The 67097-nt window shown below is 55.1% G+C and overlaps 7 protein-coding genes across 12 annotated transcripts in view; 6 read left to right on the top strand and 1 right to left on the bottom strand.

Moving 5' to 3' along the window:
• Window positions 1–846, top strand: part of LOC119154104 (fibrinogen-like protein 1-like protein) — an 879-nt gene extending 33 nt beyond the window's left edge. Inside the window, exon 2 of the mRNA XM_037401344.1 lies at window positions 20–846. Coding sequence (XP_037257241.1) covers window positions 20–634 — 615 coding nt within the window. The 3' untranslated portion in view covers window positions 635–846. The remainder of the gene's footprint in view (window positions 1–19) is intronic.
• Window positions 847–2582: 1736 nt separating this feature from the next.
• On the bottom strand, window positions 2583–4428 carry LOC119153573 (fibrinogen-like protein 1-like protein). The gene is made up of 3 exons (XM_037400193.1): window positions 4361–4428; window positions 3629–3739; window positions 2583–3293 (listed from the first exon to the last, which is right to left on the bottom strand). The coding sequence occupies exons 1-3, from the start codon at window positions 4362–4364 to the stop codon at window positions 2659–2661; spliced, it is 750 nt and encodes a 249-aa protein (XP_037256090.1). The 5' UTR covers window positions 4365–4428; the 3' UTR covers window positions 2583–2658.
• A 4772-nt stretch (window positions 4429–9200) lies between these two features.
• LOC119154096 (fibrinogen-like protein 1-like protein) lies at window positions 9201–11609 on the top strand. Its single transcript, XM_037401315.1, has 3 exons — window positions 9201–9215; window positions 10157–10219; window positions 10905–11609. Exons 1-3 carry the CDS (start codon window positions 9201–9203, stop codon window positions 11607–11609), a joined length of 783 nt encoding a protein of 260 aa, XP_037257212.1.
• Window positions 11610–22586: 10977 nt separating this feature from the next.
• MLXIPL (MLX interacting protein like) lies at window positions 22587–44900 on the top strand. 2 transcript variants are annotated; one of them, XM_037375153.1, is made up of 17 exons: window positions 22590–23346; window positions 31571–31677; window positions 31833–31915; window positions 32123–32212; window positions 32972–33016; window positions 33320–33518; window positions 34226–34303; window positions 38705–38877; window positions 38956–39547; window positions 40187–40260; window positions 40730–40910; window positions 41588–41700; window positions 41886–42005; window positions 42351–42478; window positions 42833–42956; window positions 44120–44249; window positions 44666–44899. In XM_037375153.1, the coding sequence occupies exons 1-17, from the start codon at window positions 23051–23053 to the stop codon at window positions 44782–44784; spliced, it is 2652 nt and encodes an 883-aa protein (XP_037231050.1). In that variant the 5' UTR covers window positions 22590–23050; the 3' UTR covers window positions 44785–44899. The 2 variants fall into 2 exon arrangements, with proteins under 2 accessions (XP_037231049.1, XP_037231050.1); XM_037375152.1 differs by having other exon boundaries at window positions 22587–23346; window positions 38705–39547; window positions 44666–44900.
• A 453-nt stretch (window positions 44901–45353) lies between these two features.
• Window positions 45354–50070, top strand: TBL2 (transducin beta like 2). 4 transcript variants are annotated; one of them, XM_037375155.1, is made up of 7 exons: window positions 45355–45677; window positions 45750–45880; window positions 45963–46147; window positions 46787–46938; window positions 48015–48141; window positions 48964–49116; window positions 49506–50070. In XM_037375155.1, the coding sequence occupies exons 1-7, from the start codon at window positions 45572–45574 to the stop codon at window positions 49960–49962; spliced, it is 1311 nt and encodes a 436-aa protein (XP_037231052.1). In that variant the 5' UTR covers window positions 45355–45571; the 3' UTR covers window positions 49963–50070. The 4 variants fall into 4 exon arrangements, with proteins under 4 accessions (XP_037231051.1, XP_037231052.1, XP_037231055.1 ...); XM_037375154.1 differs by having other exon boundaries at window positions 45354–45880; XM_037375158.1 differs by lacking the exons at window positions 45355–45677; window positions 45750–45880 and adding an exon at window positions 46608–46694 and having other exon boundaries at window positions 46037–46441.
• Window positions 50071–50496: 426 nt separating this feature from the next.
• Window positions 50497–54741, top strand: BCL7B (BAF chromatin remodeling complex subunit BCL7B). 2 transcript variants are annotated; one of them, XM_037375159.1, is made up of 6 exons: window positions 50497–50651; window positions 51027–51102; window positions 51592–51688; window positions 52776–52961; window positions 53186–53265; window positions 53670–54741. In XM_037375159.1, the coding sequence occupies exons 1-6, from the start codon at window positions 50560–50562 to the stop codon at window positions 53760–53762; spliced, it is 624 nt and encodes a 207-aa protein (XP_037231056.1). In that variant the 5' UTR covers window positions 50497–50559; the 3' UTR covers window positions 53763–54741. The 2 variants fall into 2 exon arrangements, with proteins under 2 accessions (XP_037231056.1, XP_037231057.1); XM_037375160.1 differs by having other exon boundaries at window positions 50498–50651; window positions 52791–52961.
• Window positions 54742–54802: 61 nt separating this feature from the next.
• Window positions 54803–62428, top strand: LOC119154095 (schlafen family member 11-like). Its single transcript, XM_037401299.1, is given in 8 exon segments — window positions 54803–55392; window positions 55696–55820; window positions 55822–55876; window positions 55879–56223; window positions 57941–58041; window positions 59260–59263; window positions 60584–60687; window positions 60689–62428. Coding segments are annotated over 8 exon segments (1230 nt in total). The 5' UTR covers window positions 54803–55163; the 3' UTR covers window positions 60956–62428.
• The last annotated feature ends 4669 nt before the right edge of the window (window positions 62429–67097 follow it).

Here is a 67097-nt window from a genome sequence, read left to right as displayed (position 1 = left end):
TGCCCCAGGTTCGCCCAAGGACTGCAGCGAGATCCCTGCTGGCAGCCCCAGCGGCATCTACGTCATCCAGCCCCCAGGGCTGCACCCCATCGTGGTGTACTGCGAAATGAACGCAACGGACGGGGGCTGGACGGTCATCCAGAGGAACCGGCAGAGCACGGAGATCACCTGGGCCGAGTCCTGGAGCACCTACAAGTACGGCTTTGGGAACGTGCACAGTGAGTTCTGGCTGGGCACTGAGTACATCTATCAGATCGCCAAGCAGAAGGTCTACCGGGTCAGGTTTGTCATCTGGGATGCCGCAAATGACACAAAGTTTGCAGACTACAACATTTTCAGCCTGGAAGATGAGTCCCACGGCTACCGGCTGAGGCTGGGAACATACTCGGGGACAGCAGGGGATGCCATGGCCACAAGCAGTGCTTCCACCGTGCATGACAACATGAAGTTCTCCACCAAAGATCTGGATCAGGACACTTACAGTGGGAACTGTGCCTCCAGCTACGGGGGCGGGTGGTGGTACTCGGCGTGTTACTCTGCCCGGTTGAACGTCAAGGGGGCCCTAACGTGGGGCAGCCTGTGCAGTGGGAACTGCAAAGCTTCTGCCATCCTCATCAAACCCCTTACCTGCTAGGGCTTCGCTGCTGCCTGCCTGCATCAGGCACGTGGCCAGACCAGTGCCCTGCCGGGCCTCTCTTTGCTGGGGGCAGCGGGGCGGGTGGCAGCAGGGCATCCTGGGCTGCCGGCAGGTTTTTCTTGCACCTCTTTTGCAAGGCTCCTCCACCTCCCTTGCTGGGTTCTTCCCCTTTGAGCTGTTATTTTAATTGCATTATAATCAGACTAACACATTGCAAGCCCTGTTCTTGTCAAACATACCTGCTCTGGAGAATAAAATGTGCTTTAGAAACATAACATCTGGATGAGCGTCATGGGAATATATCCTTATTCTTAGCTGGATAAATAATCAGTCTTTTTCTTTCCAGGGTTTCTGTCACCCCCTCATTAGCTGGGGTGGGGCAAGGGTGAGGATTCCTTATTTCCTAGTAAATCTGAATTAACCCCACTTGCTGAAGATGTGGCCTTGACACCTACACCTGGAGAGGTGTTTTCACCCATGCTGGCTCTCAGTTCAGCAGTTCTTAAAAGCTCTGGTAAAATCCTGTCTAAAACAACACCTACAACGTGCAAATACCTACTTCGTACTTCCAGTATGTTTGTACAGGCTGGTATGGAGTGAGCAGCTGTGCTAGGGCAGTGCCAGGCTTCTTGTGAAAAAATACATGGGATTGCAGGGAAAATATCAAATAGAGAATTAATTTTAATAAAACACAGTGGTTTTATTTAAATAAAGATTTAAACAAAGAATCTGCATTCAAATAAAGAAACTGCAAGTTTTTGATGCTGGAGAAGCTTCAGGGAAGGATGTATGGCTCTGGGGGCTCTGCAGGGCACTGCCAGCCCCAGGGGGGATGCACTGTTGGGGGACCCCTGCCCTGCCCAGGCAGGGGGTGCTGGTGCAGGGCATTGCTGTGTGCCCACTCCCGCGTGCCTGCCCTGCAGCTTCGCGCCGCAGCACACCTGCGCCAGCACCATGGGATGGGTGCTGCAGACACACGTCAGGCTCGCTGGGGAGGGGGTGCTGCCCCACGTGCTCGCTGGCCTCTGGCCAAAATTCAGATGTGGGTGGCCCATGGCTAGCCGCATGTTGGCGTGTCCCGGCCACCCAATGTCACCCGCTCCGGGGTGGGAAAGCAGTGTCCATGATGCAGTGCGCTGCCACCCCTCGGAGCCTTGCTGGCTACAGAGAGCCCAGGCCGAGCACTGCGGGGCTGCCCCAAGACCTCCGCTCACCCCAGGGCTCCCCAGCCCCCTGTGGCCTCAAAGCATCACCCCCCAGCACCCAGCCCTGGGCTGCTGAGGGACCCTGGGCACCACCCCAGTGATGGACCCCCCATGGCATGAACCCCCCCTCCTGGTGACTTGACACCCCTCGGGGCACCCCGACCCCCCTCAGCCCTTGCTGCAGGATGGGGCTGGGACTCCAGCTCCCCCAGCCATGGCACAGAGCTGAGCAGGGAGGGAGTGAGACTCAGGCAATGCAGGAAATGGGAAACTCCCCTGCCATGAACACAGTGCCCCCCAGCACCCTCCACTGCCCCAGGACCTCGACTGCCCCTGTGCGTGTGTGTGCAGCATCACCACCGCAGGCAGACACAAGGCAGCGAAGTCTGGCTCCAGGGTTTATTGCAGCTGATTTCTCCCAGCGTGGGTAGCATAGCTGTGGGGTGTACAGGGGAGGGAGCAGGGCCTGAGCAAAGCAGGGATACACCGATCGCACAGGAAAGGGAACTTGCACAGTCTCCCCCTCCCCAGGACAGGAGCAGGTGCACCCACCCCAAACTCGTTTCTGCGTCCCAGCACCAGCCAGCACCACGGTACTGGGTGAAGCTGCCTGTGTGCCCAGGGCTCCGGATGGTTGCCTCTGAGCCCCAGAGCTGCTGTGCTTCAGTGGGTGACAGGGCAGGACAGGACACTGCGGGCAGCACAGGACATGTACCGGGGTTGGCACGGGGCAGTTGGCAGGCACAGGAACGGGGCACTGAGCTGGGGACAGTGGCACTCCCCCAAACTCCTGGGAGGCTGGGAGCTGCGGCACGGTCAGCACACATCTGTGGGTTTGACCAGGATGAGGGAGGATGCACAGTCACCACTTGAGCAGGTTCCTGGCCAGAAGATGTACCCCTTGCCATTGAGCAGGACATTCTGACACTTGTCATACCACCAGCCCCCATAGCTGCTGGCGCAGTTCCCACTATGCTGGTCCTGGTCCCTGTCAGTCGTGCTGAACTTCATGTTGTCATGTATGCCCCCATACGTCGAGTGGTAGCTGGTCAGATAGTCATCCCCATCACCAGAAAACCGGCCCAGCCTCAGCGGGTACCCACTAGCCTCACTCTCCACGCTGAAGATGTCGTACTCGGCGTAATGGGTGACGTTGGCTTTATTCCGCACGATGAAGCGGACCTTGTAGGTGCCCTGCTGCGTCAGCAGGTGCAGGTACTCCGTGCCCAGCCAGTGATCGCCCTGCACGTTCCCAAAGCCGTACTTGTAGGTGGTCCAGGACTCTTTCCATGTGATTTCGGTGTTGTAAGTGTTTCTCTGGACAACAGTCCAGCCCTTGCCTTCGGTGTCCATGTCGCACCACACCACGACTGGGGGAGACCTTGCTGGCTGGATGACATACACCCCGCTGGGGCTGGTCTCACGGAGACGGCTGCAGTCTGCGGGGAACCCTGCAGCAGCAGATCAAGCAAGACACGAGGGACATTTACTGGAGGGCAGTTTATTGTGGGGCAGCTGCAGTGATGCTGCTGATGCTGGATCTCTCTGGGTGCTCCACAAACAGTAGAACATTTTGGGAGTGCCTCTTATCTACTGGTGATGAGAGGCAAGAATTGTCCTGCTTTGCAGCTTAGGTTTGAATAGAGGCTGGCTTTCTCTGTGTGGCTGCAGGCATGGGGGACACTTAAACCCAGCACCTTGGAGCCTGACTGTGCTCAACGAAGGGCAGCACGGCTGCTCCCAAACTTGTCAGCTTGTCAGCTGTGTCCCCTGTACCCATACTCACTGTGGTGGGAACTGGCCACGCACGCTGGGCTTGTACAGAGGAGAAGCATCCCCACCAGGGTGGGCAGGAGGATGAGGTCCCCGTGGAGCTGGTGTGTCCCAGCCTGGAGCCCTGGGGATGAAAGTGCCCATCACTGACGGGATCCCTGGGCAGCCCCCCAGCCCCTGGGGAGCTCGGACCAGGGAGGTCAGAGCCACGGAGTGCAGGCAGGAGCAGAGGGCTCCCAGGGTGGTAAAAGCCGCAGCTTCAGTGGAGGCTCAGCCCCTGCAAGGTGAGAAAGGGCTGTGTCACCCTCCTGATCAGCCCTTTCCTTGCACCACACAGAAACCTGCAGTCACATTTTCTCATATTTCTCCTCAATGTAGCTTGGAGGTTTTTTCCTGCGGGTCTAGAGGCAAAAGGGTATTTTGATAGGGAAGAAGGAAATCTGTGTTAAGGGCATTCAGAGGAAACAGTTCAGAGCACTACAGCTGAGTTTGGTGTATAAAATATGGTGCTCCAGCTGCAGAGCATGCAGTTCACAGGGATATAGGAAAGAGCCCAGCAGCAGCAGCAGCAGCAGCGAGCTAGAAAAAAAGGGCTGGGTGGAAAGGGGAGGAGTGGGATGGAGACACTGGACACTCATCAGTTCCTGCTCCTGTAGTCCCTTGCTGCTGTCACATAACTTGGCTTTCTATTTGCATTCCCTGGAGCTGCGAGCACTGCAGAAAAGGAGCCGTGAGGAAAACTCACCCATTGCCGTGGTGCTGCTGAGCTGATGCTGGGAGCGTGAGCAGTCAGTTCCACTCAGCCCCAGTGTGGCCTCTGCCCCTTTATATCTGGGTCTCTGCCCCTTTATGTCTGGGTCTCTGCCTATACGCACCTCCTGTGTGATGATCTCAGTCCCTTGTTTGCATGGACCAAGTTAATCATTGTGTGCCCATCTGGTGGCTTATCTTTGATCAAGATTTCACAAACAGGCCCTAAGATGTCTTTTTTTCCTGCGAAAAAATAAAGTACTCCAGTCCTTCCAGCTGTTGGGGAGTTTATAAACTGCAATATACTGGACCTGCCCAGGAGTTAAATCTTTCTGGGGATCTACCAACTGCTGCAGAGCGATAAAAGTGCTAAAGGAGAGAGGAAAGGCAAACAGAAGGGAAGGAGTGTGAACACCAAGGGCACAGGGGAGGTTGGTATCATCTGGAGATCAAAGAGAATAAAACCTATGGGCAATGGCTTGTCAGCAGTTACCAGCTCCCAGATGTCACGACAGTTCTGTGATGGCTGGAGGTCTGCCTCGGCTTCCTTCCCTGCAGAGAGCTGCCAAGCAATCAGCCTCCGAGCTGGGCTGCGAACACTGATGCCTTCTCTACCCGCTGTCAGTAGAGACTGAGGGTGGAAGGCAGCAGCCTTTCCCGGGGGCCATCCCTCACCCCGAATTGCTTGTGGCAGCTCTGAGCAAAACTAGGCTGAGGGGGTATCTGTGCAGTACCGCTTCCCCTGCGCTTCCCTTCCTCAGCCCATAAGTCTTCGTGAGAAGAAACAGGCTTAGCAAGTCTCTGCTGACCTCCTGCTCTTCCCCACTGCACATGGGGTGGGCATGGGCCTGGCAGCCTGGTCCAGGGTGGATGCTGTCTGGTAGAGCATCTTAAATGTGCTCGTGGCCAGCTCATCAAGCAGCAGCTACAGCTGTTGGGCCCACATCTGTCAGGGGAGGTTTAACTTGTTTCACGCATTACTGCAGGGTGTTTGGGCAGACCTGTGGGGCTGGGTTGGAGTCTCCTCCTTGTTCCCCTCTTCTTTCAATCCCCCTTTTCATACAGTGCCTTGGGAGGCATCAGCAGGTCCTCACCCATCACCTGCCAGCTGACTCTGCTGTGGTCCCGCTGGGCAGTTTGTACTTCTCCTCCGTGTCACTGGCAGCGGGTCTTTGGCTGCAGGACACTCCGTCTTCCAGAAGGCAATGCTTCCAGGGGCAGCGGGTCCCACAGGCAGAGTGAGGGGCAGGGAGGAGCAAGGCGTCTGTCCCCATCTGCATGGGAGCTTCAGTCCCTCCTCTGCCTGTTCTCCCTCACTCCATAGTTCGGCTCCACTTGCCACCTCTGTGCACCCCGGCTGGGCTCCCTGCCCCGGGGATGCCCGTGCCCCCTCCAGCTCCTCCCAGGGGGGCTCAGCGTGGGTCCCTGCTGCAGGGACCTCCTGTACAGATGTTGAGTGGGGGGCAGGGGGCAGCGCAGGGTGACAGCAGGCGGCAGTGCCCAGGGCACGTGTGCAGTCACAAATGGAGGTGCCAGCCATGGCTTGGCACCTTGGCTTTGGTGCTGGCACTCGGTGTGCTGGTGGGTGTGGGGACCTGGCCCCACTCCTGCCCGGCATAGGGGGCTGGCTGAGAGACCTTTTCCACCTTCTTGAAATCTGGATGCCAGAAAGGTGTCAAAGACAAATGCTACAGGCCCAGGTTATCTATCAAGGGACTTTGGGCTCTTGTCAAAAGAGAAGTGCTTCGTTAAAAGGAAACTGCTGAGCAGCAGTCTTGGGTCAGGTTTAAGATATTCATGGCTCTCCAGCAGCATGATGGATATTATTGCAATGTGCATCTGGCAAGAATCCTTCCTTCTGTGGCTACATGTGTAATTTTGGAGCTGGTAACTTCACAAGGGGCTGGTGTAGGGCACAGCACAGTGTGTCCCTTGGTGAAAAAGGTCCTCGTTGTTTAGTCTTGGAGTCACCCGGAACAGCGGCTGGGCAGGGGTGTGCTGGTGCTGATGCCTTCACCACCACCTGCTGGGCTCCTGGAGGAAGCAGAGGTGGCAATGCTACCTGGGGATGAAGGCAGCGTGGTTGGACCAGCCTATGGTGCAAAGCATTCCAGGGCCAGTGCAGGGACACACGCCAGTGGTCAGCACTTACTGGTGTCAAACCATCAATAAATACATCACTGTGATTCTATTTTGGTCTCACTGAGCTATCAGCCAGTGCTTCTGGGCTATGCCACTGCCCTTCTTAACACTCCCCTCCAATTCCCATGGTATTTGCAAGGCTGGCTTCAGCCTGGACTACTCAAAGTCCACTAAGCATTTATTACACTTAACCCACAGCCACCTCATTAACTGAGTCTGCAACCAGGTCTGTGCTGAGGGCCTCTGCCCAGGTTACCCAGAGCTGTGAAGTCAGAGCGAAACCCTGCAGCAGACCCTTGGCTTCAGCACCAGTACCAGACCCCTTGGGAGGGCTGTGGGACCAGCCTTGCACGGGTACCGGGGCAGTGGCACCTCAGCACATGTACCTGCCCCATGGGATGGGCTCACTGCTGGGGGGCTGGCACCAAGCCAAGTAATTGCATCACTGTAGAGGGGGGTCAGGGCTGGGGATGAGGCCCCTTTGCTGCCCTGGTGCGCGTGGGACAGCGTGCAGTGTCAGAGAGCATGGCTCCCTCCCCAGCAGTGCACCATGCTAGGGTAGGCAGACCCTAAAAGGGTGCTGAATGGAGATCTCCGGCACAGCCCAGGTCACAGGGTATCCCCACAGGGTCTGGCATCAAACCCCATAAGTAATGACAACCTCAAGAAAAATCCTTATCAGGAGCATTTGTGGGTTTGGTGGAATTTCTTGTAAACATCATGTGCTGTTTGCTGAGGGTCATCTGGAAACTCATCCCAGAAGCACAACAGCTGGTGTGTGAGCAGAGGCCATTAAGGATGACAGCAAACAAACCATAAGTTTCCAGCCCTGATGACAACCAAATGGTGAGCATTGCAGTTTGGCTCTGCCAGCCCCACCTCACCTGCTGAGCCCTATATAACGGCCGTGCTGGCCACCCTGCTGCCAGGCCAAACCTGCGAGGCTTCCTGCTGCGCAGGGCCCCCGTGGAGACGGCATGGGTGAGTGTGGGATGGGACATGGGAATGGGAGGGGATGGCACTGCTGCCGTGGCTGGGCATCCCCGCATCCTCTGCCTGCCTCTGCGCTTCTGCTGCCCACACTGCAGCTCTGCTTTTCTCACAGACTGCTTCTGGCCTCGGCATGGTGGGATAACCCTATGCTTGCTGTACACCGTGCCCCCCGCCAAGGCAGGGGGAGCCCCCTTGGGGGCTGTGAGCCTCCTGGTCCTCACTCTTTCTCTTCCAGTCCTGACCACAGGCTGTCACAGCACTCTCCAAACTATCAAGCTGCAACAAGATCTTTTACTATCTCATACCAACATACTCTTCATGCCAGTCCCTCTGCTGCCTTCTCCTATTCTCTCCTCATCCAGAGCATGCATTCTCTCCCTCTTCTCTGTGCTTCTTCCTCAGCTGCTCTCCCTTCATTGGCTGCCCAACCTCTTAACAGAAGCAGCCACAGCTGCACCTTATCTACATCAGCCAACCCACCACCCCGAAGCCAACCACAGCTGTATATTATCAATGCTAATTAACCCAGCTTCATTCCTCTACAACAGGCAAAACCCTCCTGCTCTGGGTGGTGTTGTAAAGGCAATGTTTATTTAAGTTATATTTGTGCCAGAATCCAAAGCACCCCATAAAAGAAAAAATAACTGGAATGGAAGCTAATTAATGCATTAATCACCCATCCTCCTCATAAGTCCTTCAGGGTACTGAAGCTGGGTGCGCAAGCTGTAGACACAAACCTATGGAGCTGGCCATGAACAAACTGTTGGGGAATGTCCTGATCTGGTACGGCCACAGAGGTCAAATCGCTCGGGTTTTCAGACACCAGCAGGAGCTATCCTTTGAAGTGTAGCACATCCTGGCCCTGGTGTCAGCTGGGAAGCACTGACCCTTCACATGTCCATGCAGAAGCCTCAGTTATGACTTGTAGCAGGGGTACATCAACGCTGCTGGCTCCCTGCAGGATGCTCTTCTCCTGGCATTTTCATGCAGTGGGCAGCTTCCAGTCTCTGTGCCATGCCCTGGTGGGAGGGGGATTTCTGGGACAAGTGAGGCCCCTGACTCTCAGATTGCCATCAGCATTGTGGCCACAACAGCTCCTTTCTTTCCAAGATCTCAGGTCCCTGCACCTACTTTATCACTCCTGTAGTAGCTCCTGACTGTCTTCAGGTAACAGCAGTACCAAATCAGCATGCTGTCCTGCATTACTAGGAGATGTTTTTCTCAGGACATGCACGCTGATGCTGGCTTAACATCTCAGTTCTGGGCCCACAGTGCATTACTTTGGCCCTGACCACAGTCGAAGAGGATGACATCGCTCTTGGAAGCTGAAAATTTAGACCTGTAGGTTGTAGTCAAATAAATTGTTTCTTTCTGGGGATATATGCCTTTGCAGAATGCTTGGTTTTTTTATTTGTTCTTTATACTTCTGCTGCTCATAAAAGCAAAAGCACAATTAATGTTGTGGATTTGCCTGCTCTGTAAGTTTGTTTTAACTTCTGCTGAATTTAGTTAGCCAATTCTCTTTCAGAGGGTTTGCATTTCCAGATTCACTGTGTGTCTTCTTTCTCCAGCTGCTCCTTGCTCCAGTGTTCTGTTCTTCACCTCTGTGCTGGCCCTGCTAGCCCCTCTTCTTGCTCTGGACATTGAAAACCTGGGGAGACTGAAAGCAAATCTAAATGAAATCATTAATCTCCATTCAGATGGGCCCCATCATGGTATGTGTTTTCTCTCTTACATCCCTAAACTCTGTTAATCCAAACACCAGGACCCCTGTCCTCTCTGCACAGAGAGGGAGATGTGGAAAATAATCTTGAGGAAGGGCAGTCACACTCCGATATAAAAGGCACCTGATCAAATCTTCCTCCAATTTCAGATCTTAACCAAACATAGTAAGATTTGGTACTTCAATCTTCTTTCTTATTGACAAGACCGTACGTGGCAGCTTTTTCTAGAGAGCTGTAGATGTTAAAAGGAAGACCTTTTCTCTTGCTATCCTTAGCCCATCTGTAGCCCTGAAACTTCAGAGGAATTTTGTATGTGACCAACCAAAATGCTTTCTGAAGCTTGCACATGGCTAAATGATACAAAAATCTCATCACACCACTGCTAGAGGTCACACCACCAGAGGCTCTTGGGGAATGCTGTCTTACAAAGATGAGTGCTGTGGTTTCTCTTCAAAGAGAGCATTGCTATCTCATGTCCTTTGAGCTGCTCTTCTTTCTGAAGGTTTTTGAAGCTCCTTATGAACTGAACAAACCCATGAATCCCCTCAGCCACCACTGAAAAACAGTGCAGGTTTACAGCAACATCACTCAACAGTTTAATCTTGGTCTGAAACCACACAGTCTAATTCCCTCTCAGTCCTTCTCTAGCAGTCTCTTGGCTATGCAGTCCGCCCCATGCAACTCCGCAAAGCCTCAGTGCTGAGTAGACCAAATAGGCAGCTGCTCAATGACTGCAGTGTTACCCTTCCTGGTATCTTATCCCTTTAAAGAATTTACAACCCAAAACTGCCATGCAAGAAGAAAAATGAGCCCAATGGCATTGCTGAAGTACCCTGCAAAAAACTCAGTGCTGGCAATAACAGCCTGTGGAGTTACTGCTGTGCTCTGGGACAGGGCTGCTCATCTCACTCTTTCTGTTTTCCCTAATGCAGATGGAGATGGAGAGAACATGCAACAGAGAGGAGTCCGTGCCCTTGAGGAGGCTGAGCACGACAGTAAGCATCCCCTGCCACCCCGCAGGGAGCAGGGAGAGGTGTAGGCAATGGGTGTCCAACAGCAGTGGGTGGGCAATGTCCTGTGGGGCAAGTCTCGATGTGCTTCTCCACGTGTGTGCCAAGGCCACTCGGATGTCACTCGTTACTAATGATAGCTTCATGCTGACCGGTGCCTTACAAGATCCCAAAAGACTTCACAGCCATTACTTCCATGCCACAAGTCCTCTCCTCTGCTGTGAAGCTCTGCACAGGGCAAGCAGAGGATGTGCCTCCCTGGCAATGCTTGCTGGGGTTCCGCAGCTGGCCGTGGGGTCCAAGCCAAGGGGATGAGGATTTCTCCTTCCCCACCCCAGGGATGCAGCAGATGCCAGGGCTGCAGGCACAGCTCACCTGCTCAATTAAGCTTCTGCATAACTATGTAGTAAGAGCCCTCACCAAGCCAGGCTTGGACCCCTGTATCATCATGAGGGAGGAGAATTGTCTGAACATTAGGAAAGGCTGAGGAAACAAGAGCCTGAGCCAGAAGGAGAAGCAAATTCTATGGTTATACCTTCAAAATGTATGTGTATTCTCTTAATCAGAACATTTACCTTACAGAGGTTTTCTGCTTTTACACTTGCAGTAAGAAACACAGCAGCAGACTTTTCACCACCCTGGCAAAATCCCACAGGTGCCCATTCTCTAGAAATCCCATTCATGGGGCCAGACAAGCAGACTGGGGTGCTGCTGTGCTTGTTGGTCCTCCCTGTTCTCTCCTGCCCCAGGTTGGCCCAAGGACTGCAGTGAGGTCTATGGCAGCCCCAGCGGCATCTACGTCATCCAGCCCCCAGGGCTGCACCCCATCGTGGTGTACTGCGAAATGAACGCAACGGACGGGGGCTGGACGGTCATCCAGAGGAACCGGCAGAGCACGGAGATCACCTGGGCCGAGTCCTGGAGCACCTACAAGTACGGCTTTGGGAACGTGCACAGTGAGTTCTGGCTGGGCACTGAGTACATCTATCAGATCGCCAAGCAGACGGTCTACCGGGTCAGGTTTGTCATCTGGGATGCCACAAATGACACAAAGTTTGCAGACTACAACTTCTTCAGCCTGGAAGGTGAGTCCCACGGCTACCGGCTGAGGCTGGGAACGTACTCGGGGACAGCAGGGAATGCCATGGCCACAAGCAGTGCTTCCACCGTGCATGACAACATGAAGTTCTCCACCAAAGATCTGGATCAGGACACTTACAGTGGGAACTGTGCCTCCAGCTACGGGGGCGGGTGGTGGTACTCGGCGTGTTACTCTGCCCGGTTGAACGTCAAGGGGGCCATAACGTGGGGCAGCCTGTGCAGTGGGAACTGCAAAGCTTCTGCCATCCTCATCAAACCAGCTCCTTACTGCTAGTTGTATTTTTGTTTCCTTTCTGTCCAACCTGAGGCTAATTCCTGCTCTGCAAAGAGATGGAAAAAGGCAAAAAATGCCATGGCCAAACCTAGTGTCCCAGAGGGACTTTGCTCAGGTTGGTCATATCCTAGCTACTGAAGAAAGTACGGCATTTTCCACTTCTTCTCCCTCCTGCTGATTCCCTCTACTTCTCAGCTATGCCTTTATTCTTTGGTTCAGTCAGATCATTTTAATTATGTTAATAATCAGAACAGCCTCTTTCAAAATCTGGAGTTTCCAGATCTGTAGTGTATTTCATATAAATGTGAAATGGCCAATCCAGAGGACCTTTATGGCTTTATAAGTTATTTTACATCCTTAACTTCATGCAAACTACCTAATTTTCACTTGCTGAAGATCTTGCTCAAAATATTAATGTGCACATTCAAATTCCCACTCTGCACCTTCCACAGTTCAGGCTTGACGGTTCTTAAATATTCAAATAAACCTGTATTTAAAAACTGTCTCAGTAGTAAAAGTCTATTTCAAATCTTTGAAGTGCTCACAGAGGTTAATGTGTTAGGAGGTTTCCACTGCTGAAGCTCAGCTTTCCTGTAGGACAGGCATTTGGGACTGCTGGGCGAAAGCACTGAGTAAATAAAACTTGAAATACTGCATGCAGACTTTGGCATTTGCACACAGCAGTTTTGTATAAGCATAGGAAATGTCAGAACATTTTCACTTTTCTCAGCAGCAGTGAGCTCTGGGTTTTGTTGTCCCTGCAACTCACATGGCTGAGTGCCGCAGGGAGCCCATCTCCCAAGCTACAGCCGCGATGACTTCTAAGGTGACAGCACAGAGGGCAGGCAGCATCCCGCCTTTGCTGTTTGGAAACAGAAATTTCCAAGTGCTGTAAAATTTCCTTGTGGAAAGACCTCCCGGCTCCTGCTGTCCATCCCTCTGGCAGGCAGGGGATTTTGCTGCCGGATCAGCCATGTCGCAGTTTGCAGGCAGGTGCTGCTCTCCATGGCTAAGGGCAAAGTAACTGCCCCAGCCAGCAGCGGCAGAGCAGGGGGCAGGGGGAGTCCACTGGGGCCCCAGTGTTGCCCTGGCGGGGGCTGTGACCTAGCAGCCCTCCAGCCCAAGGTGCACCGGGGAAGCAGCCTGCCCTCAGAAATGTCCTATGCCCCCTCCTCGCTCCTGCGCTGGGCTCCAACAGCACGCCCAAACACTGCCTGGTCTTTCAAAGACCAGCTGCAGACATCCACAGGCTTAACAGAGAAAGGCTGCAGGCTTCGCACTGTGCATGTACACCTAACACACCCCAGGAAAGGTGATACATGTGAGGTATTTTATGTCTTTAGGGGTGTTAAGACAGAGGTCGTATTTGGGAAGGTGGGAGTCAGCCCTGAACTGGCAGGAAAGAGCAAAGCAAGGGAGCATAGGAAGGGCTCCGAAGAGCTCTGGTGTAAGGTAGCAGCAGGTAAGTGAACAGACCAGCGTTTGCATTGATTTATGTCAGGACTTAAAATTACAGCTCAGAAATTGCAGAAGTCTTCAAGCAGGATCTATCATTTCTGCCAGGGTCAAGCCTACGTGTACCATGAATCCATCATTTAGACCATTGACCACCAATGCAAAGCAGCATTTCCCACAAAAATCATGGCTTTACATTTTTCCCAAAAGGACTGAGATGTTCTTTTCTCTGAGGGAAGCAGCACATTAGCAGATGCCATTCATTTCAGCAACCCGCCACTGTGGCATCAATGTGCTGAAAATGCCTACAAGGGCATGTGAGTTCTGGAGTGTCTTTGGCTCAGTGAGATGAGAGCTGTCTTCCTCATAGATAAAGAAACATGGCATAGCAAATAAAAATTGGTGAAAACAAATCTTTTATTATCTTGTGCTTGTGGGGGATTTTTTCACCCTGTGATTTTACTGGGTCTGCATGTCTGCCTTTTAAAGCAGCATTTCTCTCCCTGCCTCCTACCACCTCCTGTTCAGGCCTCTTTGCAGTGAGTCATGAGGTGCATGACAGGCAAGAGGAGGCAGCTGCCAGCTCAGAATAAAGACTACACTCAATGTAGGAGATAAAAATAACATGTTCTCCGCTGTCAAACTTGGGAATTTCTTGTTGCATTTAGAAATCTTTTTTTGGCTAACTCTCTTGCCTCGAGATAGATGTGAAGGCATGTGATTAAAGTGACCCTTCCCCTTCAGGACCCAACGGTTGTGTACCTGCCGTGCACCACTGGCATGGGGGAAGGCAGCAAAGAGGCAGCAGCACCCACTGTGTTCTGTCAGCATGGTTCCCTTCCACCATGGGAGGGACAATGCCATCAGCTTTCCCATCCTCGCGGGGTGCCTCCTTAGCTAGATGCAGAAAAGTCTTTTTGGTACCATGTCCTCTTGTCATCCCTAAATGTTGTGACTTCTGGCCAGTGATACCTTGCTTCTTCTACAAACTCTAGAGTTGCTGTGTCCCCTCAGGTCTCTTCTGCTCCCTCCAGAGAGGCTCAGACAGCTTGTCCTGTAGTAACGGCGACACGGTGTAGCAAGCTAGCTCTCTCCAGCAGGGTCTTCTTTCTGGGCAAACAAGCTAGCACCTATCATCACAAAATGCACTTAACGTGCAAAGTCATCGTGAAAAGAAGTGATCTGAGAAACATGGCATTTCATTGCTTACATTTCTCCTGGTCCCCAGAGGGTGCTCTCATCCCAGGGTTTGCCAGGCAGCTTCCAGTGTGGAGGGGAAGTCTTGCATCAAGGGAAGCCCAGAAATATTGTCTAATATTGCCTGTAGGCTGCAATTTTCTCTTCCCTGTTCCTTGTTCTGTCCTACTGCTGCAAGGAGTGCTGAGAGCCCGCCAGCACAGGCTGCACGTGCTGTGAGCAGAGCTGTCTGAGGCAGAAAGCACCAAGACTCTCATTGCATGGATGTACAGCAGAAAATCTATTTCCAGGTAGAGGGAATACAAGCAGCTCTCTCTGAACTAGGGTTTCCCACCCTTTTCTAAAGGATTCAATTATTCAGGATCTCTTTTGGAGAAGAAATTGATTGTACCTTCCCCCAAAAGCTTTTGCTACTCGGCCTTAGCTATTACCTTGTGATCTGACCCACTTCTCCTCCCTGCGAGCACATCCTTGGTCCTGGTTCCTCCCGAGGCCACATCAGGTGATGCCTGTGCAAAAACTGGCTCTTGGCGCCCAGCCAAGCAGGGGGAGGCACAGCACAGTGTGATGCAGATGTTTCATGCCATGCGTCTGCCATGGTGCTCTTGCACACAGGGACTCCGTCCCCAGGGTCTCCCTGTTGTGAGAATTTTGTGGGAATACGCAGCTCCCTGCCATGGCTGAAGTGCCTGCTCAGTTTTCTTTGTGCCTGTCTGCCTTCTGGGGAATGGAGCTGTGTTTCCAGTTCCTAAATTTGCCTTTTGTGGGTTGTCTTTCTGCTTTATTTCACAGCAACCTGGTCCAGTCCTGCCCAGATCAGTAAATCTAGCTCCATGGGCACCCACAGGCTCAGGGCAAGCCGAGGTTGGCCCCGTTTACAGGCGGAGAAAGCACAGGAGAGACCCACTGTAGGCACGATAGGGCAGCACCGCTGCAATTGGGACTGTCACAGCTGTGACAAGTGGTGGTCCTCCCAGCTGGCCTCCCTTGGAGAGGAGAGTGTGCTCTCAGTAGCAGAGAGGGACAGAAGCAGGGCCACATTCCCATGGTGAGTCACACATGACATTTTAAGAGCAAAAGCTACCAGTGATTCTAACAAAGCCTTCACCTGCTAGCTCTCATTGAGGACGTATTACCCTTTCACTGGTCGTAATTATGAGCTCTATGTTTCTAGCAGGAATGCTGTGCTTTATCTGGACCCTGTAGCCATGCGTTTCCCAAGCAGTCCCCACAGCCCTTTCTGGTGACTGCAAAGATCATGTGAGGTGACCTTCTCACATACGTGGTGCTTGGCCACCTCAAGAGAGCTTGCCTTGGCACCTGGAGCCTTCAGTGGCTTTGGAGTGTGTCATAGGATTAAAGCCTTAAATCTGACCCCTGTAACAGCACCAAGGCAACAGGCTGCAGCACAGATGGTAAAACTGCACCAGTACCTCCTGCTTCCACCTCCTCCAATCTTTACTAATTGAGCTCTGGGACGATAATGGCTTCTGGGATAGTTGACATTTTTTTTGATTACACAAAAACCTAAGAAACAGGCAACAACAGGCACGTTGTATCTGGTTCTGAGCTGTTTGGGGTGTGCATTGTTTCTGCTGCAGCAATTTGGAGATCCAGCCTTCCCAAAGGACCGAGACTGGGAATGACCATACATATCATCATGACACTAGAGCTTGCCATCACTTAGGGGTCCTCAGCCTCCGAGGTGGGGCTGCATCTCAGCAACACCTTTGTCAAGATTTCCCTCCTGCCACCACCTTGACCTCACATGGCAGCACTGAGGAGGACTTGGATGTCCCCAGAAATTAAGGGATGGCCATGCCGGCTCCTGTTGAAGAGCCTCAGCTGTGGAGGGAAGTGGGTACAGTGAGCCCATGAGAAGAGACTTCAGGGTCTTCCACCATTCTTCAACTGCCTTGATGAAGAAGAGCCAGTGACTCCATAGGAAATCATCACAAGCGTGGCACCATCTCCTTCACACATCCCTGCAATGCAAGAACCACTGCAGGCACTGCTAGTTGGGCTGCATCCATGTTTCACATGCCAGTATCCTGCAGTCCAATCTCTTAGCTTTAATCCAGTCCTCTCTTTTGGTCACCATTTGGTGTCTGGGATGGAATTTCACCTGCTTCCTGATGGAAAATGTGGGTCTCAGAATCGTCTTCAAGGAAATGTGGTGAGCTTGCACAAGCAGGGGTGTTTGGGTTCAGGAATACAGATCCTAGGCTATCTTCTGCTACTGCTGCATGGGGAGGGGAGAGGACAGGGAGGAGCAGGTTGCTGGCGGGGAGAGTCAGCATGACAGCAGTCAAAGCAGGGGGTGGAGGAGTGCCCTGCTGCCTGTCCCAGGCATCCACCTCTCCTTGGTGAGGCAGCAGAAGGTGGGAGAAGCTCTGAAGGACCACAGCCTCTACCACATTGTTATTTATTCATGTCCTGGGTGAGGCAGAGGACAGGTTGCATATCTTCTGCAGGGAAAAGGGGAATGATAGAAAGATCTAATTTGCTTTTTTGCAGATCTTTTATGCATCTGCAGCCAAAGAAGGAAAGTGCAAAGACTTTCTCTGCAGATTCTTGCATGGGCCTGTGGAAGAGATCTTCGTGGTCAGTACAGATGGTTATGACAAGCTGGAGATGCCTCACCCTGGGTTTGGAAGGTCTCATTCTGCGCTTACTGACTCCTGTCCATGCAACAGGAGGCTGAGGATGAGCTTGTACCTGCGTCATTAGTTCCCATGAGTCAGTTTTCCTTTGTACATGCGGAGTACGTGGACCATGAATTTTAATAGTTCCAGTTCTCCATCAGTTTATGTAACTCTTTGTTGAGTCCATTTAGACTTCTGGTTTCACAACGTCCTGCGATGAACTTGCCAACGATCCCTTGGCCTGGAGCCCCTACATCTTGTGCTGTGAAAAGTGCTGAATAACCATTCTCTAACCACTGTATTCCTGTTTCATCGGTGTCTACATCCTTAGTGCTTACAACCTCATCCATCCCTTTTCTAACACAGTGCTGATCTATCCAGCCTTTTCTTGCAGGGATGCCATTCCTACTTCTGGTCACTCGGTTTCCTCACCTCTGTGACCTTTTCCAGTTCTACATTTTTTCTGAGCCAGGTACCAAAACTGCACACAGCTGTGAGCACCCTCTGGTTTATACAATGGCAAGTGATGTTTTCTGCTGAAAGCCCATTCCCTTGCTTGCAGTTTCTGAAGCCTTTTTACTTTTTAGTTGCTCCTGAACTTTCAGGTGATGTTTTCAGAGAATTGGTAGAATTCTAGAATGAGTTACATTGGAAGGGACTTTCAGAAATCATCCAGTCCAACCCCCTCACCATGGGCAGGAACATCTCCCACCAGAGCAGGTTGCCCAAAGCCCCAACCTACCTGGCCCTGACCCCTGCCAGGGATGGGGCATCCACAGCTGCTTGGGGCAGCCTGTGCCCGTGTCACCACCCTCACAGCACAGAATTCCTTCCTAAGAGGTGATGTAAATCTCCCCTCTTTTAGTTTAAAACCATTAACCCCTGTACCTACAGGCCTTACTAAAAAGCCTGTCCCCAAGTTTCTCAGTATTTGTATTGAATTTTGAAATTCAGTATTGAATTTGAAACACAGTATTGAAAGTCTGTGTCCTGGTTCCAGCTGGGACAGAGTTGATTTTCTTCTTAGCAGCTGGTGCAGTGCTGTGTTTTGGATCTGGGGTGAGGACCATGCTGAGGGCACGCTGATGGTTTGGGTTGTTGCTGGGTGATGTTTACACTTGGTGCAGGATTTCTCTGTTCCTTGGGCCCTGCCAGCGAGAGGGCTGGGGGGGCACGGGGAATTGGGAGGGGACACAGCCGGGACAGCTCACCCAAGCTAGCTGAAGGGATATTCCGTACCATAGAACATCGTGCTCAGTATATAAACTGGGGGAAGAGGAAGGAAGGGGGGACATTTGGCATCATGGTGTTTGCCTTCCCGAGTCCCCGTTATGTGTGACGGAGCCCGGCTGTCCTGGCGATGGCTGAGCCCCGGCCTGCCCACTGGAAGCAGTGAAGGCATTCCTTGCTTTGCTTTGCTTGCAAGGTCTGCAGCTTTTGCTTTACCAATTAAACTGCCTTTATCTCAGCTCACAACTTTTCTCACCTTTACCCTTCTGATCCTCTCCCCCAAGTGAGCGATGGCCTGGGGCCTAGTCCTGGCCCGGGTTAACCCCGACAGGCTGCTCCAGGGTCTCCCCTGAGCTGCCTCTTCTCCAGGCTGAACAACCCCAACTCCCTCAGCCTGTCTGCACAGCAGGGGGGCTCCAGCCCTCAGACCATCTCCGTGGCCTCCTCTGGGCTCACTCCAACAGGTCCGTGTCCTTCTTATGCTGGGCCCAGAGCGGACGCAACGCTGCCGGGGGGTCTCACCAGAGCAGAGCAGAGGGGCAGAGCCCCCTCCCTCGTGCTGCTGGCCACGCTGCTGGGATGCAGCCCAGGATTTGGTTGGCTGCAAATGCATGTTGTTGGGCCATGCTGAGCTTCTCATCCACCAGCATCCTCAAGTCCTTCTCCATAGGGCTGCCCTCAGTCCATTCTCTGCCCAGCCTGTATTGATGCGGGGGATTGCCCCAGCCCAGATGCAGCACCCTGCACTTGGCCTTGTTGAACTCCATGAGGTTCGCACAGGCCAACCTCTCAAGCCTGTCAGGGTCCCTCTGGATGGCATCCCTTCCCTCCAGCTTGTCATACACCACTCAGCTTGGTGTTGTCAGCAGACTTGCTGAGGGTGCACTCAAAAAAGTGTCCGTGTCACCTACAAAGATGTTGAACAGCCCTGAGCCTGGTACGGAGCCCTGAGGAAGGCCACTCAGCGTTGGTCTCCACTTGGAAATCAAGCTGTTGACTGCAACTCTTTGAGTGTGACCAAAGAAAATTGCCTATAATTACTCTCAGATCTGCCTCTTGAATGGTAACAGCTAATTTAGACACCACTGCTCTGTACAGTTAGGGATGTACTTCACTTTATCCTTACCAATACTAAACATCATTTGCCAGTTTATCACCCACTCCCTCCGCAGCCTGAAATCCTCCTGCAGCTTTCTCCAGCCACCTTTAGATGTGACTGTTCTGAACTATTTTCTCCACCAGAAAATGCTGTCACCGTGCTGTTCACTGCCTTTTCTCCAACACTTACGAATATGCTGAAAAATCTAGCCCCAGTAGAGATACTTGTAGCATCCTATAGGCAATGTCTCCACATTGTGAAAATTTACCAATTAGTCTTACCTTTGCTTCCCAGCCTTGCAAGCTATTGATCTGTTATAGCTGAGTGTCTTTGAAAACTCTACCATAGACCTTCTTAAAAGCTTTTTTGGATTACATTATATTGATCAGATCACTGCTGCCCACATACACATCTCCTCCCAACAACTGCAACAGATTTCTGAGATACGACTTTCCTCTAAAGAGCTATATTGACTCTTCCTCAAGTTATTGTATTTATCCATGAGTTCCCACAAATTCCATGTTTATTAAAATTTCTACCACTTCACAAGGTGCAGAAATGAGACCTCAAACTCTGGAGATACTTAAATGAGTGACTGAGCCTTTCAGAAACAGAGGCTGCCTGTGCCACCTCCATTCCCTTGGTAGACAAGTAACAGGTCACAGCCCTCTGTCAGCAGATCTGAAATGTCCTGGTGGAGTTTGGCAAGAGCTCCTGGGCAGTGGGCTCTGGTCCTGGAGGTCTGGGGCTATTCATCTGGTGGATGAGGTCAGCAACTTCTTTGCGCTGACTTCTCAATTTTGACTCCTGCCACCAGCCCCACAAGGGCACAGAGGTGGAAACCCTTGGCACCACTGCTCCTGTGGCACAGCAGCCTTGGCAAGGCAAGCTCCCCACTGCCAGCACTGCTGCAAATTCGCGCAGTGCTCCTCCTCCCCTCCCTGCCCTCAGCATCCCTCATGCATCTTCTAGAGAGCCTACAGATGCTCTGGCAGGTTTTCCACTTCTGATAGCTGTGAACAAGGTTTTAATGTTAGGTTTTATCTTTTTCAGTTTGCTTGGTAAAATTAGTTTTGGTATGCTTTTTGCTGAAATTCATAATGTTTTCTATTTTTCTTGTTCTTTGAAGGTGATTTCCACCTTCTGAATGGCATCCGATAGTCTATTCTGTTTGGAGTCCCTGCTGACTCTTCTGACCCTCTCAGTGTCTAGCTGTGATTAAATTGATTATATTTATTCCAAACTTTCACCATAGTGTCTGTAAACACCCTCCCTACACTTCACCCTTTTGCATGCTCCTTTTAACCTGCTTTTAACAAGCTCTCAGTTTCCAACTCTTTCTACCCTTACAGTTTCTCTGGTCTCCCTGAATATGAAATATTCAGGCCACCAACTTTGCTGCTTGGTTGATCATAAAGTTTTCACAATATATTTCTCCTCTCTACCTTATTCCTGGTAGCAATTCTAGCAGTTTCAGTCCTAGTCTTTTTTTTTAGGATTTTGAATTTCTAGGACTTCATAGGCTCCCCATCTTGATGGACTAAAATGGAACCTGTTTGTTCCTTTGCATCTGCTGAATATCCTCCAGGTCTGAGTCCAACCCATCCCCATCCATCACTGTTGTGACTGCACATCCTGGCTCTGGCTGAGTCACATGGACATCTCCACGCTTGGCACATTTTCAGACACCTTTGGGACATCCATCTTGCATTGCACTCAGAACCACAACTGCCTTGCTACACTCTCTGACACTGTGTTGCATCCATATGGCTGTACCTGGCCTTGCATGTTTCCAAATCCAGCCAGGTACAAACCCCCTCAGCACTGCAGCCTGCCTGTTCATGTGTGGGAGCACTGCTCTGGTCCACTGTCTGCTGGGGAAGGTTCCTCTGCAGGATCCGTCACCCGCTTCCCCAGGCTGGGTGCCCTTTGCCCATGAGATTTCTCTCCTCTGCAGCACAAGAGCTGCTAGACCAGGGATGAAGGAGTTACGATGTCCCTAAAAGCCTCAGTGATGTATTTCTCTCCTTCCCTCAGACATACATTGTCCCAGAGGACCGGAGCCTGCCTGCAGCCGGTGAACAGATGGCAAATGATCCTGGGCAAACACCTGGAAAGTCCCTTTTGTGCAGCATAGCCCTGCACAGAGGAGTGCTCCCAGAAAGCCTGCGTATCTCTGATATCTTTGTTTCTCTTGTGGCTTGCCTAATTCTTAGTTTCCCAGGACACCCACATGTCCACTATTGCCTTAAAATTTCTGCAGACAGCACTTCTAAAATTACTTCTCTTCAGCATCTTGACAGGCATCTTGGGACAGACTAACACAGTCGTAACGAAACACAGATGGGGAAGAGAGCGCTACAGAGCAACACAAATCTGGCTGAAAAACTGAGAAATTGCTCCTTAGTGAAGTTTGCACCAACTAGTGGAAAAACTATTCAAAACAGCTATTTGTACATATTCTTCTTCCAGCTCTGAAAAACACTCTGGACAGCTGCTCACTCCTCTGGACCACCAGCAGGACCCACCTGTGTGGTATGAAGGGTGCTCTACTCCACCTGCAAGCTGGATTAAAGTTCAGATGCCTGTGGCCATCGATGTTAGCTTCATGCCACCATCTATACCATGTTTTCATCAGAAGAGCCTAAAAGCTGTGCCTGGGTGCTCTCCAGGCATGTGTGCTTGTGCCAGGTTGTGGAGCTGGGGAAGAAGTTGCAAGAAACTAGAGAGAAAAAATGTGATTAAAGCCTGAAATTATATCCACTCTGTCCCTCTGCAGCTCTGGTCAGCCAGGAGGTGCTCGTGACACAGGTCTGGCTACCCTGGCACATGCTAAGCCCTGGCAAGAGCTCTCAGTATTTATCAAAGATCAGCTGGCATGGAGCAGGGGAAGGGGACGGTGCATCAAGCCCTGCCTGCCTGCATCCCTCAGGACACCTTGGAGGTGAAGGATTCTTAAAGACTGCATGACTAGGTGTGTAAATCCCACCAGAACTGAGTTCATCATTGTCCTCTCTTGCATTCAGCTCCTTGCATCCCCTCTCCAGCTGAGTCACACCTCGGAGCAGGGTTTTGCCTGGGCTGTTTCTCAGCTTGGTACACGGCTCAGTGACTCAGCGTGCTTTGTGCTGAGCTGGGTGCCCGTTGCTATAATTTTACCTGTTTGTGTCGCTTAATCTGTATTTGTTCCCTTGAAAGTGCAGGGAGATACATTAGGGCAGAGGCACTAGGTAAATACCACCCACTCCTCCCCGCCACAGCCAGCAGCAGCGATTAGCCCAGGTAAACAGAGCCAACTGCCAGCGAGCTGGTGGCCACTGGGCACGGGGGGACGCCACAGCTGCTCCTCCCCAGCTTAGCAGTGGGGAATAAAAGCCGAGCCCATCAGGCACCTTGCAAGAGCCGGAGAGTGCCACGGAGCTGGTGGCTGGTGGCCGGTGGCAGCGGGCTGGTGGCCGGTGGCCGATGGCAGGGAGCTGATGGCTAGTGGCCGTGGCAGGGAGCTGGTGGCTGGTGGCTGATGGCAGGGTGTCGTGGCCGGGCTGACGTGCACCATGGGCGGGATCAGCTGCCACCACTATAAATAAGGGCTGGCGGCCGCCTGGCAAACTGAAAGCTGAGCCACGAGGGAGGCGGCGTGGGCTGGCGGGGGGCGAGCGGCGTGAGGAGGGCACGTGGTGCGGGTGTCCTGTGCCTGGGGAACCCAACGGCATGTGCTCGATGCCCAAGTGCTGCCTGTAGGGCTCCAGCACAACCGGGACGTGGACCCCAGCACTGGGGCAGGCTGACAAGGGCTGCCAACCCAGCACCAGGCAATGGCAGGAGCTCAGGTGGGGTTCCCGGGACCCTTCCCGGAGCCCTCAGTTGGGCCATGCCCCATCTCTGACTCCGACTCGGACTCTGAGGATGCAGCTGCGGGCGGCGCAGGACCCGGCACCGGGGCACAGAACCCACCCCAGGTCATCCACAGCGGCCACTTCATGGTGTCATCCCCGCACAGTGACTCGCTGCCCCGGCGGCGCCACCACCGTGCCGAGCCCGAACCGGCTGATCCCCGGAGCATTGACCCAACCCTCACCCGGCTGTTCGAGTGCATGAGCCTGGAGTACAGGTGAGTCCCATCGCCCTCTCGCCAGCACGCGTCTTGTCCCCCCCAGCTTTTTGAAGGCTGCTGCCCTGCTGCCCATCCAGGAACTTCTGGCCAGCTGACACCACCTCCTTTCTTCTCCATTGGGTCATGGTGTGCAGTATGCTTAAAATCCACCATCCTGGGAGGTTTCAGGGAGAAAGAGCTGATGCTGGGTTGCTGGCCACGGAGCCAGATGAGAAGTTTATCTGCTCTTCATGTGTAGCTTAACCCTCCTTCACCTTTCCATGAGATCTGGAGTCACAGCACCCTGCTGTAGCACCCTCACGGCCAGACCCCGCACACTTTGTAGAGCAGCAATAACCCTGTGAGCAGCAAACAGAGTCTTTGGCAATCCAGCCCAGAGCAGGAGTCCTGCCTTCCCGTCCTTGACTGCCCACATGTCCTGAGGTTATTCCAGGACATGCAGCAGCCCTTGGGGCTGGATGGCTGCATGGGGCTTTGCCCAGGGCCTCTGAAAGCTTCCCTCCTTCGCTCCTGCGAAATCAGATAGGTAGGTTCTGCCAACCACACAAATCACTGAAGCCCAGGATGGATGCTAAGGACCTGCTCATCCCGCAGTGCCTCAGTGACAACAGGTGAGCCTGCACAGTGTCGCTTAGTGCCTTGGTCCACATTCTCGAAGCCAGCTCCCCTCTTTTGCCAGGGCCCCAAGGTTTTGAGTTCTCTCAAGCAGAGGATCAGGGTGACTTGCTTTACTGGTGTCAGTGCAAAACTGCTTACATAGCTTTCCCAAAATGTCTAGGTGAAAACCTGGAATGACAATGGGCTACTGGTGCTGCATGAAAACAAAAATGTCAGCAAATAGCCTTGAAGAGTTGCCCGTTGCCTTGTCCCACACAGGGTCTCATTCAGTTGCTGACCTGTCAGGTATGCCTTGGAGTCCTTGAGCTCTCAACACGATGGAATACATGGTCACTGCCAGAGCAGCCTTGGTGACACCAGGCACTGGGACAGCACTCCAAGGGTACTAGTTGCTACATAGCTGTGTATGTTTGGCCCATTGCCACATCCCAGATTGCACAGTTTGCTCACAGGCGGTACGGCTCAGCTCTCCTCCAGGGTGCTGGTGAAGCTGGTGCTCTGTGGGAGCACGGTGAGCTTCAGCGTGGGGTGACCCAGCTAAGGGTCATGCTTTCTGGTCAGGCAAGTCACCCCTGAGTGCCACACACAGGGGACACTGAGGCACTGGTGGCCTCGTTCTCTTTTGCTCTCCCAGCCCCATACTTGCCATACTCTGATCCTTGTAGCTTGGGGCTGGAGGAGCAGATGCTGCTTCACCCCAGGGTGCTCAAGCTCTTGACTCCTGGGATGCACCACAGCCTCCATATGCCCATGAGCTCTTCCCCCAGGCAGAGGGGAAAGGGACAGGGTGCAAGTGCTTTGGCAGGTGGAATGGACCACAGCAGCTGTATGCCACCCAGGGCTGGCCAATACACCACAGACAGAGCTCCATCTCTGCAGATCTCTCTACCCCTTGGACTCTGCCAGGGTCTTGTTTCCCTCCTGCACTGAGCCTGACAATGCACACACCAGCCCCAAGCCCAGCGCCATGGCAAACTGTAACTGAAGTTGAACAGGAGCCCCCAGTGAGGAGGATTCACATCAGCTACAAAGCATTAGTGCCACCACTGACGGCCACCCTGGATGTCTCCTGGCTGTCTTGGTGCAAGACTACGTCTTGCTCAGCACCTGTGGGAGCAGTTGCTGATCTGCCATGGGGGCAGGGTAGCTGTAGGCCATGGGACCCAACCAGGGAAATGTTGACATTGGATGTTCTCCAAGCTTCATGCTCGGTTCTTCTCTCTCCCCCTCTACCTCTCAGCTGTCATGCTCTGAAGCTTGCCAGCACCCTAAAAACAGGATGAGAAGCACTGATCAGAGGCCAGGTTCAGGTCAACCTGGACCTGCAATACAGTGCTGGATATACCTCTCCACAAGTGGGATCACACTCTGGCTCTAGAGGTGACCACTCTGCTGGCTACAGCTTCTCTTCAGGCATTTCTTTTCTCCCTTTGGAAACGCGTGGCAGTTTTGCTAATATGTTTTTGACAGACATGTAAGCAGTAGTCAGAGGAAGGTATCAGGGGGAGAAAATGGAGTTTAAAGATACTTGGCACACATCTACTTTTAGTCCTATCTGACTTGATACGTCTCTCTATCATCTGCCATTTCCCACCTTGTCTCCCAGACAGGTTTCCCAGAAGGGGTGCTGGTGCAGTGCAGCCTCAGCTGGAGCAGCCAGCCAAATGTCTTTCAGTCTCCAGGGATGCATCCACAGTTGTGTTGGAGACTAATTCTCTAACAAAGCAGAAACTACAGGAAGGTATCGGTTGGAAGGCACCTCTGGAGTTCATAGTCCAACCCCTGTTCAGGGCAGGGCTAACTCCAAAGCCAGGTCAGGTTGCTCAGGACCATCACTCTGATGGACGGAGACCAAGGATGGTGAGCCCAGCCATGTCCATCCTGTCCCAGGACTGCACCACTCTCACGGGGAAGCATGCTGTCCATGCCTTTAATTGGGGTTTCCCTTGTTCCAGCTTGTGCCCATTGCCTCTTGTCCTTTCTTGGTGCATGTCTGAGAATTGTCTGGCTGCATCTCCTCGATAATCTCCTTTGGGTAGTTGCAGGCAGTAAGTAGATCCTCTCTTCACCTTCTCTTCTTCAGGCTGAACAAACCCATCACTCACCCTCCTCTTCTGTCACGTACATGTAGTCCCCAACCATCTTAACATCCCCCTCCAGGATCACTCCAGTTTGTGAACCTCCCTCTTTGGTCCCAGAGGGACCAATCTGGACATAATATCCAGACTTGGCCTTAGCAGTGCTGAGTAGAGGGGACCTTCTCCTGTCCTGCTGGCTGAGCTTTGACTGTTGCAGCCATCCATGCACTTGCTGCCCCGGCTCACACCATTTCAAAGGCAATACACTACATGCTCTCTGAACACTGCCATTTTTCAATGGCTATAGCTGAACAGCCATCTGAGGAACTGCAGTTCCTCCCCTCTCCAGCATTTCTCCATGCCATTTTTGCAGTTTGTGGCAGTCCTGTCTCAGCTGGAGCAATCACCCCAAGGGTCTGACTGTGTTATCCCCCACAGGCTGGACTGTGCATCACCCCCTTGCTGGGAAAGGAATGCTCTCTCCACATCAAGGATTGCTCCTAGGCGTACCTTTTTTCTTCAGATCCCTCAAAGAGAGGCAACTCCCCCCACCAAGGGCTTCCATAACATCCTGATATGGGGGGCTGGGATGAAGCAGTTCCCAGGCCCTTTGTACCTGTTTTCCAGGACACTTCCAGCAGCCCTCCTGCTAAAGACTTGATGATTCTCTCCCACTCCTCCTGCAACGTGCTGCATTTCTTGAATCCATTCCTTGGACTGTTGTTTCTCCTGTGGGTGGACCTCCCTGCAGCACACTTGCCCCCATCATGTTCCCCCAAAAATCTGAGCATGTGGAGCTGAGCTTCTCAGGAACTGTTCACACCTTGGCCCTGGCATGCCCTCCCCAGCTGAGCAAGCCCTTTCTCTCCATCACCGCAGCGTGACTCCCCAGTGTCCTGCATGGCGGAGCTGGTCTCCCGGGCTCACACACCTTCCTGTGACTTGTTGCAGGGGGGCATTGGGTGACTGACCTGGGAACTGTCCTCCTGAAGGGAGAAAAACAGGGTGTAGACAGGAACTGCAAACTGCAGCAGCTCATGGTCTTATCTTGCACACGTCTATTTTGTGCTTCGGAAGCAGCCTCCTGTGGCTGTTCCCAGAGCATCGCGTAGATCAACCTTCTCTTCTCCCCTGCAAATACTGAGAGGGGAGATTTAGCAGGTAGGGACACAGACCGGTAAGTAACATGGAGTATTAGCCCTGCCTCTCTTCTGGTTTAAAACAAGGCAGGCTTTGATTACACCTTTGCATACTGATTCCCTACTAATTCATCTTTCTGGCAAGCTGACAGCAGGCTCTGAGGCTCTGCTAGAAGTGGAATTGTAGCTTTGCTGTACTCTCTAACTGACTCTTTAATTCACAGTGCTGTAAACACCCATGCACAGGGGCAGAATGCACCAGGCAGAGACCCCAGTGATGCACACTCTGAGCTGCCCTCTCCCATTTCCTTCTCTCAGGATTAACCTGCAGTTGCCTTTGCTCTCATGGCAAATCACTCACCTCAGCTCACCACAGTTCACCAGCATTCACCCGCAGCCCTGTGCACTAGCTCAGACTGGCTGAAAGTGGCTTGCACTGATGTGGCCGCAGCCTGTGATTGCTGGGACCACCCCCACCATTTGATGAGGCTTTGGTCTCATCCAGACCTGACACATCTGGGCGCTGCCTGTGCTCCGGCTGGAAGGAAGCAGGGGAGCGGAGCAGAGCCTGGTGCAGATGGCAGCCTTGGCTCCACAGGTCCCTGTGGGACTTTGCAGTGGGCTGGGCAGCTTCTGCTATGAAATGTCCGCATGATGGGCCATAGTGGTCTGGCAAGGGGGAAAGGCTCGTGTTTGGGCTAAGACCATCCCCCCCGCAGTGTGGTTGTGCTGTCACTAGTGGCAGGGAGCTGCATGCCTTTTCTCTGTCATTTCCCAGGGGTATGGCGCTGATCCTGCCCCAGCAGCGTGCAGGGAAGCTGGGCAGGTGTGCAAGCCTGTTCCCCTGCTGGCACACAGTGGGGTCCTATCTCCAGAGATCACCAAAATGGTTGTGGAGATGTACCTGTCTTGGCTCATGGCTATCCAGTTTCCCTGACAATTTTTTGCAAGAAGATTTAAATGACTTCTCATTTGGGGCACTTCACTCTCGCTTCGCACAGAGGAAAACGGCTGCCTGAGAGGCAGAGCTGCAAGGGCAGAGGCACTCCTGTCTGGGGGTAAACACACAGAGCAGGTTCCTGTCTAATACCCAGCACCGTCTGTTAACACCTTTGTAGCACCACTGCCCTGGAATTGCCCCTGGTGCAGTGGTGTGGGCTGCAGTGCCCGCCGGGGCAGAGCTCACTCCCTCTGGAAGCAGCACCACGAGCAGCCAAGCAGGCGCAGCAGCCCTTGTATCAGTGCATCGGTGCAACACCGTCAAGAAAAACGCTCATTTAGATAGCAGAGATTTGAAGCTGTATTTGAACATGGTTGGTTTTTGCTTGGGGGCACTTTTCAGGAAAACTGTGGTCAGATTTTTAACTTTTGTTTGCCAGACTGGATTTTAAAACATAAAAATCAAAGAAAACACATTACTTTGGTAGCAAAATTCATAAGAAATCAAACATGAGCTTTTAGGACTTGCAGAAAAGGCTGTCCTCTTTCAGCCAGCCCAAGACCAAGTTGTGCCCTGGCAGCCCAGGGAGCAGGGAGGGCTCTGCCAGGCCCATGGCGGGGTCCTGCACCAGCCGCACTTGGCAGGGCCAGGCAGGCTTGTACCTGCCAGAGGACCCCCAGGTCAGCTGTTCCCCTCCTGTTGTCACCCACTTCTCTTTGTGCAGTCCTGCGTCTCACCAGATCATTCCTCCTGCCTTTTCTTGCTGTTGATGGAAAGTAAAATGCTCATTTTGACATGAAAGCGGGGCTGCAGCACCTTGGACTTCTGGATGGGCTAAATGAGTCATGGAGCAAACAAAGTGCTACTGGACAAAACAGAAGTCGGTGCTGACCCGTGCTGGCTTTGCTCCCAGGCTGAGCCCTGCTCCCACCTCCCCCCACCCCACAGGGACCCCTTAGCTGGTGATGGGATCTGTGTCCCCATTCCTCTGGCAGCATGGGGCAGCAGGACCCCCAGGCTGTTTGGGGCATCCCACACCTTTCTCATGGCTCAGCATGTGGTTTGCAGAACTCCCTGAGAAGGTAATTTCAGGGAAAGGTGGGGCCATTTTGGAGGCAAACCATAGACCAAAGATCAGTCTGACAAGCCCGAAAACTGAAAAAAACATTAGTGAGGAAAAAAGGCAATTATTGGCATAGCCCAAAGGCATCTCCCCTCTGTCTCCAGGTCCTAGGGTAGCTCTGTGGCCATGGCTCCACCAGCATCACACGTGGCTGAGGTGCCCATCTGCAGCTGCAGATCTGTGGTCTGCAGGCTCAGGCTGCTCCTTTAAGCTGGCTGTCAGGGTGCGTGGCACCAGTGGGGACTGTGGCTGCATAGCCTTGACCGTCAGGATCTGGCCACACGCCCGGGAAACCTGTCCCTTCCATTGGTTCCTCTGCTTGGCACCACCATGCTGTTTGCCTCGTGCCGCTGGGGAAAGTTCAAAATCCTGGTGATAGCAGAATGGCCAGTGCGTAGCCAAGTCCTTAACTCTCTGTGGGCTGGAGCCATGGGGGTATCAGTCCCCCTGCAGCCCCTGGGGCTGTGGGTCAGACTGGGTCTCCCTGGGGAGACCGTCCCCATCCACTGCTGCAGGTGGGAGCACCCACTGCCAGGCACGTCCCTGCATCAGGAGCCAGAGGGGTGCCCAGTCCTTGTCCACTGCAGTGAGATGGGACAGCAGCACTACCCTCTCCCGCTGCCCCAGCACAATCCCTCTGGCCTCAGAGCTACGCAAGACCAGCACAGGGTTCTCACTGCCTGCACTGCTGCCTGGCCAGGCTGCCTGGCCCTGACATGGAGAACAGCACCCCGTCTGCAGCAAGCCACCTGCCTGCGGGGCTGCACAGAGCTCTGAGCCGAGCTCCGAGCTGGCACAGCCGCTGAGGGAAGAAGCCCCACTTGCTGTGCCATGCCACGCAGCGGGAGACACATTTCAAGGCAGGTTAATGCAGAATCAGCCAGAGTCTGTGCTCGAGGGTGTTCGAGAGGTTCACAAGCTTGAATGAACAAGTGTGCGGCTTTTAAAGCATTAGCCAGGCGCTGCTCCCATCCCCAGCACCTCCCGATGGCACCTTGGCGTATGCCCAAGAAGATACTGGCAATAGATGGATGCAGCACCCCCACCCCCAGCCCAGCCTCTACCCTTCCTCCTCCCCGCGTGTGCTGAGGATGTGGGACCCAAAGCAGCACTGAGATCTTTAAGGGAAAACCTCTGGGGCTGGGAAGGGATGTGGGCTTCCCAGGGAGGGATGTGGGCCTCCCAGGGGGGATGTGGGCTTCCCAGGGGGGATGCCATGCAGCCTCCAGCACGCTCTCAGAGGGCCCCTCCGTGCAGCTGGCATTGCCCCAAGGCCATGCCCTGGTGGCAGGGAGAGCTGGGGCGGCCACTGGGCTCACAGGGAGGGGTGAAAAGGACCCCAAAGTAAGGCAGAGGGACACCAGCCTCCCCTGCGGAGCTCTGGGGGTAGCAGGACCTGCAGGACCTCCCTGGTGGGTGCATGTAAAGGGATCGTGTCCCTCGGCTGAAAGAAACAAAATGATTAGTGACATGAGGCTGCCTGCACTGCAGGCCCCATTAGGGCCATCGCTGCCACCGGTGAGCTGCAGAGCAAACACAGCTGCCTCTGGGAGCTGGGAAACAGCGAGGAGCCCAGCTCAGGCTGGGGGCTGTGGCGGGGGTGCAGGTTTGCAGGGGTGGGTGCAGAGAGGAGCTCACCGCGGTGCTGGGCTAAGGGCAGGGCTGGTCCTGCTCTCTGCCTGTCCTGGGGCACAGGCTAGCATCCCTCAATGTCCTTAACGTCCTCCAGCTTGCCGTCCTGCCTTCCCAGCCCCGCACAGATGGCTGCCCTGCCTGCCCCGCTGCCTGCCCCTGCCCCCAGCTGAAGGCAGCATTTCCAAGCCCTGCCTGATGTTAAAAGAAGGATCAGAAATAGCTGCTCAAACGCTGTGACAAGGCAAGAGCCACAGCAGCACAACGTCCCTTGATGTCTTGCCTGTGCAGGAGCCTTCTCTTTCTCTCTCAGGGCAGGGATGCAGCTGTCCTGGTCGAGGGCAGTGGGGTCTCCTCAGAGCTGGGGTTCAAGCCTCAATGAGTCAACCCTTCCATGCACTGTGCTTTAAACCCTTGAGAAGCCCTGTGGGGGTCTGTGGAGCTCACGTTTCAGGTCTGTGCTGCTTTCAGGGTGAACAGGAGCTCAGGGTGCTCCCCTGGGTGCTCCCATAGGTGACTGGCGAGCAGCCTGCGGTGGAACCACATGGCTTCACCTGCTCCAGACTTGCCACTGGGCTGGTGGCCCCAGGCATCTCTCCAGGCACAGGAAGGCACAGGCTCCCCAGGAGACCCTGAACTGGGAGGGCTCTGGGATGGTGCCCCATAGCCTTTCCTTTGCTTGGTGTTCTAGTGGGAAGCTAGTGTCCCCGAAGTGGAAGAATTTCAAGGGGCTGCGGCTGCTTTGCTGGGATAAAATTCGTCTAAACAACGCTATCTGGAGAGCGTGGTACATCCAATGTGAGTACCGGGCCAGACCCCACTCTGTCTCCCGAGTGCTGGGTGATACTGGGTGGGATGGGGCTGGCACTGGGGCAGCGATGTACGGGTGTGCAGGCACCCTCCCTGCCCAGGGATGGAGCCATGGGCAAAGCCACCTGTTTTCCCCTGTGCAGATGTGGAGCGGAGGAAGAGCCCCGTGTGTGGCTTCATCACCCCGCTGGAGGGGTCAGAGGCTGATGAGCACCGAAAACCAGAGGTAGGGCATGGTCCCTTGCAGGTCTCTGGGTCAGCAGCAGGTCTGGGTGGCACAGGTGGGAGCTGGGGACGCAGAGGGGGTAGAACTCACTGTATTTCATAGATTTGCTTGGGAAGGTGTTTCTGATGCGGTAGAAGGAGGCCAGCTCTGGCTATGGGGGGCTGGGGCTGGAGGGCTCAGACATGACCCCCTGTCCTGTCCCCACAGGCTGTCGTGCTGGAGGGCAACTACTGGAAACGCCGCATCGAGGTGGTGATGAGGGAGTACCACAAGTGGAGGATCTACTACAAGAAGCGGGTGAGTACCTCCGCCCATGCTGCTCCCGTGACAGTGCCAGCAGGGGGATGGGACAACAGCGTGCCCAATGGGGACCCATGGGTGACCAGGAGCAGAAGGTGGCAGGCTCTTGCCCACATGAGAAGGGGATGCTGGCTGCCCCCACGGTGCTGGTGCCAGGGAGCTAAGTGGGGACCCTACCCCCCGTTGCCTGCGGTGCTGCGGTGTGCTCCAGCAGCCCAGCCTGGGATGACTGTCCCTTGCCCGGTGCACGATGCGGAGCTGGGTTTGGCACTGCACCCGCAGCACACATGTTGGTGTGGGTCAAGCAGGGCCACAGCCCACCCATGGTGCTCTGACTGGGCTTGCATGGATCTGCTGGCATGCTGCTGGCAGCCACGTCTCACTGCGGCAGCACATGCTGCAGGCAGGCTGAGGGCTCCGTGTCACTCCGGGTGTCCACTCTTGGGCATGCTGGTACCACGACCTCAGGCACCCACCCCACGGTTCAGCCACTCACTCAGGACCAATAAAGGCGATGGGTGCCACAGGCACAGGGTGCTGGCAGCCTCACACCACCACACACTGCCAGTCCCACCGCTGCAGAGGCTGCTCAGCCCAAACCCTGCAACGGCAGATGTGAACTCATGGCAGCCATGCTGAGTGCCCCCAGGGACCCCCGCCTTCCTGAGCACTGTCCCTGCTCTGCCCTGCGCCTGGCTCTGCCCCACACCATGTCTGCCCTGGCTGGGGGTGACACAGGCTGTCTTCTCCTTCCAGCTCCGAAAGTCCACCCGGGAGGGAGAGCTCTCCAGTCCAAAACAGGTGAGCCCACTGGGGAGGGGTGGAGAAGGGGAAAAGGAGGACGCAATGTGGACCCCTGTACTGGACAGCTTGGGAGAAGGCTGGATGAAAGCCCTAGAGCATGATGAGCTCAATGGGATGCATGCCAAGCACTTGGGATGTCAGATTCACTGTTTTGGAAGCACCAATGTGCCAAGTGTGAAGCTTTGGAGTGAAAAACACTGTGGGGAACATGGGAGCTGCAAGGGAGAGCAGCTGGGGAGCAAGGCATGGCCCCTATGCACAAGAGATCCCCAGCTGGCTCCTTTGCTTCATCTCATGCAGGATGAGGATGTCTGGAGGCCAACAGAGAAATGGTGCAACCAGCTCTTCTGCAACGTGGTACCCATGCTACTTGGGGATGAGGAAGAGGAGCCTGGGAGTAGGCAGCACTTCGACTTGGACACCTTCCTCTCAGACATCTCCGACACCCTCTTCACCATGACACAGACGCCCAGTGCCCACCAGGCACCCCCTGAGGATGGTAGGTGCCCCAGACCATGCTCTAGCAGGATGTGGAGGAGGAGGTCCAGGTAGGAAGCATGCACTATAGCACCTTGCTGCCTCTTGCCTTAGTCCCTGAGAACTGCTGCCTGTGTCCTTGGGGCAGACAGGATCCCCTGGCAATCCACCCTGCTGGATGGGGATGATCCTACCCTGCCCAAATGGAGTATCCCCTCCTCTGGTGGCTTCCTACAGACCATCCCAGGCTGTCCCAGGTGGGATGGACTGGGCTGCTCAGACAGCACAAGCCCCATGAAGGACGCTGCATCAGACGCTAGAGCAGGGCTGCCAGCCCTGGGTAAGCAGCGGGCAGGTCCTGCTGTCCATGGCCACTTTTTGTTGTCCCTGCCTGGCCAGGTCCCTGGAGCTCTTGCAGCACCAGGCAGGTCCTGCGCCAAGGACCAGCCTTTCCCTGGGGTTCTTGTGTGCTGGATGAGGTCCCACAGGTGCTGCAGGACCGTGGGCAGGGTGGTTAGGATGGGATGGCCCTGGGTCTCCACAGGGTGGGCACCCATCTCCCTGCCTGTGCACAGCTGTGGGGCAGGGTGCAGCGATGCAGGGTGAATCTGGGGTGCACAGAGGGGTGGCAGCCAGGCAGGTGGGAGGGCAGTGGTGGGAGGTGCCCTGAAGGGGGGCCTTAGGGTTGCGGTGGCTGGTCTCCAATGTTGCAGCTCTGCCCTCTTCCAGCATATGTTGGGAATGCTGACATGATACAGCCAGACCTGGCACCCCTGCAGCCCAGCCTGGATGACATGGAGATCTCAGGTAAGAGTCAGTCTGGATGTGGTACCTCATCCCACACACCCAGCACGCGCAGCACCCCATGGCAGCCCTAAAGTGGGGCATCAGAGGGTTGGGCAGGCAGCAGCGGGAGCTGCAAAGGCAGCCAGAAAGATGTCCACTGGCATGGAAAAAGCAGCATGCACGGGCCGGGGTGCCGCAGCAGGCTGTGGGGCAGGGTCTCAGTATGCCTGCCTGCACCGGGGGCAGAGCTGTGGTGGGTCAGGAAGGGCCTGGTCAGGAGCTGTGGAAGGGGGTTTCTACAAACAGAGGGTCTTCCCAGGAGTGTCAAACCACCTTGTCTTGCCTGCAGACAGAGGAAGGGCAATTGTCCTCTAGGGAACCTCTAGAGAGCAGGTTCTGTGCTTCTGTGTCCCCACCTCACCCCACTCCCCAGCCAGCCCCAGGCTTAGCAGCCTGGAGGTCTGGCTCGGAGCTGGGACCCCATGCTGGGCTACATCCCCTGGAGACAAGTCACTGTTCCTGCCAGGATGGCCCAGAGACAAACCTGGCACTGGCTGCCAAGGGGATCACCAGGAAGTGGGCGATGGCAGCGTAATCTCGTGGGGCTGCCACCAGTGCTGCCATGCAGGCTCTGAGCCACCAGTGTCCGTGAGCACCATGAAGTCAGTTGGGACATGTCCTGGTCCCAGCCGTGCAGCACAGTGACCCCATATGCCAGGGCAAGGCCCTGCTGGCACACGCTGCACTGGGGACCAGCTCTGCCCTCGAACGTGCCGGAGCTGGTGGCCTGGGCACACTTTGCAGCGTGGGAGCTGGGATGGGTTGGTGGCTGCAGCCCTCCCAGGTAGCTGGTGGCCTCGGGCAGCATGTCTAGACCCCTCTGTGCATCTGTGAGCACCCTGTGAAGTCCACGCCAGTCTCCACTTCCTTCAGCGGGAGGAAACAAGGGTGCTTGCACCATGTGGCTGTGGGGTGATGCAAGACCAGATGCTGGTGGGGAGCAGGCTGGGGCATTGATGTGCCAGGGAAGGTGGTGGCTGCCCTGGGGGTGGGAAGGCTCTTGCCAGCCTTCCTCAGCTCATTCCTTTCAGATGTCCCATCAGGGTAAGCCATGCTGGGAAGAGAGTCTGTTCCCACTGCTGGCCCTTTGCCTCCTGCCCCCAGGTGCCCCACGGTGAGCAACAATCACTGGGAGGTGGGACAGGTCCAAATGGGTCAGACTGACACTTGACAAGTGTCCCTACCCCAGAGAGGTCCTGCATGGTGCTGGAAAGCTGCACTAACCCCTTTCAAGCAGCACCTGGCTGCAACAGTGTCACAGCAGCCACTCCAGCACCCCTCTTTGCAGGCCTAGCTGCTGCTCATGCCACTGGCGTGCAAGGCCTTGTGCTCAGCAGGAGATGGCAAGGGGCACGACACTGCCCATCTGAACCAGTATATTTCTATGAGCAGCCAAGTTCTCTTTTTTTCCTGGGGAAAATGCCTGCCTGGGAACGGGATGGGTCTTACTGCAAGCCACTGCATTGCGGGAAAGCATCCTTTCCTGTTCTGCCTATGCCCGGCAGCTCTGCATGGGGAGACTTCTGGGGCTGGGGGGGTTCCAGGTCCAGCTGGGTCAGGGGTGGGACTCCAGGAGTGGCTCATTGTCCTCCCAGGCGTGGGCTGCTGAGCATGGCTGCAGAGAGGCTTGTGTGCCCCAGGGCAGGGCAGCACCCTGTGGGTGCTCGGAGATTTGTGGGTGGGAGTTTTGTCCTGGACGTGGCATTTTCTGGGATGCTGCACAGAGCAGCTCACCCCTGTGATGGGAAGTTATGGTCCCACCACAGCTGAGCGCTGTGTGGGGGTGATTCGCATGCTGGTGGGACACGCGTGTGCGCTGCGTGGCTAGGGTGTGCGGGGCAGAGGTGCAGGAGCAGGGAGGTTATACACACCACGCGATGGGCAGCACCAGGGCTGTGTGCTCACGGGGGCTGTGTGGGAGGAGTGGGGAGAGGAGATGGGGTGTGAAGGCTGAGTGTTGGGTGCCAGAGCTGCAGGTGCCAGCCAACCCAATTATGTCCCCAAGGCCACTTTTCTAGCAGGACATGCAATGGCTTTTTGTGGCTCCGGAGCAGGGATGCCCACAGCAGCCTTGTGCAGAGTACTGCAGTGCAAGCGTGCAGGGTGGGCAGCCACAGCAGTCAGCGCAGAGCTCCTGCAGGGTCACAAGGCTGTCACCGTGTCTGGTGGCTGTGGCAGAGCTCAGTGCCTGTCAGTCAGTGCGTGCAAACCAATCCCCAAATGAGGAAGCACCTCGTGTCTGCAGCGGGTGCCAGAGTGCGGTGTGGGGCGGATGGAGAAGTCCTGATGGCAGAGGCGAGGGAGCAGCCCGGCCCCGCACCCTGCTGGCACTACGCTCCAGGTAGGACCCCCACCGGGCACCGGGGTGCTGGGGCTGGCCTGGCCGTCCCATGGGGTGGTATCGCCCCACCACACTGCCGGGCTCTCCCAGAGCCTGAGGCCAGTGATGGAGGGTCCTTGGTTTGGGAATGGGGTCTGCAGCCCTGACCCCATGGGAGAGCAGCCCCAGGTTGGAATGGGATGCCAAAGGTGTGGTGTGCTGACCACACGGACTCTTCTTTGAGCAGCAACATGCCCTGGCCACGCTGCACTGACTGGGAGAAGGTCAGGGCAATGCAATGGTGGAAAGGAGTGTAGGCAAGAGCTCTGGGGTGGGGAAAGAGCAGGAGAAAGGGAGGACAGGGCTCCCAGGGGCTGCCAGCTGCATTCCATCTCTGCAGCACAGTGAGAGGCACAAGAGGAATTGAATCTGCAGAGCTGGGCACCAGAAATGCCTATAAATACCTGCAGACGTTCAGTGCCAGTGGCGGGCACAGCCCAGCGTGGGGATGGCAGAGTGCTGGGGGCAACGCGGAGCTGGGGGATGCGCCCTGGGGAGACTGAAACCCTGCCTGGCAGCACCGCTGCCCACGCTGAGTGCGGTGGAGGGGCAGGGGTGGCTCTGCCATGCTCCAGGGCATTCACCATGTTCTTGGTAGGGGGAAGGGGCAATCTGAGGGCTGAGTGGGGCAGCTCAGTGGTGGCACTGCCCCACCTTGCGCAGGTGTTACCCTTGGCTGGCAGCACACGGCACTGCTGGAATCAGCACCATGCTCAGCCCCATAGCATCCCACTCTTCTGGCAGGTTTGCTCCACTGATGTAGATTCAAAAGGGTCTCAGGCCTTTGCAGGTCCCAGCAAGGGCACCCCAGCCACTGGAGCCTGTGCCACAGCCTGGGGGGAGAGCAGCGGCACCGCAGCCTTGCCAGTACCTGGGGCATGGCTGTGTGCGCTGGGCAGAGCCTGTCTGTGGTCTGGGCTGGTCTGGGCTGTGCTGGTCTGGGCCAGCAGCAGCGTGGGGCCTGGAAGCAGTGATGCTTGTGCCAGCTAAGGGGTTGGACACATGGCCCGGTGCTCCCCAGAGGGGATGCAAGAGCCTGTGTCCCAGGGTGGCTGCTCAGGCACAGAGCCTGTGCCGGGGGCTATCAGGCAGCTGCTTGCAGACTCAACCAGCACTCATGCTCCATCCTACCAGAAAGGGTCCAGCAGCCCTATCCCTGCCCCACAGTCATCCTCTCCAGGCAAAACCCTCCAAATGGTAATGCCCAAGCCAGTGCTGACACAGGCAGCAGCAGCACTGGCGCTGAGCCGAGGTGTGCGTGGGGCTGATGTGCCTGGGAGCTCATTTCACCAGGGAAGCAGCTGCCCAAAGCATCAGGCCAGCCCTTTGCACCACGGTGTCTGGGCCTGCGGAAGGAGCAGGGCTGTGGGAAGGGGAGAGGAAGGGAGAGGGAGTCGCAGCAGGGTCACGGGGCTTGGCTTCGGGAAGGCCATGGGATGTGGTTAGCCGCAGGCTGCACACACGGCAGCACTGGGGTGGGGAAGCAGGCACTCACCACAACTCCAGGGGACTGTCCCCCGTGGCTTGGGGACACTGTGACCTGCTCCTCCGAGCCCCCTGCCACTGTGGCTGTCCCACAGCCTGGGTGTCGTGGTCCCTGCCCCAGCCTGAGGGTCATGGTCCCTGCCGTATCCTGGGGCTGGCTCAGGAGAAGCAGTACAGCCACTCACCCCCTGGGAGTAGCCCTGGCGAACACGGTGCTCAGCTGGGTGCTGGGGATGGGTTCCCCACCCCTGGGTGGATTTTCCTGTCCCCACGCATGTGGCAAGGCTGTCCCTGGGTGCCAAATCTGCTGGCGGAGCTGGGAGCCTCCCCAGTGCCCCATTCCCCCAAGGTGAAGCTGGGACTGGTAGGTCCCCAGCAGGCAGTGCTGTTAAGGTGAGGTACCAGGGTATGGCTCCAGCGGTATGTCTGGGGTTTGTCACCCCATCTCCAGGAGAGCACTCTCATGCCCACCACTCTGTCTCCACCTGGCCCCACAGATATCTTCACCAGCCATCGGCCACCACCATCTCAGACACAACCAGGCTACCAGGAGCCACCCTGCTTCGTGCCTATGGCTGAGCCCCTGTTCAGCAGTGGGGGGTCTCTGATGGGTGCTCGGGCACTGCCTGCAAGCCCTGAGGCCCCGCTCCCACCCAGCACCCTCCTCCAGGTGAGCAGGATCCTGGCACGCAGCCCACGGCTGCCAGTGCCCCAGCCACCCTGCTTGACTCCCTTGTGTCTTCTGCAGCCCAGCGGTGCCTCCCAGCTCAGCCTCCACAGTGCCTTCCTGGGCCCTGAGCTCCCCCCAGCCCCCCTGCCCCCCGAGCCCCCCACCGCAGTGCCTGGCAGCCTCAGCCCCCAGCTGCAACACAAGCCCCTGCTGCAGTATGGCCTCCCCGGCAAGTACCTCAGCCTGGAGCTGCCAGGACCCCATTACACCCCTGACAGCTCATCCCCTGGCACGCCGCTGCTGAGTCCGGACCCTCTGTTCTCCCCTGCCTCAGCCCCCCGCTCCAAGTTCCCCTGTGCCAGCTCGCCCAGCCAGTCACTCCTTGCCCACCCCGCCTCCCCCCTCTCAGCACCCTGCTTCGCCTCCCACCCCCCAGGGCTGGGCTACACCACAGGCATGGTACCCTCGGGGTACCCCAGCCCATCTGCACCCCATCTCCTGCCCCCCACCCTGCTGGGCGACCCCAGGTTTGCCCCCCCCAAGGGGCTGCCCCAGGGTGGGGGCGGGCGGCTGAAAGCGAAGCCTGGTGGCACCAAGGCAAAGAGGCTGCCAGGACCCCCTGCACAGCCCCATCTGGCCGTGCCCTGCCTGAGCCAGCTGCTGACCACAGGTAATGGGGCTGGGGGGCAGCGGGGGCATGCAGGAGCCACTGGTGGTGGGGATGCTATGGGAGGGATCAGAGGGGGGACCCCTCTTTCTCTCCAGGTTTGGGATGCTGGGGATGCTTGGCTCTCCCCATGGTGGGGCAGCACCAAATCCAGGGGTAAAGCCGTGCCCGGGGAGCCCCCCTGGCTCCAGCAGCCTCGGGAGGGAGACAGGGCCCAGGTGGCTGGGCCACAGGCACCTCTGCAAAGTCCCTGTGCCCCCAGCCTGGTCTCCAGGGCCCTGTTGGCACAAATGCGCTGAGGGGTCACCCGCATCCTGCCCAACCCACTGCCCATGTGTGCCATGGGACAGGTCCCACGGAGGCTGTCATGTCCAGCCTGTGCTTGGCTGGGGAGGGGCTGGGGGTCCCTGCCTGCACCAAGGCTCCCAAGGGCGGGATGCAGCACGTGGATCACAGGATCACTGTGGAGAGCAAAGGCACCTCTCTCCAGGAGCTGCTTCGCCCTCCTCTGGGCCAGACAAGCAGGGAAGGGGCTGTAGCAGCACCAGTGCTGGGGGCTGGCTTTCCTGGGGGGCAGAAAATCTCACTTGAACCCCCAAACCCTCACGCCGCAGTGTCCTTCTTCTCCCTGCCCTCTTGCAGCCAAGCAGGAGCCAGCTCTGGATGCCCCACACCTGATGGGTACAGGACTCATGCCTGCATCCCCTGTCTCCCCGGTAAGCACCTGCCGACCCTCCCCCCCCGAGTTGGGAATTGCCTGCCCCAGGTCAGAAGTTGTCCTCCCCTGGTTGCTGGGGCAAGGACAGAGATAGGGCAGGTGGGGAGATGCGGCTCCATGGGGTCATCCTTGCAATATGGGGCTGGACAGGCACAGGGTGAGGGAGGGGGCATGTGGCTGGGGTGCCAGGGAGGCAGGAGCCACCTGGGTGTTTTCTCCTGCAAAAGAAACAGAGCAGAGGTGAGAAACACCCCAGCTGCAGGGCTCCTTTCCTGACAGCGCTGTCCTGGGGCCCGGGGGCTGCCCCTGCAGATGGTGGGGGGTGCACGTCCTCCTTCCCAGCCCCCTCATGGGTGTTTGGCTGTCAGTGCCTGGGCAGCGGCCGGCCAGAGGGGAAGGTCTGGTCCCCAGCGTGCATGGGGCACTGGCTCCGCAACCTCCCGCTTCCCTCTGGCTTCTCCCCACAGCAGAGCACTGTCCCTGATGTCTCTGCCACCTTCCTCTCAAGAATGGCCCAGCTGAGCCCAGGACTGGGTCCCGACTCCAGCCATTCCCAAGTGGTACCAGCGCCGGTGCCGCTGGTGGGGACCCAGCCGGGCCCACCGCTAGTCCCCAAGGCGGAGCGGCTGTCCCCCACGTCGGCTTGCGGTGAGTCTGGGGCACCCCAAGGAGCTCCACAGGACACTACATTTCCTGCAGGGAGCTTGGACCAAATGCTGTGGGAACGTTTCATTTCAGCTTCAGTCCCACCTATTTACATTGACTCAGCTGAGCACAGATGATTTCTTTCCGCAGGGGAGCGCACAGCCCTTTCACCTGCCTCCTTCTACCTGAGCAAAAGCAGAAACAGGAAAATTTAAAAAAGAAGCAAAGTGTCGGACTGTGGTTTTTAAAACCCAGAGTCTGGTTTTTGAGTGGGAAGCACCCTGCTTTCACCCACAGAAACCAGGGCGGTGGCAGGAAACCAGGCTCTGATGTCATTCCCAGTTTCAGTTTGGTGCTGCAGACCGCAGCCTTGCTGCCCTTGGGCCTCTGTCCTGCCAATTTCCACCAAAGAAATGCTGGGAATTTAAAATGTTGCAATCCCAGATCTTCCCATTTCTGAGCAGTTGTAAAATAAGTGGGATTTGGGATAAGACAAAGAGATAAGACACAGTTGGATGCTGGACCAGAGCATCCTCATCAGCTGAGCAGGGTGGCTGCCCTGGGGCCGGGGTAGTGCCGCAGGCTGCTCTGTGCCTGTCACAACATAGAACCTTTGTGTCAGCCCATCATGGGGGGCTGCTGCTGCCCCTCTCCCCAGAGCAGAACCTTCCCTTTTCCAGGCAGCGACCGGCCCAAGCCCAGCCAGGCCTCCCCAGCACCTGCTGTACGGCTGGGCGCTGGCATCTCCCTGCACCACCCCGTGTCCCGTCGGAGCAGACCTGAGTCCAGCAAGGTACGGCAGGAGCAAGCGCTGCCTTCACTACAGAGGCACCATCTCCATACGCACCCTCCTTTCCTGCTGCCCCCAAACTCCCCTCTGCCTCACTTTGTGAACTTTGGGCATGCCTGTCCCCAATGGGGCCGGTGGCCTAGGGCTGTCCCCGCTGCCAGGAGGCGCCTGATGGCACTTCCCTGCAGATGGAGAGCCGCCGCATCACACACATCTCTGCCGAGCAGAAGAGGCGCTTCAACATCAAGCTGGGCTTCAACACTCTGCACAGCCTGGTGAGCACGCTGAGTGCTCAGCCCAGCATCAAGGTGAGCGCCCAGGGCTGCATGGACCAGCCAGCCCTGGGCGTGCAGGGACACGGTGTGTCACCTGGAGATGCTGCATCCCTGCTCTGCCCCAGTGCATGGGGCTCCTGCCCTGCACCCAGCCTGTGGCGCAGGAGGCTGTGAGTTCACACTGGGCACATGGAGACCTGTGTGGTGCAGCCGTGCCCGGATGATCTGGGCTCTGGAGCCGGAGGCAGAAGCTGCCAAGGCTCAGCAGCAGGGAACAGGGCACCTCACACTGCCAGCCCCGCTGCATGGAATGCCGGGTGCCCCACGTCATGCCCACCCCAGGGGCTCCCTTCACTGTCCCACCCTGTGGCTCCACAGGTCAGCAAGGCCACCACCTTGCAGAAGACAGCCGAGTACATCTGCAAGCTGCAGCAGGAGCGGGCAGCCCTGCAGGATGAGGCGCAGCGGCTGCGGGAGCAGATTGAGGAGCTCAATGGCTCCATCAAGTAAGGAGGTCATGGCTGGGGGACAGGGGAGGGAGCCAACGCCTGCACTGGGGTAGCCAGCCAGGGCAAGTGGCAGCAGTGGGGAGGCAGCAGGTCTCCTGGGAATCTCCCAGGACCTGCATTTGACTTTATTCCCCCTCAATAAACCCTGTTTGGGGAAGAGATGATGCTCAAGAGGCAGTGCTGTGTGGGACCAGAGCACGGGGCCATGCCCCACAGCTGCTTTGGGATGGGGACACTGCCTGTCCACCCCTGCCGAGAGCTGAGATGCTGCCAGAGCCTCTCACCGTGGGGCAACCCCCATGCCTCCCAGCCTCCTGAACACAGACCCATGGCACTGCTTGTGGCCCACAGCCTGTGCCAGGAGCAGCTGCCAGCCACAGGGGTGCCCATCACGCGCCAGCGCTTTGACCAGATGCGCAGCATGTTCGACGAGTATGTCCGCTCCTCCACGCTGCAGAACTGGAAGTTCTGGATCGTATCCTTCGGGGCCAGTGCCTGCTGCTTGTTCCATTCCCTCCACTAAACACCAACTCCACTGGTTCACCCACTGCTCCCAGTTCTGTGGGGTCCCTCCAGCTCGAGAGGCTCTGGGGACCACGGGGAGATGTTCCCCAGCCAAGGGCACATAGTGGGAACACACTGAGGTGCTGTGGTTAGGAAGAAGCTTCTGTTACAAGGAAGCAAATAGAGTAGGAGTAAACGGTCAGTCCTGGGGAAGAGGAACATCACTGGCAGGGAATCTACTACATGCAGGGAAGAGCTCCTGGTGACATGGAAATTGGTTCTGAGAGGCAGCAGCCAGCAACTAGGTATTGGGAAAGGTCCAGATACAAAGCTGGGGACATGACAGTTTAGTCTTGGCGGCCGCAAGGCACACCCTGGAAACCCAGGTGTGCCCATGCCTGGGACACAAGTCTGGGTTCCACACAGTGGAAGGGATGGGGGGGACCATGGGCCGGGGAACAGGTGTTCAAAAGACTGGACCTGCTCCTCCGTGAGTAGGGATTAGACACAGCGGGACCATTAAACCTGCAGATACTGTGAGGTCTACAAAATCCCAAGTGGCAGACGGATGGGCAGGGCTTGCTTCCCACAGTCCGATCCAGTGTGGGCAGCCTGGGCAAGGCAGAGGTGGCTCCTGATGCAGAGCTGGGGAGCTCCTTCCACAGGACACTGGGTATATTGAAGGTAACATGGGCTCCAGGACATGCTCATGGTGGAATTATCTGCTGTGGATTATTACATACAAAAAAATCACCAGTCCCCAGTGGTGGTCCCTGCAGGCTGGAAGCACCAGGGGAGCACACTGGACACACTGGTGTTGTGCCCATGCTCCTGGGCACTTCAGAGGATGCTGCATTAGCTGGTGCCTTGATCTGCTCTGGAAGAATTGTCTTGTGTCTAATCAACCATTTCTGGCAGCCCCAGTCATGACACCCCTGCGTCATGTGTGATAAGTGATGCTCAGGTCCCCACCACCCCAGCAGCATGGGCTGGTGCCCAGGCACCCAGCAGGTCTGCTCCACGGCCGGGCAGGGAGGTTTGTCCTGCTGCCTGTGGCAGGGTGGTGCCCACACCTGGCGGGTGGGAAGCCACAGTCTGGGCAAGACTGGTCCTTAACTCCTCTGCTGCCATCAGTTCAGTATCATCATCCGGCCGCTCTTCGAGTCCTTCAATGGCATGGTGTCCACAGCCAGCATGGAGAGCCTCACCCAGACGTCTCTCGCCTGGCTGGACCAGCACTGCTCCCTCCCAGCGCTTCGGCCGAGTAGGTGGCCCCGTGCCTGCCTGTGGCACACCGGAGCAGCCGGGCCGGCCTGCTGGCGTGGACTGACAGAAAAGCAGAGGGGAAAGGGGTGGCGGTGTCCTGGGGGGTAGCGGGGCTGGCGCTGCTGCAGGCTTGTGCTGCACGGAGGGCAGCACCGGCCGGACGCCCTGGAGCTGCCTGCGGCGCCCCTGGCACAGCCGCGCTCCGGCTGGGCCGGCTGCTGCTGCCCTGACGCAGGAGCCCGTGTGCTGCCGGCCGGGTCAGCCCCCTGCCCCCAGGGTGGGCTTCCCTTCGCCATTTCAGCTGGGGCTGTGGCGCGGGGCCGTCAGCCGTTCCAGGGCTGATGCGGGGGGAAGAGCCGCCTCCCTGGGACAGGTTCACCCTTCCAGCCCCACAGGCCCCGTGTCTCCCCACAGCCGTCCTGAGCTCCCTCCGGCAGCTGAGCGTTTCCACCTCCATCCTGACCGACCCGAGCCGCATCCCGGAGCAGGCGACGCAGGCGGTGGCGGGGCTGGGCCGCGGCGGCTCCAGCTAGCGGCCCGCGGACGGGCCTTCCCCGCTCGGCCAGGGCCCTCCCGCGGCCGGCGAGGAGCCCAGGGGCCGCCGCAGCCAGGCGGCTCAGGCCAGGGCCCCCGGGGGTCCCTCTCCCATCCCGCAGGCGGGGGGCGGGGGCCGCTGCCCACCTGCTGGCCCGGCCCCCGGGGCGGCGTGCGGCCCGCCCGCCCTCGGCCCGGCACAGGGCTGCGGGGGAGGGCCGGGCCCTGCTGCCCCATAAACGCTGTGCGCGCTGCCCGGCCTGCTTCTTGCTGCGGGCCTGCTCCGGGCGGGGGCGGGCGGGGGGGGGAGAGCGAGCAGGGGTGGGCAGGGGGCGGGCAGGGCAGTGAGTGACGGCAGGGGCGGGTGGGGCGGGCGGGGGCGGGCATGGAGAGGCTAGAGGTGGGCGGGAGTGGGCAGGGGGCGGGCAGGGCAGCCATTGGGGCGGGCAGGAGGCGGGCAGGGGGCGTGCAGGGGGCGGGTGGGGCGGGCGGTGGCTGGCGGGGGCGGGCAGGGGAGGGCATGGAGAGGGTGGAGGCGGGCAGGAGTGGGCAGGGCAGTGACGGCAGGGGGCGGTGGGGGCGGGCAGGCCCGGAGCAGGGCAGTACCACCCCTCCGCCGCCAGGGGTCGCCCTTCATGGAGGTGCGCGTGCCCCCTTGGTGCGCACGCGCACGCGGGGATTCACCCCCCTCCTTCCCACCCCACCCCCGGCACCGCCACCACTCGGCGCACGCGCGCCGGGTCCCGCCGGGGGGGCGCGGCCCGCTGAGGTGGCGGTGGCGGGAAGATGGAGGCGGCGGCGCTCGGCGGGTCGGTGCTGCCGGGCGGCCTCGTCCTCCTCCTCGTCCTGCTGCTGCTGGCGGCCGCGCTGTGCCGCGCCGCGCCGCCGGACGGTGAGTACCGCGGGCACGGCCGGGGGGCCGGGCCGGGCCGGGCCGGGCTGAGCCGCGCTCCGCTCCCCGCAGGCGCCGGGGCGAGCGGCGCCGCCAGGCCGGAGGAGCCCAGGAAGGCGAAGCCGGCGGCAAGGGCCCGGCGGGACAAGTCGCAGCAGCAGCAGCACAGCTTCGCCCACCGGCTGCTGGTGGCCGCCCTCAAGGTACCGTGTGTGGCCGGGACCGGCCGGGCCGGCGCTGCCCTCCCCGCGGGCCGCCCCCGCTGTGACCGCGCTCTCTTCGCAGGGCCACAGCGGCTCCGTCTCCTGCCTGGACTTCAGCAGCAACGGCAAGTACCTGGCGTCGTGCTCCGACGACCGCACGGTCCGTCTGTGGAGCACCCGGGACTTCGCGGCGCGGGAGCACCGCTGCCTGCGTGCCAACGTGGGGCTGGACCACGCCGAGCTCGTCCGCCTCAGCCCCGACTCACGGTAGGGCCGGGCCTCCCCACGCCGCCTCCACCCACGGACCGCTTGGGCGTATCGGCACCGGGATGTCCCGCAGACAGAGCTGCTGGTCGCACAGCCCAAGGATCAGCGATGTGTCTTCTGGGCTGCGTGGAAGCAACATCCCTCACCGGGCCTTAACGGCACCACTGGTTCATGGGCTCACGTGAAAGTAGCTGGCATCGCAGTGTGGCTCTTGGGACAAATATCCCCGTGCCCACCTTGCTGCACCCATGGAATATCCTTGTTAAGGTCTTTGTCAGCAGGCCCTGCAGCTGGGTTGAGTGCCTGAGCCTCTCTGAGAGGCTGGGGAGAGAGCTCTTGCTGGCTGGGAAGGCTGGTGGAAAAGCATGCCTTGGCACTTTGTGAAGCAGCCTCTTCTTAGAGAGAGGGAGGAGTCTTGTTTCCAGATGTGAAGTAATAAATTCTGTTCTTTTCCATTCAGTGTTGCATTTGAGCTAACACAGGGAAAGAACTTGGTGCCCTGGTGAAGCCTGCAGCTTTTTATCTGCCAGTGCATCCCTTTTCCCAGGTGCCACTGAATGACCTGTTAGCTTACCTGTTGTAGCTAGGCTGAGCTGAGGTAGCCCGTTTCTTAATGGTTCAGTGTTCATCTTTCCCCAGGGCATTCATTGTTTGGCTGGCAAACGGCGAGACTATTCGTGTCTATAAAATGACCAAGAAGGATGATGGCAGCTTCACCTTCACTGCAACTTCTGGGGACTTCCCAAAGAAGCACAAGGCTCCCATCATTAACATAGGAATTGCAGAGACAGGTATGGAAATGACTTAGTGAGTCTCAAGATCAGCTTTGATTTGCTTGTAAAGCAAGAGCTGGGTTGAAAGTGTTGGAGTTTCTCGCATTTTCAAGGCCCGTTTTTGCACCAGCACTTGAGTCTCTGTAGTCTTTTAGGCGTTACTCTAAAGACTTTGTTTACTACTTAGTAAATTGAAAGATGTCATTTTCAGACAGTTTATATTCCTGCAAGCACAGAACTAGCTCTGTCGTGTGCACAGTCTCTTAATCTACATTTTCAGGGATGCTGTTGCAAAGAGGTCTGGTCACAGTATTGAGAGGATGGCTGTTCTCTGGCCCACCAGTCTCTCTTTAACCAGTCAAAAGTATCTCTAGCAAGTTTGTACAGTCTATCTTGGACTTCTGGGTATGAGTTAGCGGTTGGGGCTCAATGGATTAATGCTTCAGCTGTATGACAGCAGGCAGTTGGAAGTGGGTGTATGTGAGTTCACCTCTGTAATAGGAGAGCAGAGAAGATGGTAACAGAGACCCTTGTTCAGCTGTGAAAGTGAAAATTTAAACCTGCAACAAGTAGCTGAAAGGTAAATGGGCAGCTCCATGTCCGGGCTGAGATGGAAAAAGGGAGTGTCCAGAATGTTGATACCGCCAGGAATCGCAGATAATAGTAGTGTGACTTGTAGTCAGCTACCTACTCACAGTCCATGACTTGAAAGCTACGGATGCCTCAGGTATCTGTGGGAGATTGTCTGCTGTGTTACTCCTGTGGTACTGGCTTAGTGCTGAGCTCTGCAAGTGGGATCTGAGTGGTGCTGGGGCGGGAAGCATGTGTGGTTTCTGAGTGCCCACTGCCAGCTGATGACTGCCAAAGCCGGGGTGCACTAAGGCATAACCAGGAATTGAGTCTTCTGGTAAGAATCTTTGTTCTGTCCTGGGGGGTTGACAGTCCTTGAATTTTGGTGCTGCTTTTGGTTTTCTTGATGTCTGGGCACAGGGAGAGTTTTTAACTGTGCTTAGGGACTGTCCTAGGCCTTTGATAGGCCTGTGGCAGGGTTAGGCCTGGGAGCTATCCTGATCTTTGCCTTTTTTTCCCCCCAGGGAAGTTTATCATGACAGCTTCCAGTGACACTACCATCCTGATATGGAGCCCGAAGGGTGAAGTCCTAGCCAGCATTAACACTAACCAGATGAACAATGCCTACGCCATGGTGTCACCCTGTGGGAGGTGAGGAGCAGGAGGTATTCCAGGCTGCTGCCATTGCAGAGCAGGAGGTGCAGGAGACAGAACATCCTCTTGCCTTGCCAGAGGACGTCATCAGTTCAGACCATTGGCAGATAGGAGTTATTTTAATGCAATTTTCTGAGGGTTCCACATTTTAAAAAGGGATTCTGGCCCCTGCAAGCTGAGAGCAGCCCCTACAGGAGCTCTGACTCTCATCTCGATGGTCTTAAGACACTTGGTGTGTTGCCATTGTGCCTCAGCATTGCTGTTCCTGTTAACTGTCTCCTGAAGAGCTGAGAACAGCACTGGCCTCAAATAGCAGGGGTGGGACAACGCAAATGGTGTATGTAAAGCAAACAGAAATTCTAACTTATTTGTAACCTTTTAAAGGTTAATTATAAAATTAAAATATTTGTTACTGGGAGATTTGTTTATCAAGAAAATCATGTTTTCCGCTCTCTTAACTTGCTGCAGGAAGACTTGCCATGCTCAAAGCTCAGTGAGTTTGGGGATTAAAAAGCATTTAGCATTTTTACTTTGGTTTAAGAGTTTTGCATTCCTGTTGTTCTGGTCCCTGGTTGCCTACCTTAGTGTTCCCTTTACCAGCTTGGTTTCAGTGAAAACTTTTTCAGTGGACCAAAGCAAAGATTTGAACATAGGAGTCTGGACAGGTTTGCCTTCACAGAGCCCTGTCTTACACACCCGTCGGTGCCAGGGGGACCAGAGGGGAGCCAGAGGGGAGCTCTGTAGGGCTGGCCCCACAGCCCGGCAGAAGTGGGTGCTCAGTAGCAGATACCCTGTGTCTCTGCTTGTTCATTCACCCAGGTTTGTGGCATCCTGTGGCTTCACCCCCGATGTGAAGGTGTGGGAGGTGTGTTTCAACAAGAACGGAGACTTCCAGGAGGTGGCCAGGGCTTTCGAGCTGAAAGGCCACACTGCTGGCATACATTCCTTCTCCTTCTCTAATGACTCGAGGAGGTGAGTGTGTATTATCCACTGCCTGAAACTGTATGCTCTGGCTCACCCTCAGGACACGTGAGCTCGCCTCTTCCAGTATATGCCAGCAGCCTGTACGGGGGGGCTGCACTCCTGCATGGTGGGGGGAACACTGCCCTGAGCGCTCGCCTGGGAGCCCAGGGCAGCAAACCCCTGACTGGCTCATGCCGCCTGCATATTCCCCATGGATGTCATCCTTGGGGTGACTGCTGTCCATGCTCTGGAAAGAGAACAAGGACTGTGTGTGTGTACAGACTCACACCTCCCAAAAGAGCTCACTGTCCCCAAAGCATTCCTGGTTTGCAGGTCTGGTGGGCGAAGCGGTGCTGCCTCATTTCCTCGTGCTCACCTGTGCTGTTTCCTGGCTGCAGGATGGCGACCGTTTCGAAGGATGGGACATGGAAGTTCTGGGACACAGATGTGGAATATAAGAAGCAACAGGACCCATACCTGCTTCTGACTGGGAAATGTGAGGTGACGGAGCCTTGTCGCATCGCCCTGTCCCCCGATGCTCGTGTCGTCGCTATCTCTAGTGGCACAGACATTGTCGTGTACAACACGAGGAGAGGGGAGGAGGAGGAACGCTTCCTTGGCGTGCATGGACAATGCATAACAGACTTGGCTTTTGACACCAACAGCCGCTATCTGGTGTCGTGTGGGGACCGAGCCATCCGTGTCTTCCACAACACCGCTGGTCACCGGGCAGTGGTGGAGGAGATGGAGACCATGCTGAAAAAAACTGGGAATAAAGCCACCCAAGAGAGGCTGGAGCAGCAGATCTCCAGCGCCCGCAAAGCGCTGGCGGCGATCTATGGCAGGAAGCACTAATCTCCCCGCATGTCCCGGCTTAGCCGTTGCGTTCTGCCTTTGGGGACTTTTTTTTTTTTTTTTTTTTAATAACTGAACAACTTTTAATAAAAGAGTGCACAGACCGCGTGCCCGGGTCCTGGCTCGGGCGCTGGGTGGCCGTACCTGGGGGCGCTGGGCGGCGGGGTGCCAGGGGCAGGTGGGGGCCAGGGTGGGTGCCGGGCTGACGCTGCGCCGCCCTGCCGGGGGCTCGCCCCCCACCTGCGTCTGTCCCGTGCCCCGTGGGAGCGCTCGCTGGGGCGGGGCGGGCGGGTTGCTAGGCCTTGGGGACGGGGTTCGGGGCGGGTCCCTTGCGCGGGGGCCGCCCGAGCTCGGCCTTCGGTACGGTGCGGGTGGGCGGGGCGCCCTGGCGGGGCGGGGTTTGCCCGGAAGGAAGATGGCGCCGCAGCGGCCTTGGTAACGCCTGCCCGCAGGAGGGCGGGGCTATCTGCGCAGGCGCACTGCGCACGCCTTCCCCAGGGCGGGGCGAGCGCTGTGACGCAGCGGGGCGGGGCGCGCGCATGCGTGGAGCGAGGCGGCGGGTGCTGCGGAGCCGGGGCTGCCGGGGCTGCGGGCGCCATGTCGGGCCGCTCGGTGCGCGCCGAGACCCGCAGCCGCGCTAAGGATGACATCAAAAAAGTGATGGCGGCCATCGAGCGCGTCCGCAGATGGTGAGAGGCGGGGCCGTGTGGGGTGGGGCCTTCCCGGCGTGCAGCCAATCACCGCACCACACGGGTGCCAGTGGAGGGGCTCCGGTAATGACTATCCAATCAGCGTTCGGCGTGGGGTAGCGGGCGGGGATAGCGAGACAGCGGCCAATGAGCTCGCCTCGTCTGCTCGGGAGTGTGGGGGGAGCCGGAAGCGCTGGTGATCGGCGGGTGGCACGACCAATCACGACGAGACATTCGGGGTGAGGGGGCGGGGCGTAGTGGAATGGCGTTCCTCTGGACCAATCGGAGCCCGGCGGGAGGGCGGAGCTTGTTGCCAGGTTACCCGCGGGCCCGGCTCCCCCGGCGCCATTAACGGCCGCGTCCGTGTCCGCGCAGGGAGAAGAAGTGGGTGACGGTGGGCGACACCTCGCTGCGGATATTTAAGTGGGTGCCGGTGGCGGACAGCAAAGAGGTGGGTACCGCGCGGGCCGACCCCCGGCCCCGCCCGAGCCGCCGCAGTCGCTTCCCCCCCCCCCCCCGCCCCGGGGCGGCCCTCGCCGCGCCTCAGGCCCCTCCCGCGGGGCCGGTCCTTGGCCCGTGGAGCCGCGCTGCCGTGTCGCCCGCCGCTGAGGGGCCTGGGCCGCTTCGCTGCCTTGCGCCGGGCGACCGCCCCTCGCTGCCTGGGACCCTTTTTGCCTGAATTCCCATAGATCTTGTTTTCGTCGGGGGGCGCTCCTAGATAGGTGCTAGCTCTTCCTTTCGCCCCTCTCGGCGGGGGGGTCGCCTCAGTCAGAAAAGCACCCAGAAAGGGGAGGGAGAAGGGCTGCCCGAGCACAGCCCCTGGGTTGCTGGAGGGAGAAAGGGGAGTCATTCCTCTGGAGGAGGCTGGGCAGCTCTGTGCTCTCCGGCCAGCGGTAGGCTCCTCTCACCTGGAGTTTCTGCTTTTCTTTCTCTCCTCAAGAAAGAGAAATCCAAATCAAGTAGCAGCACTGCCCGAGAACCCAATGGCTTCCCACCTGACACCTCTGCCAACTCCTCTCTCCTCCTGGAGTTCCAAGGTAAGTCTGGCTGAGCCCCCTTCAAGCTGGAGAAAGACTTTTAAGGCCTTATAGAAGCTGGAATGGTGCTGGTTTATGTATCCCTCGTGTATTGGGAGGAGCAGTGCATGTCTTCAGCGTGGAGTTATGCAGAGCCACTTCAGGAGTATTCCTGCTGAAATTATTCATTTCTGCTGTCAGAAAGAGCCTTAACTGTCTGTTTCTGGGATCTTCCTGTAGGAAGCTTCATGGGGAACTGGAGGAGTAGGCGTTCTTGTTCCCTTTTTGCAGTCCCTGCTGGGGAGAGGCTGGCAGCTCTCTGCAGCTGAGCCCGCTGCTTCCAGCAGTGACTTGCATGGACCTTAAGATGAAAGGGCAGAGGATCTCCTTGACCTTGCTCTTGGTCTTGGAGCGCTGTGGCCGGCTACAGGCAGGCTGGGCTCTATGATTGAGCCAAGCGAGGCTTAGGCAGTGCATGGGCTTGCTGCTGGAGCAGAGTGTATGCCTGTCCCCAGCCTCTCCACTTGGCTCTGTGTGGCCAAGGAAAATCGGGGGATGTATTGGGACTTCTAGTAGGTGCACTGAGATTGTTAGCATTGCTGGTCTGCAGTTTAGGACTTGGAAAAGATGTGCACCAGGATTGCCTCCCCATCCAGAAGCAGATGCTGAGTATTGCTCTTAGTGTTAGCTTGCTGCCTTGCAAGAAGAGTTACAAAACCCTGGTACACAGGCAAGAGGTCTCCTGCCCTTGAATGCCTTGAGCCCTTGCAAGCCACAGACGTGAGATTTGGCAGTGCAGTGCTTTGTATCAACCCCGTGCTTTCTGCTTGTTCTTTCTGAATAGCCGGGGGTCGCTCCCTGTCTGCTCAGACTCATTCCCCAAACAGAAGCACCCTGTCTCCCATGGGCCAGTTGTGTACCTGACGCCAGCTGTGTCCTAGCAGGGAGTCCTTTCCTTTGCCTGGCAGCCCTTGTGGTGATGGGTGACGGTGAATCCCCCTGTACTCTAACTGCATCTGACTGTGCTCTTCGTTCTCCCTAAGAGCCCAGTTGCCAGTGCTGCCCTTGGCTGCCTGTGCCCCTGGGTCAAGGTGCTCTTCTTCACTAGGTGCTGTCTCTGCAGATGAGAACAGCAACCAGAGCTCCCTGTCAGACGTCTACCAGCTCAAGGTGGACAGCAGCCCCAACTCCAGCCCCAGTCCGCAGCAGAGCGAGTCTATGAGTCCTGCCCACACGTCCGACTTCCGCACGGATGACTCGCAGCCACCCACACTGGGGCAGGAGACACTGGAAGGTGAGTGCTGGGCTGGGAAGGGAGGAGGTGGGTGGCTGGGCCTGGGAAAGGCCCTGCTGGAGCTGTTGCTTGTCTGGTAGGTGACTGTCAGGCACTGCTGGAAGCAGACAGGGTAGCGGGGACTCGTGCCTTCTGCTGGAGGTCTCCTCCCCTGGCTCAGGACTGAGCTGGGTGCTGCCATGCTCCGGGGTCAGCAGTTCCGTTAATGCTTCTGTTCTCCCCAGAGCCTTCCCTGCCTTCCTCGGAAGTTGCAGATGAGCCTCCCACTCTAACAAAGGAAGAGCCAGTCCCCCTTGAGACTCAGGTAAGGGAAGGGGGATTGAAACCACGTCTGAATGCACACAGACCCAGCTTTGCCCTTTCACTCTGTTGCTGGCCCTTGTAGCAGAAGCATCTGGATGGATGGACTTGCTCTGCAGTCCCAAAGTGCCCTCCAGGAGCTCCCTAAGCCTCCCAGCTTCCTGACCTGTCCCCTGGTTTGGTTCAGATTTTAAAAGTGTGAAGAAAGGAAGTGGCGGTGGAGTACAACGATGACTCTAGCCAACTCGGGGGCTGAAGTGGGTTCCCATTCCTGGTGTCCTGAGGCTTCCTCAGAGATGAGTCTGGGGTGTCCCCACAGCATGGCACAGCTATGCCTAGGCCCACATGGCTTGGTGGACACACTGAGCTCCTGTTGCTGCTCGTGACCGCTGCTTCTGGCTCTTGCAGGTTACTGAAGAGGAGGACGACTCCGGTGCACCGCCTCTGAAGAGATTTTGTGCCGATCAGAACTCTGTGTGCCACACGGCCTCGGAGAGCTAGCTTGCCTGTCCCCAGGGAGAGCGCCTTCGCCAGCCCCTCGCAGAGCTGCCCGCCCTCCCCTGGGGGACGGGGTGCTTCCTTTCAGTCTGCCCCTTCCCCAAGGACAGGCGCTCCTGCCACTCGCCATCCAGCCTGCCCTTCCCTGCCCAGGGGCCTCCTGCCAGCCCCCCGGAGGCAGCCTGCGCTCCCCGGGGCTGATGGGGCTGCCACCAGTACCTGCAAACTTGCCTCTATTTATTGGCTCCCTCTCTCCCTGCTGACCTGTCCTGTAGCGTGGGGGTCTCCGGTGGGTGGTCTGCATGCACGGGGTGGGCAGTTGTCCACGGGGCTCTCGGTGGCCCCCAGGGCACTGTGGTGGGTGCTGTTTGCCTGCTGCTGGCTCCCCTGCCCACCCTCCCCTGGGTGCTGGGAGCCAGAGGGCTGCCCTCCCCCCACGTGAAGGGTCTGTCTGCCCCTCTGCGGGTGGTGAGACGTGTGGGGGTGGCTGCGGGTGAGGCTGAGCCCCCTGCCCTGCCACGGCAGGACCCCGCTGGGACGCTGTGCAATAAGCTGCTAGTTTAAGCCATTAGTGTTGGGAGAGAGGGGAGCGCTCCCACCCTCAGGGGGGTCGCCTCTGCTCTGCTGCGGGCGCCAGCATAAGGACCCCCACCCTGTCAGGGCCAGCTGCATTGGGCCCCCCCGGCCGAGAGCAGGGGGAGTTGCTCCCCCGTGCCCAGCAGAGCCCTGCACCGGCCTAGGTACCATCCCGGTACGAGGGAGGATGCGGCAGGGTGCCCTCCCCCCCCCCTCCCTGCAGGAAGCCCCCCCACCCCTGGCCCCCAGCTCCTGCCGCCAGCCCCCAGCCTCCCCCGCCGCCACTGCATGTCCCGCCGAGTCTGTGATCGAGCCTGGCGAAGCCGAAGGCGCGGCTGCGCGTGGAAGTGGAAAGTTATTTTAGCACTGAATAGAATATTTTTAAAATTAAACTATTTGAAATACAGTGCCCGGTGTCTGCAGGGGGAGGGGGGGTTGTGGTGGGGTGGGAGGCCAGGGCCCGCGGTGGGGGGGGGGAAGCCCGGGGCAGCCCCCAGCCATCTGCAGCAGCGAGTACCCAGCGAGCATCCCCAGGGCCCAGGGGGACCGAGGGCTGTGGTCCCTGGCGGGGGCGGGGGGGGGGATGTCTTGGTGCGCAGTGTCAAGTTAACTGCAAGACCTCAATATGCAAAAGAGCCCAAATAAGCAGCTTTGTTAGTATGAGGCCTGCAGGTACGCCAGCAATAGTCTGCCTGTGGTTTGTTGCAAATAATTATTTTTATTTTCCAGTTTATTAAATCCAGTGTATAAACTGAAGCTGAAGGCACACAGTTTTCTGTTGTACTGCTGTGTATAATTGTGGTTTTAATATCTCATTTTGAGAGCAAAATGGCCAGACAAGGGCAGCTGCTGATGAGTTTAGAAAGAAACTATCCCGATGCAGTAGTAGATATTGGGGAAAATAGCTGTAGGAGAGAGCTCCAGCAAGGAGATCTTGCAATCAGAAAGGGCAATGAAGAGCTTTCTGCAGTAGCGTGTGCATTGCTGAATTCAGGAGGAGGAGTGATGATGGAGATCAGAATTCCAGGTCTCAGGAGCTCGGCTTTGGCCTGGACATAGAGCAGACCCTCGGGGTGCATTGACTGCACCGGCCAGCGAATACCTCATGGATGCAGCAGTGGAGTCACTTGCTGCTTTTTGTTAAAACGTGGAACTGTGGAGGTCCAGCCTCTATAGCTTGAGCGCTGGTTTGTCCCATAGGCCTTTCACTTCAGTTGCCCCGTGACTTGAAGTGACGCTGCTGCATTTCGGAGGGGGAAGGAAAGCTGTGCCGATGTGCCAGGCACCGTGCTGAGAGTGAGCCAAGCGCTAGGACAGCTCTGCTGAAATTTGATGGGGGTGCAAAGGACACTCCTCTGAACACAGAGCCACAGCATCCAAGGTGCCACAGCCTGGCTTGTAAAGAGCAACAAACTGGTGGTTGAGGAGGTCCTGGATTTCACAGAGACAACACATACTGAATTTAAGAACTTCTCTACAGAGAGTTATCTTGGAATACATTAGAAAAACCATCCCAAAGTATGTCTCTCCCTTTGCAAATACTCAGGGTATTTCTTTTTTAGAGTGGATGACAGCAGAAAAGTCATTGGAAGCCATAGTTTGGTGGAGAAAGAAGCTTTAGACATAAGAGTAGCTGACCCCATGGGCTCGATGCCCACTCATCGCTTCCTCAGCTCTCAGGCCAGCGTGCAGTTTGAGGCTGACACCCTGAGCATTTATGCCAAAGCAGAATGGCATACCACTGGCAGGGCTATGCACACGCTGTGCGAGTTGAACAGCCTTGTTGCAGTTTTCCAAGATAACGCTGAATCCTGGGTGGTGACAGGTGACACAGACAAAAGCCTGAGCATCAGGAAACAGACGTTGCTCATGACAGCTGTAGACCCAGGTAAAATCTGCATTTACATTAGTGCTAACTCCATTTCTGCCTTGGTTTGTAAACTTTCAGGAGGAAAGACCACCTCCTCCTGTTCTGTGTTCTCACCAGCCCTAGAAAAGGGCCTTTGGGCATGGCACGACCACGGGCACTGGGGGTGACCGTGTGGTAACTGGCCTTCAGTGGCAAAAACCCTCCTGTGAAGCATTACCCTCTGAACTGCTTCAGCAGGACTTTTTGAAGCACTTCCAGCTGGAATAAGCCTTCCTAGGGTTTTCATATGCCCCTAAATGAAACGGTAAGACTCAAAATCACCCAGGAGCTTCCAGTGCTCTTAATGACAATTGCAGAAAACTTTTGAAGCTGGCTTTGCCCGTTAAGATGCTTAGGAGGGAGTCAAGTCTTGGTGGAAATCTGGACCCTTTAGGTTCCTAAGAGGGGTTTATTTTGAAAAACAAAAAAGTCCTTACTGGTGCTGATCCCCGTGGAGTGAAATCCCCAGTGCCTGATGCACTAGCAAGGATTAATCTCCATGCCCTGGTTTGATCCATGTAGATTGAGCATCGTGGCACAAGTTGTGTGCCAGCACTAAAGTAAAATAATCTTTTTAGCTGTAATGGCGGCGTCAAACTGACCTGCAACTTTTCTTCTCGTTCCCCTTATCAAGTACTAATTACATCTGTGATGAAGTCAGGAACACTAGGGTAGCTATTAAAACCTGGCCAGTCATCTCATCAGAGCTTGAAGCTGAGAAAGGCCCTTCCAAGTGGTGGCTCTGCGAGCGATGCTCACCACGCAGCAGGCTGCACACCGCTCCCCTTCCTGAGGCTCACGCGTATTTCTTATGCCTACCAAAACATCACTTTGCACACCCAGTGTGGCTCCGTGGGTGTAAAGGCTGTTTTAAAGGAGCAGGAGTGCAAGGCTTTCCTTGGTTTAAGGCATGCTGTCCCACTTCATTGTGAAATCCTTCCTGTTCAAAAGCTGTGTCCCGCATTTGGTTCCACCACCCCACACCAAGACCTGTACGGCAGGTCCCAGAGAGCTTTTCTGACCACTGATTTGAGTAAGTTTTTCAGTTGTAAGATGAAACCTACCCTCCTTTCCTGCAGGCTCCCTGTAACACAATTTTCCTTCAAATGGGTGCCCATTGCAGTGACTGCATGAGCAAGGAACATGCCAGCTGGAGGGGACCCCCCCGTCCCAGCAGCACCCAGCACACCAGGCAGCTCCAGCCTGCTGTGAAACCTCCCCTGCGGCTCTGGTCTGTGCTCAGAGCTGGGACAGCTCGTCTCTTCAAAGGACACAGTCACAGAAAAGACAGAAAGGATGATGTTGATAGGAGGGGAAGGTCTTCTGGAGATGTGCACCTGCTGAAGAGACCGGCGGCACGCAGGTGGTTCCCGCAGGGTGCTGGTGTGCTGAACTGTCAGGCCAGGTGTCTCTTACCTGTGCCCTGGGATCTCAACAAACTCATCCCATGTAGGGTCTAGGTCCTGCTGCTGAACTGCAAAGCCGCCTGTTCTGTGAGCCCTCGCTCTTCTGCAGCAAATCAAGATCCTGTTGTTTGTTGGATACTGTCATCTTAACTATGGAGGCAGCACTTCCTTGGGTGGAATCGCGAAGGGAGGCTTTAAATGAATCATTTTAGCCACTCTTTAGTGCTGGGCTTTAAAAGTTCATATGGAATGATTCTAATGCACATAACATACTTTTTTCTTCCCCCAAGATCTTTCAAATCTGGCTGATAAATTTGAGAATGAGCCTCAACTTGGCAAATGGCCCTCCTCTTATCAACCCAGTTTACTCAAAAGCTGGTCTCCAGTGTATGTCTGATTTCTGAAAATGCCTCTACTCAGGTAAGACATTTATTCTGGATATTTTTTTTTAATTTAACATTGTATTTGACAAAACTTCTAGGAAGATAGCATGAGATAAGATTTTAGGCAAACAACTGTTAGGGTATTTAAAAGATGCAACTGCTCCAAAAATGTTGATTTCCCTGATTTTTCAGGTGTTTCTATCTCTTCTGCCGTTTTTGCCACTGAATATAATCCCTAACGCACATAATTGCTGGGAATATACCCAGTGTCCCAGAGGTTTGAGTACTGTCTGCCCTGTTATGCTCAAAAGCCTTCTTATGAACAAAAAAGAGAATAATTCATTTCTACTGCAATTGCAATCTAAGTAGTCTAATAGAAGAATTATTATTAGTCAAGATCTAGGTATTACAGATAATGAAAGAAAAAGACAATAAATGAACACCACTGTGAAAAAAGTAGTAGTAGTAATAAATAATAATAATAATAATAATAATAATAAACAACCTGCACAGCATCCACCCCAGTTTGTGGCATTAGGCTCAGCCTTCCACTGCCACTCAGGTTCCTGCTGTGACGGCTCCAGTCTGCTGGGGGTTGTTGGGGCAGGTTGTCAGCATCCCCAGTTCTGCCAGGAGTACACAGTTGATGCTGATGGTTTCTTTTTCCTATGGGGTCACGTCCTGTAGGTTTGCTAACACTAACACACTTTTACACCTTGTTTTTTCTTCACTGGTCTGCAAGTTCACTGCTCCATTGGGGTTGAGTGAACACAGCATGTTCACTAAACTGAGAACAAGTATCTCAGTACCCTTAAACCCAGTTTTGCTCAGCTCTGGGGCTGCATTTCTTTATCTGACCATCTGACAGCTGTTCCTGGCCTTGGGGTCGCTTGTGCTCTGTCTCTCACCACCCCACACCCGAATTCAGCCATGCACCCTGTATCCCATATCTGGAGACCCCTGCTGTCCTACCACACCTGTATTTCTGCACTCTGCATCACCACATTACAGGCAGGAAGGTCTTATCCTGTGCAGAAGACCTGCTTGTTCCTACTGTCTGTATAAATGGATGGTTGTTATCCACAGCCACCTGGTTATTAGCAAAAAATGCTGTTACAGGCAAACCAAGTGAAAACAAAGCTCCAAACAGGTCAACAAAAATTCAAACAAAGCAGCTAGACAAGGCTCTGGGCTGAGGCCTCACAAACTCAGCGCACTCCCCACAGCTGGGTACTGGCACTGCTGTGTCGCTGACCTGCAGGGCCAAGTGCCAAGGGTTTGGGTGAGGGATGCCTGGCCAGCGTAGGTGTTTATCTCACCCGGTAAGTTAGTTCTGCTGCCTGGCTCACTGCTACAGGGGAACTGCAGGCTGGGACGCACAAGGGAAGGTAAAGCTCAGCCCTTACCATGCAGGGCTAGAAAACCTTGCCTTGGTTTTATTTTCTAGGTGAAGACTTCCGTTATTTCAGAAACACTTCAGCCATAAAAGCACCGATGGTTGCTGAGCAACAGATACTCCCCCATACCAAGCCCCCAAAGACAAGGGAATAGAAGTAGCCAAGGGCAATGTCAATCCTGTCGTGCTCCTGCAGAGCAGGGCTGTGGATTTTAGGTCAAGCTCTGAGACACACGGGAGAGACACATTCCAGATGCTAGTGCAGTATCAGAGCCACTCCAATCAGCAGCAGATGGATACAGCCTCATTAAACATAGTCCGTGGATTATTTTTTCTGAATTCTGACCTATTAGTTGCTATTAGTTTTGTAATTTTGCTGTCCTTTCACATCTCTTTTCAGGAGCACTGTCAGCTGACCGATTTACTGATCAGTTAACTGTTTTGGTACAGGATATGTAATTGCTGTTTCTTGATGAGAAGAATGTGGTTTTTAAATGGAAAGCTGTGAGACAGTCAGTGTAAACGTACGCTTGCATTGAGATTTTTCTGTGTGTTACGTATACGCATACCTGTACTTTTAACCTCTAAATTTAAGATAGACAATTTGTGTTAATATTATTTTTACATTACTGTTACTTGTTATTTTGGAGGAGGACCAAGTTTAGTACTGGGATGGCAGGTATCTTTATGTATTCCCCTGTATTTAATAGGAATGTGTATCTATACATCAAGAGACTCATGATGCTCCTAAGTGCCTTTTCCCTTGCTACATGCATTGTGCTTTACCAGTCAGGAGTGTAGGAGATGCTGCAAGTGGGCTGCTCCATCTGGTTCAGCCCCTGGTCTCTCACTGTGGCAGCAACATATCTGTCAAAGGAATACAGAAATAATGAGAAAGCAGATAGAAAGGAGGCAGATCCCTCCAAAGAGACTTTTTCTTATTCCGTTTAGAAGTCAGGCAAGCCTGGAGTATGGAGTTTATCTCACTTTTATTCATATAAAAAGTCCTTACAGATTTATCATGGGAAGGTCGGATTTTTTACTCGTACTAAATAATTTATTTTGATGACACCATTGTATAATATATTACTCCGGTAATTGGTGTGTTGAGTAAAATATTTGCTGCGTTTTGTTTTTCTAATTTTTTTTTCTAGTGGGTTCTAATGAAATCAAACAGAAGCCAGAAACCATCTGCACCAACCTGTTCTTAGAGTATCTTGGATTAGAGGATTTAATAAAAAAAAATAATCCATCCATTTAACAAGGGGGTACTGATATTGTCAAGGAGTTGGGCTGTTGACATTGGATTGTGGAAAACCCAGGATTTTGTGTGTGTTGTTCTCTTAGTAGCTGAAAATGCGCATCCAGAGTTGTGTGCTGTAGGCAAGGATGCCTCTTCTGCTGAGTTCAAAAACTCGAGGGAAACTGCTTATGCATTAAAGCAGAAACTAGTCAATGATGGGGGTTATGCTTCAACAGTGTATATGATTCCCCAAATACTGCACCTGAATGGTACAAAGAGCTAAAGGGAAGTTGCAGAGATGATGCTCCCCAGCAAGAAAACCAAGAAAACCTGTGCCATTACACCAGCTTGTACCCAGAGAATGACACTCACCTCCAGGGGCATCCCAGCGTTCTTGCCTGCACTTGTGATTATTGTGCTGTCCCTGAACTCCTACTTAAGTGACCGTCTTGGCTGTGAGATTTTCAACTTTCTCACTCTCAAACAGCATGAGCTGCTCTCCAAGAACCCACACAAAGCCAAGGAGCAGTTTGTCCTTGGTCTTCCTGGAACAGGGAAAACTATCATGGCTTTGAAGATCATTGAGAGAACAAGAAACATTTTTCACCATTCTGTGAAAGAGATACTCTAAATTTGTGAAAATTAACCCTTGAAGAAGATTGTGGGGTAAGCAATAATGTGTATTTCCTCTTTTTTTTTTTTTTTTATTCTACCCTCTGTACATGCAGCACAAGCCCTGCTGATTTTACATCTGTTTGCCAAATGCATAACTTCAGCTGACACAAGCACACAATAATCACCTCAAGAAAGGTGTTAATGTTGACAGTATTAGTGAGCTGAGCCCTGGCCCAGACTGAGCATTTGCTGACTGCATGTTCAGTGATCGCTGGCTGTGTTAGACCTTGGACAGATAACGGCCTTAGGTTTAACAGTCTATTATGGCTGGTGCTGACACCAAAACTACCCACCTGCCTTTCTCTGTTGCTGCCTCAACACTGCCTGCGCTGGACCTGATGCAAGCTCCTGTGCAGCTGTGCTAGGAACTGAGCCTTGGACCTGGGCCATCTAGACAAGGAGAACAGAAACTAATGCCCTTTTGGTTGAGGATTCCGGGCAGCGCAGTTCCCCAGTCCTGTTCTCACTGTGTTTCCACTGGCGTCAGCAGCAGGCACCACGGTGGACCAAGGCACTTTGCATCAGGGAGTCACAGCCGAGCTCAGGCATGGCAGTGCCCAGCGGCAGGTACTGGCCCCAGCAGGCAGATGGACTGGCAGAAGCGCTGCCAGTCCCTGCTCACTTTGGGGAGAAAAGGGAACCTGTCCTTCGCACAGGAGCTCAGGCACTGCCTGCTTTCCCTGGGCAGGGGAGAGCAGGGCAGAGGGACACCCCAGGGAGCCTTGCCGTGGGGTCCCCATGTAGGAAGGGTGGGCTCATGTCTCCTTGCTAGGGTAGATCCAAAGCCAGCTGGCAGGGACCAGGCAGGCTGTGCAGCGATGCCTGCGCACGGCCAATCCGCTGGAATAAATGTTTCTGCCAGGAAGATAGAGCATGCTGCAGCTGAGGTAGGAAGTTTTGTGGTTTTAGACAGTAAGCAGCAACAGCCGTCCAAGCAGGAACCCACTGTGAGATGGAAGCAGTCAATACAGACTTCTCTGGTCACATCTTCTTTTAATTTACCATAAAGTTTTTTCAAGTTTCAGTTTGGTTTTTTTTTAGAAATGAGATCTTCCGGTCTGTGACACATGTTGTCTTCTTAAGTAGGATCTTCCCAAAAGTGAAACACATTGTGGTTGATGAAGCTCAGAATTTTCAGTCTGAAGGAAACTGGCACCAATGTGCCTGGGAGCTAGTCAAGAAAAAAAGTGGCATTTTCTGGGTCTTCCTGGATTTTGTACAGTTCACTCACACATATGGTTGTGGTCTTAAGTTTTCAGAACTATATTCTCAGGAATGGCTGACCAAAGTGATCCATAATGCCAAGCAAATATACAACGTCATGTTTAATCTAATGGAGGAAATCCTATGAGAATATAACACAGGTATGCCCTACGAGGTGCTGGAAAAGTTGTTCAAACAGGCTGGATGTGTCCATTCGTTGTTAGGTGACTGCATAATAATAAAAAAAAATAATGACACACACACACACATTTGAAATAGCAGAGTCTGTGACCAGGCAGTGCAGCACCTCCCCCCAGCAAGGCTACTCTGTCAGATACTGCAGCTCTGTGCAGCACACAGCATGCAGCCCAGGTGCTCAGCCAGGTATTGGAACCTGAGCTAAAAAGGCAAGTAAGGAATTGCAGGGTGAGGTTGGTCTTGGGGTCAGCAGAGAATTTTTTTTAGAAAAACATCATTGTTCTTGACAGCATCCAATGCTTCTCAGGACTAGAAAGGAGGATTGTGTTTGGCATCCACCCTGTCCCTGCAGGAGAGGAGATATCTCTGTCTTTTGCTCTGCGTGGCATCCAGAGCCAGCACCAAACCCTGTTTGCTGTATCACGAGGAAAAGATGTTCTTAAGAGACAAGTCTTTAGCCTACAGTTTACTCTTACCTAGTACTAGGGACACTAGAATGCTGCAATTGTTTTTTGTTCAGTGATATTACAGGGCATCCTTGAGATTTTTTGATGCCCTTTCTGTAGTCTATGAAAAAAAATAAATTATGCATTTTTATATATATGTTTAGTCATGTGTAGGCTTGTAGGATGTCATAAAATTGATTTTAATTGAAGGACATTGCCACCTGGAGAGAAAAAATTGCTGAAAATGGCAATTGCAGAAGGAAGTCAACAATTACGAACTACTTGGATAAATCATAGAACAGTTTGGAGACTTGTACTTTCAATTCCTCTGCTTTTTAAGCTGATTCCATATTCTGAGTTGTTTCAGCATTACTGGGGTGGAACCACTGGCTGGAAATGCAGCAGGGGCCATCCTTGTTTACATCCCTGCTGATACTGGTGCAAATGGTCAAACCCCTGCTTTTTTCAGTGTTGGGGAGATTTTGTGTATTTTTCAGCCAAATTGTCTCTTTTCTCATCCAAAAAACCAGAGCCACATCTTGCTTTTGGGAGTGGTGGTGGCTGCCTTCACCTCTGCTGGGAATGGGGCTGTGTGGGTTTGTGGTCACGCGAATCATCTTAGATGCAGGTTTCTGCCCATGGAGGCCGTTCTGCCCCCAGCAGTGCAGTCCCAAACCTCTCATGAGCAGGCTTGAGTGTGCAACAGCTGGGAGCTTGGGGGTATTTGTGTGTTGTGTTGGCAAATTAGTCTTTAGGTAAGCTCCACCTTGTCACGCAGCTGCCCAAGTGCTCGTGCTGGCATGAGGGGCAGCAGGAATGTGCTTCCTGGAGAGGGAAACAGTGCAGGTTGACAGAATGTTTGAGGTGGGAAGGGACCTCTGGAGGTCACCTCATCCAACCCCCTACTCAAGCAGGGACACCTAGGCTGCCCAGGATCACGGCCAGGTGGCTTTTGGATATCATGGATGGAGACTCCACAACCTCCTGGGGCAACCTGTGCCAGTGCTCGGTCACCCTCACAGTAAAAAACTGCTTCCTAATGCTCAGAGGGAGCCTCTTGTGTTTCAGATTGTGCCTATTGCCTTTGGTCCTGTCACTGGGGACCACTGGAAAGAGCCTGGCTCCATCCTCTTGGCACCTTCCCTTTGGATATTGATACACATTGATGAGATCCCCCTTGAGCCTTCTCCAGGCTGAGCAGTCCCAGTTCTCTCAGCCTTTCCTCACAGGACAGATGCTGCAGTCCCTTAATCACCTTCCGGGTCCTCTGTTGTACTCTCTCCACGTCTGTCATACTGGGGAGCCCAGGACTAGACATAGTGCTCCAGGTGCGACCTCACCAGTACTGAGTAGAGGGGAAGGATCACGTCCCTCAACCTGCTGGCAACACTCCTCATGCAGCACAGGACAGTGGTAGCCTTTCTTGCTGCAAGGGTATGCTGCTAGCTCAGGTTCAACTTGGTGTCCACCAGGGTCTTCAGCAGCCTTCTCTGCAAAGCTGCTTCCCAGTCGGCTGGCCCCCTGCATATACTGGTGCCTGGGACTGTTCCTTCCCAGGGGCAGGACTTCACAATTTTCCTTGTTGAACTTCATGACATTCCTGGCAGCCCATTTCTCCAGCCTGTCGAGGTCACTCATTTGATGCTTCTCTCCTGGGCTCCTCTCTTTTGCCAGCTGCTACATTTGTACCCACTCAAGGTGTTAAGAAGCTGCAGTGGGTCACCAAGATTTCCTTATTCTAACCAGGACCATTGAAGTCAACAAGCTGTTGCACTATAGGATGTATATTGACAGCCCAATTCTTACTGTCATGTCAAATTTGATATGAGCAGTATGGCTTTTCAGACTCTGATTGTGAAAAACTTATTGAGAACCTACCACATAATTACATCCTTTCTTTCTGTCTCAGATGCCAACTGTTGCCAGAGCTTTGCCAATGTTTGTCAATTAACATAGTTCCTATTATTGCCTACTCTGCTATTAGGTTTTAAAAAGCTGAATAAAGTGACACAAAAATGCTATATTTGCCCAGAAAAAAAAAAAAAGAAGATATTTCACTGTGACTTTTGTACAATTGTATCAGCTTTCTGCTTTTCTGTAATAAATGGCTTTTTCTGATTTTGTGACAGCTAGTGTTCCAGATCTGAAAATGTGAAGGCCTTGCAATACCTGAAGGGACCACCAAGGAATTTCCGCCACAGCTAATGGTCTGGGGAGGAAGATCTAAATCCCACCAGGCTTTTATACCTCAGGCTGTTAGTGTGACAGTTGAACGTGGGACATAGCGCATCAGCACCACAGCGCACTTATGTGAATATGCCTTTCTGCAATATTTAACCTTGTCTTGACCAAAACATTCCTGGAGCTGCAGCGGTGCAGCCAGACCAGCATCCCAGGAGAGGTACCAGAGGGGAGCCCCCTGTGCAGGAGGGCCCTTTGGAGAGGGATCCCAGCTGGCAGAGCTGGGTGGCGGAGCCTTCAGGCACACCAACCTCATGGGCAGTGACTCCACAGGGGGCCATGGGGCAAACAGGTTACTGGGAGGAAAGGAGTCCACCTCAGGGCTGGCTCCAGGGAAGGGACCTGATACGGTAAAGCTGGTCACAGAGAAAAACCCTCTAAGACTAGATCTGAAGTTTGAGAAGACAGGCATTCTTTATCACGGCGCTGAGGGGGAAGGTTTGCTCTGGGTGTGCTCACCAGGTTACTCAAGGGTGCATGTTCTATACAGCAGAGCACTTGCACGCTCATAGTGTATTATATGTTCATTTTCACTCACACACAGGGTTGGTTACAAGTTTCTCACTTCTAATGCAAACTAGTGCACACCCTCAGACAACACTGCTGAAGTTCTTTACTAACTCTGCAAGCTCCCTCAGCAGGGGTTTGCCCTGTCCTGGGGAGGCTATTTGAATTGGAGGTTGCGATCTCCCACTGCCACAATTACTTTTGTCCTGTTTTCAACCAAATTCCCGTGGATGCAGCACTTTTTTGGCTTGTCTCCTCTTGTGGCCAGAACTTCCTCACTTGGAGGCTTCTTTCTGCATAACTTAAAAGTGTTCTTTTCCCCATCCATTCTTTGTTTCCCGTCCTTCCCAAGGCTGACTCTCTGGACTAGCAGTCCCTTCATTTGTCACTTTTAACAGCTTTAGAGAGTCAGCTTGGCTGAAACTTTGTGCGTAGATTTGTTTAAGACATAGCTAAGCATTAAATCAGAGTTTGGCAGTTTGGGAGTTTAGACATCTTGTCCCTTATATAGCAAAAGTCTTTCAACATAATCCTGAACAGATCAAAAGACTGAGGCCTTTTGGTAAGCCAGCAGCCTTCCCTTGACAGCTGACATAAATGTGTATATAGTTGGTGTCTATACCATGGCACCCGACCAGAGAAGCCGAGGTGCTGGTGGGGGAGCTTGTGCACAAGCAGGAAGAACGTAGGCTCCCAGGACACCTCTCCTCTTCCAGCAGAGAGGTTGCCTCACACAGTGCATGTGGATCTCCAGAACATCTTCCCAAGGCCTCTCACCGGTGGAAGCACAGCAGGGAAGAGCCAGAGGACGGGTGGCACCAGGCGGTTGTCAGCAAAATGGCTGCTGAGGTGCCGTGGTGGTGGCTGCCACCATGGCCCACTGGTGAAGGGGCAGGCTCGCCGCTGCCCCAGAGCGGGGCCTTCATGTGAGGGTGGCGGGGCCTTGGCATGAGGGTGGCGGGGCCTTGGCGTGAGGGTGGCGGTGGTGGGGCCTTGGCATGAGGGTGGCGGGGCCTTGGCGTGAGGGTGGCGGTGGCCTCTGTGAGGGTGTCCCCTCCCTGGCAGCCCCACAGGCAAATGTCGGGGGAGATGAGCAAGGGGGCAGGGAACAAACCAGAGGAAGGGGCAAGCTCGCCCTCAGCTCCCGGTAGGTTT

This window comes from Falco rusticolus, chromosome 1 (assembly GCF_015220075.1).
Source record: "Falco rusticolus isolate bFalRus1 chromosome 1, bFalRus1.pri, whole genome shotgun sequence".
NCBI lineage: Eukaryota > Metazoa > Chordata > Aves > Falconiformes > Falconidae > Falco > Falco rusticolus.
This window is presented reverse-complemented; position numbering and strand designations above follow the sequence as displayed.

Bases quoted from the DNA above. Each gene is read 5' to 3' on its own strand.
- MLXIPL (XM_037375152.1), top strand. From the start codon at position 23,051: ATGGCAGGAGCTCAGGTGGGGTTCCCGGGACCCTTCCCGGAGCCCTCA. The intron at 31,916-32,122 runs GTAGGGCATGGT...CTGTCCCCACAG, and splicing joins ATGAGCACCGAAAACCAGAG to GCTGTCGTGCTGGAGGGCAA. The intron at 32,213-32,971 runs GTGAGTACCTCC...TTCTCCTTCCAG, and splicing joins GGATCTACTACAAGAAGCGG to CTCCGAAAGTCCACCCGGGA.
- TBL2 (XM_037375154.1), top strand. From the start codon at position 45,572: ATGGAGGCGGCGGCGCTCGGCGGGTCGGTGCTGCCGGGCGGCCTCGTC. The intron at 45,881-45,962 runs GTACCGTGTGTG...CTCTCTTCGCAG, and splicing joins TGCTGGTGGCCGCCCTCAAG to GGCCACAGCGGCTCCGTCTC. The intron at 46,939-48,014 runs GTATGGAAATGA...TTTTCCCCCCAG, and splicing joins CATAGGAATTGCAGAGACAG to GGAAGTTTATCATGACAGCT.
- BCL7B (XM_037375159.1), top strand. From the start codon at position 50,560: ATGTCGGGCCGCTCGGTGCGCGCCGAGACCCGCAGCCGCGCTAAGGAT. The intron at 51,103-51,591 runs GTGGGTACCGCG...TCTCTCCTCAAG, and splicing joins CGGTGGCGGACAGCAAAGAG to AAAGAGAAATCCAAATCAAG. The intron at 52,962-53,185 runs GTGAGTGCTGGG...TGTTCTCCCCAG, and splicing joins GGGGCAGGAGACACTGGAAG to AGCCTTCCCTGCCTTCCTCG.
- LOC119154096 (XM_037401315.1), top strand. The intron at 10,220-10,904 runs GTAAGCATCCCC...CCCATTCTCTAG, and splicing joins TGAGGAGGCTGAGCACGACA to AAATCCCATTCATGGGGCCA.
- LOC119153573 (XM_037400193.1), bottom strand. The intron at 3,294-3,628 runs GTGAGTATGGGT...CTGCTGCTGCAG, and splicing joins CGTGGCCAGTTCCCACCACA to GGTTCCCCGCAGACTGCAGC.